Genomic DNA, 72,089 nt, shown 5'->3' with positions numbered 1-72,089 from the left:
AGAGTCTAGTGAATATGTCTGTAGCTCTGTCACCTGACTGAAATCCGGATTTCTTCATCCATAAACGCATATATATTCTGTAATAGTTCAGGCACCAAAGTATCAAAGGTTGTCATAATAATAATAACGATAATAATTACGGTATTTGGTATTTGCTTACTATGTGCCAAGCACTGTTTTAAGCACTATGGTAGATACAAGGCAAGCAGGTTGTCCCATGTGGGGCTCACAGCCTTAATCTCCATTTTACAGATGAGGTAACTGAGGCACGGAGAAGTAAAGTGACTTGCCCAAGGTCACACAGCTCATAAGTGGCGCAGCTGGGATTAGAACCCACGACCTCCAACTCCCAAGCCCGGGCTCTTTCCACTAAGCCACGCTGCTTCTCTATAACAAATCAGATTCAAACATTTGCTTGGGCTTGTAGAGTTAAAAATGAGAGCAAGGTTAATGTAAAATATATAAAAAATTTTAGAAGCAGTGTAGCCTAGCGGATAGAGCATGGGCCTGGGAATCAGAGGGACCTGCGTTCTACTCCCAGCTCTGCCACTTGTCTGCTATGTGATATTGGGCAAGTCACGTCACTTCTCTTTGCCTCCCTTACCTCATCTGTAAAATGGGGATTAAGACTGTGAGTCCCACATGGGTCAGGGACTGTGTCCAACCTGATTACCTTAAATCTAGCCCAGGGCTTAGAGCAGTGCCTGGCACACAGTGAGTGCTTAACAAATATTGATAAATAAATATGTACCTGGAATTATCCAAAACACCTTCCCCAAACTCCACACAGGTAAGTAGTGTTTTATTGCCTTACAATTAGCTAGACTCTCAGATAATTTTGTTTACCACTAATCTTTCTTGGGATAAGGAAAAAGGGGCTGAATAAACATTAATTTGACAGTGTCTGCTTTAATAACTGCTGCTTTGCCTTCAGGGTTAGATTGGAAGCTCCCTGAGAGTAGGGTCTATGTCTACCAATGGTACTCTCCCCAATGCTTAGTACAGTGTTCTGCACAGAGAATGTACTCAAATCCCACTGATTGATTGCCTTGTTTTTGCCATTCTTTATTAGGCAGCAAAAGTATAGCAGTTGATTTGTTATGCAAAGGCTAGGTGAGTCAGTGGCTAATTTTCTTGATGAGGAAGAATAGTTATCTCAGAAATATTTACTCTCTCTTCTCCACAAAAGCCACTGAAGTCTGAAACTGCATTGTGTCTACACCAGTTCTGCTCCAGCAAAATGTGTCATATCTCAAGCTGTAGAGAGGAATGGTGCCAAAAATCAATAGTCGATGTAACACAATTACCACTTAACAAATTGTATCCAAGCTTCTCAGAAAAGAAATAGTGTATCACAGGTCTCATTACATCACAGGCTGCTGTAGCTGGGGGAGAGGTAACAATCTGCTGTGCGGACCTTAATTTTCTTATCCTTCCATGAAGGGAATCAGGCTAGAGGCAAGAGAGCTGGTTGGGTTGCATCTTTTTCTTATTATGCAGCCATGTGTGTTTTGGGGATTTATTTTTCTGTCTCATTTCAAAGACAAGGGGTCCTGTATCTTGTCTTGCCTGGTATCCCCACAGAGTTGATCTGAAGGCAGAGCTTCCTTTGAAGTTAATGGGTGATCTGTGTTCAGATTAGCTCTGCTGGATGCCCGCCCATCAAGTAAGAAATAAGCCCATTACTTAGATTGGTGTTGACGTAATATCAGGAGGAAACAAAGTTACTCAAAATGATGAGCACTATTACAGAAGGTGCCTAGTCAATTTAGCATCAGATTTTAGTGAGGAGATTTTACTTATTTTTACTCTGAATTTTTCTGAATAAGAACAATTCATTCATTCAGTCATATTTTTTGAGCGCTTATTGTGTGCAAAACACCATTACTAAGCGCTTGGGAGAGTACAATGTAACAACAGACACATTTCATAATAATGGTATCTATTAAGCGCTTACTAATTCCCAAGCATTGAGGTAAATGCTGGGGCAGACACGAGGTAATCAGATCAGAAACATTCAATGTCTGAAACTCATAACAACTGTATCATTTGTTGAGTGCTTACTTCATTCATTCAATCGTATTTGAGCACTTACTGTGTGCGGAGCACTGTACTAATAATTAGGGACCATCTCTATATGTTGCCGACTTGTATTTCCCAAGCGCTTAGTACAGTACTCTGCACATAGTAAGTGCTCAATAAATATGATTGAATGAATAATAATAATGATGGCATTTGTTAAGTGCTCACTATGTGTGAAGCACTGTTCTAAGCGCTGGGGGGAATACAAGGTGATCAGGTTGCCCCACGTGGGGCTCACAGTCTTAATCCCCATTTTACAGATGAGGTAACTGAGGCACAGAGAAGTGAAGCGAATTGCCCAAGTCCACACTACTGACAAGTGGCGGAGCCGGGATTCTAACCCATGACCTCTGACTCCCAAGCCCATGCTCTTTCCACCACTTGGGAGAGTACAGTACAACAATAAACAGACACATTCCTTGCCCATAATGAGCTTACAGTCTAGAGGGCAGGAGACAGACATTAATATAAATTACAGATATTTACATAAGTGCTGTGGGGCTGGGAGGAGGGATGAACAAAGGGAGCAAGTCAGGGCAATGCAGAAGGGAGTGGGAGAAGAGAAAAGGGGAATTTAGGGAAGGCCTCTTGGAGGAGATGTACTTTATGCCAGGCACTATATTAAGCTCTGGGGCAGATACAATATTGGACGGATTGGTTACAATCCCTGTCCCACATAGGGCCTACAGTGTAAGTGGGAAGGGAACCAGATATTGAATCCCCATTTTACTGATTAGAAAAGTGAGGCGCAAAAAAGTTAAGTGAATTGCCCAAAGTCACACAGCAGGGAAGTGGCAGAGCCAGGATTAGAACCCAGATAGTCCGACTCAAAGACCGTCCTCTTTCAGATAAGACACAAAGATGATGGAAATCATGTCCTCAGGAACAATGCAATATTTCAATTTCATATCCCTAAAGACATGCCTCAAGGGTCACCTACATTCAGTACAGAAAGACAAAGAGAACCTCAGCTTTGAAATCCAACCTGTGCTCCAAGCTCTAAATTCAAACAAGGCAAATAGGCTCTTGTAAAATAAGAATGTTACATCAGACGTGACTACAGCACACTGTTGACACATCGAGTTGCCGTTATTGGTCAGTGATCTACTTGGAAAGAACGGGTGGCCTTCACTGCCCGCTCTGTCCAGGGTTTCCACAGGGCTCTGCAACTTGCCTTCGGTGGTTCTTCAGTCAGAAGCGTTCACCACTGATATCAGAGCCCCAGCAGAAGCAAGGTAACTGTGCACATCTCGAATCCTTTTTGTCTATGTGTAAATGACCAAGAGTTTTGGGCTATGTAGACTCTAAAGTCCTCGACCACCCTCTTATCTCACCTCACTATTCTCCCACGATAACTCAGCCCACACATCATGCTCCTCTAACGCTAAACTTCTCACTGTACCCTGATCTCGCCACCAACCTCTCGCTCACGTCCTGAATCTGGCCTGGAACACCCTCCCTCCTCATAACCCACAGACAATTACTCTCCCACATTCAAAGACTCGGTGAAGGTACATCTCCTCACAAGGCCTTCCCTGACTAAGCCTTCCTTTCCTCTTTTTTAGACTGTGAGCCCACTGTTGGGTAGGGACTGTCTCTATATGTTGCCAACTTGTACTTCCCAAGCACTTAGTACAGTGCTCTGCACACAGTAAGCGCTCAATAAATACGATTGATTGATTCTCCCACTCCCTTCTGCATCACCCTGACTTGCTCCCTCTATTCCTCCCCCCTCCCAGCCCCACATCAATTATGTACCTATTTGTCATTTAGCCATATTAATACCTCTTTCCTTCTCTAGACTGAAAACTGGTAGTGGGTGGGGATCAAGTCTGTTATATTGTTACACTGTTCTCTTCCAAGTACTTAGTACAGTGCCCTGCACACAGTAAGTGCTCAATAAATACAAATAATGTTGGTATTTGTTAAGCGCTTACTATGCGCCAAGCACTGTTCTAAGCACTGGGGTAGATACAAGGTAATCAGGTTGTCCTACGTGGGGCTCCCAGTCTTCATCCCCGTTTTACAGATGAGGTAACTGAGGCCCAGAGAAGTTAAGTGACTTGCCCAAGGTCACACAGCTGACAAGTGGCAGAGCTGACAAGTGGCAGAGGCAGGATTAGAACCCATGGTCTCTGACTCCCAAGCCTGTGCTCTTTCCTCTAAGCCACGCTGCTTCTCTGATTGATTGACTATGAAAATACTTTCTAATGAAACATCTTGGATCTTATCTGTGGGGAATAATATTCACATTAATCTTAAAGGTCTAAAAATTAGAGAACACCTTGATCTATAGCCTGCATCTATCAAAAGCATCTAAGTTATTCATTTAAGGTTCAATAATTTCATCCTAAAGCAGTGACTTGAAAAGCAGAAGTTTGTGTATATGAAATGTTCACCTTCTAGTGAAGATTTTTTTTTCTCCCATGAATCATGTATCAAGCATATTTTGCAAAAAATATGATTTGCTGTAGCAAAATTACATTTATTGCTTGTCAAGTCTCATTTCTGGAAATAGGTGAATGGAAATCTAATTGGATGGCTGTTGTACTCTTGGACTGTGCTTATCTGCAAGAATGAATAATTAGCTACTTCCATATTTGACTAAGGCAATAAGGTTTTTAATTCTACATAATTATTCCAGCCTTTACCGTTTCTTTTTTATCTCCCTCCACCCGTCTCCCCACCCCTGAAAATAAAAAAAGGTTCCAAATGAAGTGACAGCCACATTGTATAAATGCTATTTTTGCAGAGTTGATGTCAACCTATATTTTCCTTGGGTGATAAATAAGTACGCAGAGAGCTTTTGTGCTTTCAGGAAACATTGCCTTGAGGTCTCGTAAAAAAAAAGTATATCTTTAAATCAAGATGGAACAGTTGGAGAATTCACTGTTTAAACAAATTACTCCAATTTTTGTTAGGGAACACAGATTGTATCACAAACTTGCCTGAAAGTTTAGAAAGCTTCCAGAAACTCTGAACATTTCTGTGGTGGTGAGAGGATTGTGTTTACACACTTGCTTCCAGAAAAAAAAAAGCAGGACAAAAATCTTTCCACTCTTCTGACATTCTTTCACCCTCCTTCTCTGATTGAGATAACACTGCAATTTAGGTTCCCAGTAACCTTTTTGGATTATGCTGTTCAAGGACAGGTTTTAAATGACAATCCATTCTCTTGTTAACTGTTGGATTTTCCATGTCAGTTTGCCAAAGATCTTAGCCTAATTTGAACAGATCATCCGTCGTCCAGAAAGTCACTGATTTGTCAGTGCATACGGATGGAAACAATGTCATGAGAGAAATTGGGAAGAACAGTGCATAGGACAATTGGATCAAAAAAGCACATACAGTTTTCAGGGGCTCTCTGCATTATTTCAGAGATGGGAATTCATAACCTTGCATAATTTGGACTGGCCACAACAAAATCACCTCGTCTATCCCCTAACGTTCCTATCAGCAAATGGGATCCCGCCTTCATGCTCAGTATCTTTGCCAATCCAGGTTCAAGGTCTAATTCCTGTCTTTGAGAAAGAGAACAAACGACCTGCTTTCTTAAGAGAGGAAGCAGAGTGGAGTAATGGACAGAGCCCAGGCTTGGGAGTCAGAAGGTCATGGGTTCTAATCCCAGCTCCACCACTTGTCTGCTCTGTGGACCTTGAGCAAGTCACTTCACTTCTCTTTGCCTCAGTTACCTTACCTGTAAAATGGGGATTGATAATGTGAGTCCCACTCTGGGACAGGGACTGTGCCCAACTTGATTTGTTTGTATGCACCCCAGTGTTTAGTGCAGTGCCTGGCACAGCGTAAGCACTTAACAAATGCCACAATTATTATTATCATTATTATTAATGGTCTTAAGTTAGACTCGACTTAGAAAATTTGTCCAGAGTGAAAGTTGCAAGAACGTTTCCCAGCTCTGATATTAATCAATATCATAATAATGACAATAATAATAATAAGTTAAGTGTTTACTACGTGCCAAGCACTGTACTAAGCACTGGGGTATTACAAGATAATCAAATCAGACATAGTCCCTGTCCTATTAATAATAGTGACATTCAGTACAAACTTTCTATGTACCAAGCACTGTTTTAAGCACTGGGATATTTTTAATGCAATCAGATTAAACACAGTCCGCGTACTACAATGGGATCATGATCTAAGAGAGAGCCAGAATAGCTATTTAATCCGCATATTACATATAGAGAAAACTGAAGCAACAGAGCTGGTTAGTAACTAGTCGAAGGTCACACAGCAGGTAAGTGGCAAAACCAGTGTTAGAACCCAATTCTCATGATTCCCAATCCTGCGCTCTTTCCACTAGGCCATGTTGCTTCCCTACTAGGCTATGTGGAATTTATAATGGCTATTTACAGATTAATAAAGCTTGCTTTGTGGAAAAATAAGATCCATCACCTGCAACAGAGAGTAAAATCTCTCCCAGTAAGACATCTAGACATGTGGGGTGCACAAGGTGATGACTTTGGGGTTAATCAAGTATCAGCTTTCTTTTGGCCTATTCAGCAATGCTTCCACAGATAACTACGTGGACAATTATTATGTAGGACTGGCTTTGACTCAACTCAAGAAAATAAGGCATCAAAATGGCTGATAAGTCTTATAGGACCCCAAATTTCACCATGAACATTTCCGATATAAAAAAATTAGGGTCACCGTTAAGTGTTTAGAAGGTACCAAGCACTGTGCTCAGCACTGGGTAATGCCACTGCCCCACATAGGGCTCATATTCTAAATAGGAGGAATATGCTCCCAATAGTCCTTTGGGATTTACAAGCATCCTTAGAAATAGCAACCAGATTCCCACAAAACCTGAATAAGGTTTTCAATAAAATATCAACAGAGACTTCAGAAGCTAAAATGAACATAATTGATGAACTTTTTTTAAAAAAAAATGCAGTTGTTGCTTGGATGAAATTGGGCTACAGTGCAGAAAGTCATGTTTAAGGGATATCTTTCACTGTTAAATTTCTGAAAAACAATATTCAAGGAAATTAAAAGAACCACCTACTAGTTCAAATATCTCAGCGGCTCAAGAAAATAACATTTAGAAATAGTCTTCTTTCTTACTAACAGGATCACTTTGACCTACTTTTGGCAATAAGCAGTGAGTGTTGTCTACAGAGAAATATGCTTACATAAATAGATAAAAAAAGATTTTTCAGTATGTTACCTTTTGACTTAATAAACCTCTGGCAATGATATTTCTTAAAACCTCTGCAACCTAAGCATTTTGCCACAGGACATTTAGCAAAACAAGACAGAAACTGGCCAGAGTGGATGAAGAGCACTAAGGGTAATTTTCTGTTCTTAATTACCATCTGGAGGGTTTGGGATATTCATGCATCATCTTCTTCAGTCATCTGATTGCCAAAGGTAAAATGAAAACCTTGCAGTTCTACCTATTTCCACTGGCAATGACACAGCATGAACCTGAGAGTCAGAAGACCAGGTTTCTTATAGTGGATCTGTCAACTGCCTGCTCTGTGACCTTGGGCAAGTCACTTATCTTAAAGATAGGATGCTCAGCATTAAGGGTTACATTTATTTTGAAATCAAGCTGCTCCCACATGCATAGACTTTCAGATAGTTTTCAAGTGGCAGAGCCGGGATTAGAACCCAAGTCCTTCTGACTCCGAGGCCTGTGCTCTACGCACCAGGCTATACCGCTTCTACAGACTGGGAATCAGATGACCTCAATTCCTAGTTGGACAACTGCCTGGCTGTGTGACCTTGACCTAGTCATTTGGCCTCTCAGGGGCCTCAGCTCCTTCATCTGTAAAATGAGAACAATAATAACCATCTCTCCCTACCTCACAGAGATGCTGTTAGGACAAAATAATATAAATGTATAATATAAATATAATAAAATGTCAGAATAATGAAAGTGTTCTCCAAATTCAAAATATTACTATTATCATTATTCATTTTTACAAATGGGGCAACAGACATGGAAAAATTAAAATCACTTAAAGTATTTATTGAGTGCCTACTGTTTGCAGAATGCTGCAATACAGGCTTGGGAAAGTAATAATAATAATAATGGTATTTGTTAAGCACTTACTATGTGCCAAGCACTGTTCTAAGCACTGGGGTAGACACAAAGTAATCAGGTTGTCCCATGAGGGGCTCACAGTTTTAATCCCCATTTTACAGATGAGAGAACTAAGGTACAGAGAAGTGAAGTGACCTCCCCAAAGACAAGTGGCGGAGCCAGGATTAGAACCCATGACCTCTGACTCCCATGTCCAGGCTCTTTCCACTAAGCCACGCTGCTTCTCTGAGTACAACAGACATATTCAATCGTAATTATTGAGTGTTTACTATGAGCAGAGCACTGTACTAAGCACTTGGAAGAGGACAATATTACACTAAGCAGACACATTCCCTGCCCACAACAAGCTTACATGGAGCACATGGTCCCTGTCCTCAAATATTTTAAAATTGAAATGACTTGCCCAAGGACACCTAGCAGGACTGTGGCAGAGTTTGGATTATAATTCAGGTCTGACTCCCGACCAGGGCTGATTCCACTAGAACTCCATTGCTTCCATGCAGAAACGTCTTCAGGGTCTCAATTCTTAATTGTCTACTTAATGTAGTTCTCAAAATCCATATTCCTTTTTACATACACACTGGTGATTTTTAGATTCTGAGGGGCAATTTTCCTGAATTAACAACGGCCATATAATTATATTCCCTGACATCTGATTATTCGTCAACCCTGATTTGTATTTCAGCTGAAATGGTGGCTCGCAGAAGCCAGCGGTACAATATTTTCCTTAAGGAAATGAGCCCGCCGGGTGCGTTACCCCCTATTCGGTCTTCGGCCTTACCAATAAAACTTTATTAAAACTTTCGGCAGTCACATGCTGACTAATTCTTTAGTCGCCCGGCGACTTGGTGGCTATCCGGAACAACCGCCGTCGTCACTCTGCACACAGTAAGCGCTCAATAAATACAATTGAATGAATGAATGATGGACTGTGAGCCCATTGCTGGGTAGGGACCGTCCCTATCTGTTGCCGATTTGTACATTCCAAGCACTTAGTACAGTGCTCTGCACATGGTAAGCGCTCAATAAATATGATTGAATGAATGACACCTGTCTACATGTTTTATTGTTTGTCTCCCTCTTCTAGACTGTGAGGCCACTGTTGGGTAGGGACCGTCTCTATATGTTGCACTTGTACTTCCCAAGTGCTTAGTACAGTGCTCTGCACACAGTAAGTGCTCAATAAATACGATTGAATGAATATTTCCTCCTGCTATGTAAGTAGGAATGTGCAGATTCACCTGACTAAATGCATCTCTCCTTTTGATTGGGTTGGAATTATTTGTAACCACTGGCTACTTATTAAGACATGCCCAAATAACAAAATGCTTAGTAATTAATAAATGAACCACTAAAAGCCAATTGTTATATCTCGATAAAAATCACAGAATCATTAAGATGGAGTGCAACCTTTAGAGGCCAAAGAATCCTGATTCTTCCAAACAGAAGCTTGATTAAAAATCTGACCTGAAAGTCCATTAGTTTTCTGAGTATAGTTTAAAAAGCTCATTTGATTTTTGCAGATGAAGGAACGGAGGCACACATAAGTTAAGTGACTTGCCCAAAGTCACAAAGCTGACAAATGGTAGAGCCAGTCTTAGAACCCACAACCTCTGACTCCCAAGCCATTCCCAAGCTTTTTCCACTAAGCCACACTGCTTCTCAAATCAAGGAAGAGTGCCATTCAGAGGGCTCCAGTGACTTCAGGGAAAGAACCATGCAAGACAAGCTGACTCTGCCTGCCTTTACTACTTTCACTACTGGAACATACTAGGTGCTTACTACGGGCCAAGCACTGTTCTAAGCACTGGGGTAGATAAAAGTTGAACAGGCTGGACACCACCCCTGTCCCACATGGGGCTTACACCTTTAATCCCCATTTTATGGATGAGGTAACTGAGGCACAGAGAATTTAGGTGACTTACCCAAGGTTAAACAGTGGACATGTGATGTAGGTGAGATTTGAACACAGATCCTTCTGATGCCCAGGCCTATGCTCTACCCACTATGCCATGTTGCTTCCCATTTACTATTTCTGAATGGCCAATCATTGCCACTTAGGGAAGGGTACAGGTCTTCCTCAATTCATAATACATAGGCATGTACCCATTTAGGGTGAAAAAAGCTGTACTACACAGGAAAGTATTAACGTAAAGCAATATTTCTAAATGAATTGATTGAACATTAAGTTGTCTCTGGAGTTACCATGGAAACATATGATGGGGGAAGAAATCTCAAGGGAGAACACCTAAAAATATAAGCACTGAGTTTTTATTTTTCCTTGTGCTAACCTGCTCACAGGCTCAGTCCTACATTGATGCTCCAAGAGCAAAATCCCCAATGTGCCTTGCAGAATTTATTTTTTGATCAGAGCCCTAACAATATAAAGCCAAGTAAACACTATCAGTCTCCATTGACTTTCACGAGGCTTGATGATTCTAATTGCTGTTCCCAGAGTATTTTATATTGTTTGCACAAAATAGCATTGCTTTGCCTTCAAACAGTCAGTTCACTGACAGCTGTAATGAGTGTATCTCATATTATTTAGTGTCAGGTGCCTTTTCCTAGCTTTCCTGTCTGTGCTTTTGAGAGCTAATTAACTCATTATTCATCAGTGCTTAATATTTACATTTCAATATCTGCATCTCCTTTGGATACAAAGCAAAGACAGCACATGGATTTCCTTCCCTAGAAAAATTCCCAGGCGTCCCAACACATCAGCATCTCTCTGAATTAGATATTTTGGTGCATCAGTAAGGGAATGAATAGGTTCTACAGAAACTGAACTCCCTGCCTCTGGAGGCAGTGTAGACTATTCAATTCAATCAATTCAGTCGTAATTACTGAGTGACTGTGTGCAGAGCACTGTACTAAGTACTTGAGACTAGTAGAAAGAGGATTAGTCCTGGGAGACAGGAGATGTGACTTCTAAAGACAGCTCTGCTACTGGCCTGCAGCGTGACTGTGGGAAAATCACTCTGTGTCTCAGTTTCTTCATCTTTAAACTGGGGATTAGATCCCTGCCTCTCCTAACTCTTTGAGTGTGATCCCATGAGGGACAGGAGCCCTGTTTAATCTGATTACTAAGCATGTACCCTCACAGTTGGATTTAGGATTGTTTAATAAATACCATAACTTGCCAGTTAACTGTATCCAATACTTTGCAGATGACCTCTGAGGCTCTTAGAGCCAGAAACTATGTCTAACTCTTATCAGTGCATTTTTTTCCCAGGCTTATTACAAGGCTCTGTACATAGCAGGCACATAACAAATACTACTACATAATTGTTTCATGTTACATGGACATAAATACCAGATTGGGTCAATCCATCCAGCTCAATATCACCTAATAATGGCACCAGAAGATGGTTGTATCAGTAAGGCTTACCTTTCTTGACCTCCAGCCTCATGATTATGACTTGTAACATCTCTTTCTCTTCTATTAAACCATCTTAGACTTATGAACCTATTGATATGTCCTCCTTCAAGGTGTTCTGTAGAAACAAATTCCCCATGCCTACCACCCGCTGTTTCCTATTCTTTGTTTTGAACCTACCACTTCTGAGATTTAATGAACAACAATTCTATGTTCACCCTATTTGTACCTTTCATGACTGTGTAGACTTCAAAGTGCATTTACTTTTTTGCCTCTGGATTCGCCTTAGAGAAATGATACTTCTGAGCAAAAAAGGCCACTTCAAGAAGCACCCAAAGCATATCTAGGAAATTGCTTATGTAGTGGGAGAATCAAATGCTATAAATGGTAAAACCTGATAAATAATTTTTAAAATGAAGAAAATTGTGAGCGTCTTTGGTGTAAGAGTGGAGAGCTGGGATTGTGGGGAAGAAATATTGCTGGGAAACAAACAGCAAGATGATCTCGGTTTTCCTAACTCGTGGGACAGGGAATATGATGGTGTGGTTGACAGTGAAGGGAGAGTTGGAAAGTTAGAACATGTAGGAGAGAAGATAAGGAGTTCCATTCTAGAAATACAAAATTGAAGTTGTAAGCAGTTCATCCAGGCAATAATATCCTGAAGGCGGGAGGAAACAGGAGAATGTAAAGCAATGGTATTTTTTAAGCACTTACTAAGGGCAGAGCACTATATTAAGCCCTTGGAAGCATGGAATACAATAAACTTAGTTACTTAGTGTGTGCTCAAAGTGGGACAGACTGTGTAGTGTCCAAATATAATTTATCAACCCCGGTTCTCCATACAATTCTTGGCACATAGTAAGCATTCAACGAATACCATAATTATTATTATTACAGACATACCCCTGTCCTCAAGGTCCTTACAACCTACGAGTCTTAAGGGTGGTAAAACTCATTTGAGAGCTAGTAAGCTTCCCCAAAAAGTGAAAGTAAAATAAGAAGAGCACAGAGGTTACAGATGTGAGTTTGAAGATTCATCCAAAGATAGAGGATGAGGACAGGGAATCTAACAAAGGAAATGGAAAAGAACAAGTAGAAGAAGCAGGATGAGAATGCTATCCAAGTATGTAGTAGATAGCTCAGTGTATTTCTGAAAAACACCGTTAGTCTTTGGTGGCAAAATCTCAATCTCTGATTCTCTTTGTTATTTTTTTCCCCAATTACCCTACTAGCTAGATATTGACTTCAGCCATGTCTCTGCTAGAGAGTCTAGTTGAGTCAACCAACCAACCAATCGTTATTTATTGAGAACTTATGGTGTGCAGAGCACTATCCTGAGCATTTGGGAGAGTACAATATAACCTGTGCCATCACTGAGCACTCAGCATCCTGATGAGCTTCTCTCACTCTTCTGGATCGCCCTGAAAATAGGATGGTCTTTAGCACTAATGCTAGTGTAGTCCCTGACAGCTAAGCGACCCTGGTCTCATGAAATCTGTGCTTCCCAAGTGGATAAATGTTTTGAAATACCATATTAGGCCAATGAATGCAGATTGAATGAGAACTCTGAATGGCATCACCCTCTCCCCTACCTGCCAACCAGACAGTGTAATTTGTTCAAACAGCTCAAGGCGCCATGCACGACCAGGTCTGTGATGAGTGCAAAGAGAAGAGAGCAGGATAGACCATCCGTCCTCATATTTTTGCCTGCAGACAGGCACCAGCAGGTGTTTTACTGAAGGAAGGTCACCGAAAGTCAATGCAAAACAGGGCACTTTCCCCAGGAGTGTAAATTAATTTGAAATAACCTTGCAGACGCAGGTTTTGAGGATTGCAACACTGCACGTATTCTTGCCTGGTAGGCTGATGCCTCTGTTCTTCTCCAGATGTTCTGTTCTATCTCTGACAAAATACTGAATTTTTTCTTACATTACTGCACTGAAAGATGATGACTTTATTCATCCTATTGAGAATCGAAAACTGGCTATAGCATGCGCCAGCATTCTCACTAATGTATGTTGTGTGCTTACAATGCATTTAATGCTATACTAGGCACTGGAAACACAAGTGCAAAAATGGAATTAATGACAGGGCCTTTCCACAAGGAGCTCTCAAGGTTGGCAGAAAGTAAGAGGACGGACCCAGAAACAATGAACAGCTTAACACTGGTGAAAGAAAACTCTGTGACCTTGGGCAAGACACAACTTCTTTATCCCTCAGTATCCTCATCTGTAAAATGGGGATTAAAGACCTGTTCTTCCTCCTACTTAGACTTTGAGCCATATGAGGTACAGGGGCTGTGTCTTTACCAGGTAAGCTTGTATCTACCCCATTGCTTAGTACAGTGCTAAGCATATAGTAAGCAGTTATCAAAAACTACCATTAGAACAAAGAAAAAGTGTAATTTTTTCTTTCTGTCTTCCTTCCTCACATCGGCAGCAATGGGATATTTTGACTACCACCATTTCACTTCATTCTTTCAATTATATTTATTGAGCGCTTACTGTGTGCAGAGCACACAGTGCTTGGGAAATACAAGTTGGCAACATATAAAGACAGTCCCTACCCAACAACGGACTCACAGTCTAGAAGGGGGAGACAGACAACAAAACAAAACGTAGACACGTATCAAAGTCGTCAGAACAAATAGAATTAAAGCTATATGCACACTTGACCTCTGGAACTCACCCACTGTGTTTAAGTTTGAGGTGGTGGTTTGTGCAGGGGTGGCATTTCTATTGCAGCAAGCAGAGACTGAATCAGTGTGGAAATTAGAGAAGATGTCATCTGTAATTGGGTTTCATTTGAAAATCTATACCGGCTCTTTGAAGATAAGGAGATGGCACTCTGCTTCCGCTGGTAACTGAGCTGACCCGATGGGTGAGATATGCCTCGGTCACTGAAGGATATCAGTCAGTGCCAGAACCAAGATGAAAACAGACTCGCCATCTCAAATGTACCTGATCACATTTGGCTTGTCACTCTGCCTATTTCAAGTATTCTTTTTCCTCTTCAAAGACAACACTTGGGTAAATTCGATCTCTTATCTCCTCAGTTTTGTAAAAGCCAGTTCTTTTCCCTATAATAGCTTTTCTCAACTGCTTAACCGGACTCTGATATCCCTTTCTCAAGTGTATTACAAAACCTAGGCTCCATAATAATGATGGTATTTGTTAAGCACTTACTATGTGCCAATCGCTGTTCTAACCACTGGGGAGAGATACAAGATTACCAGGTTATCCTAGGTGGGGCTCACAGTCTTAATCCCATTTTACAGCTGAGGTCACTGAGGCACAGAGAACTTAAGTGACTTGCCCAAAGTCACACAGCTAAGTGGCAGAGCTGGGATTAGAACCCACGGCCTCTGACTCCCAGGACCATGCTCTTTCCACTAGTAATAATAATGATAGCATTTCTTAAGCACTTACCATGTGCAAAGCACTGTTCTAAGCGCTGGGGAGGTTACAAGGTGATCAGGTTGTCCCACGGGGGGCTCACAGTCTTTATCCCCATTTTACAGTTGAGGGAACTGAGGCCCAGAGAAGTTAAGTGACTTGCCCAAAGTCACATAGCTGACAAGTGGCGGAGCCGGGATTTGAACCCATGACCTCTGACCGCAAAACCCGTGCTCTTTCCACTGAGCCACGCTGCTTCTCTGCCATGCAGTGTAGCATACTGGGAAGACCACATGCCTGGGAGCCAGAGGAACCGGGTTTTAATTACCGCTCTGCCATGTGTCTGCTCTGTGACCTTGGGCAAGTTGCTTCACTTCTCTGTTCCTCAGTTACCTCATCTGTAAAACGGGGATTAAGACCGTGAGCCCCAGGTAGGATATAAACTATGTCAATCAGATTATCTTGTATCTACTCAAGTGCTTAGTACAGTGCCTGGCACTTAGTAAGCACTTAAAAACTGCCATTAAAAAACGAGACAGGACAGAAATCGCTTGACTTATGATCTATTTTACTCCTGCAATAGATAAGGATTTTCCTGACTATTGTCTGGATTAGAAATTTGGTATTTGTCTATCGTTTTTACCAAAGCCCTAACTGCACTTCTGAGGATTATGACAGCTTGGTATGTCAAGCCCAATTTAAGCAAGAGCTAGCTACGTTGGCAATTATTTTTTGTCTTATTATCAGTTTAAGGAACAGTTAGTGACTTTAAGCCACCAGAATAAGATACTTTAAATACGGGTTTCAGGTTGACTAAGGCTTATCTCACTTCATGGCTGCAAAAAATTCTTATACTTTAAAATGGATATTTCTTAAATTAACTTTAAACATTAAAGTCTAATAAGGCCGGGTCCTCCTTTTCTAAGGGAATTAAGGAACTATTGGATTTTAATGTTCTCTCGGCTTTTCTATCCCCTCCTCATTATTTTTATTCCTCCTCGATAAGCTCGGGGGCAATTAGCAAGTATTAGGACAGTGGAATGTATCTTGGAAAAGGCTATTCAATACTTCAGGCAGGAATTTTCCAGAAACCTTCACCACGAATTACTTAAAAAAGACATCTCCTCAGACAAATCCCTTCTGTGGAAAAGCTAGGGAGTGGAGCCTCTGACAATAGCAACAATAATAATAATAATCCCTCCTAATAGTGGGATTTGGAAGAGCAGCTACTTTGAAGACGGTAGGGGGAGGGGACAAAAAAAGTGGCCTCCCCTTCCTCCTGGCCACCCTGCTATGTGCACCTCCTCTTCTTGAAGAAATTACCAGTTGCTTACCCTGCAGGGGTACAACAGTTCAAAGTTAGTTTTTTATCGTATTTGTTAAACACTTAGTATGTGTCAAACACTATTCTAAGCACTGGGGTAGATGCAAGTTAATTAGCCTGGACAGAGTCCCTCCCTGTTCCACATGGGGACCACAGTCTAAGTAGGAGGGAGAACTGAGGCACAGAGAAGTGAAGGCCCTTGCCCAAGGTCACACAGCAATCATTTAGACTGTGAGCCAATTGTTGGGTAGGGATTGTCTCTGTTACTGAATTGCACTTTCCAAGCACTTAGTAGAGTGCTCTGCACATAGTAAGCACTCAATAAATACGATTGAATGAATTTGTCAGAGTTAGGATTAGAACCCAGGTCCTCTGACTCCAAGGCTTGCACTCTTTCCACTAGGCCATACTGCTTAAAGCACGGGCCTGGGGGTCAGAACATTGTGCGTTTTCATCCCAGCTCCACCACTTGTCTGCTGTGGGCAAGTCCCTTCGCTTCTCTGTGCCTCATGTTCTTCATCTGTAAAATGGGGAGTAAGACTGTGAGCCCCACGTGGGACAAGGACTGTGTCCAACCCAATTTGCTTGTATCCATCCCAGTGCTTAGTACAGTGACTGGCACACAGTAAGCACTTAGATACCAGAATTATTATGTTCAGCTAGCATTGCCCTAGCCAGGGCACGGTTTCTCCCATTGTGTGGGACATGAGATAATTGCTAATCAGTCAATTGTACTTACTGAACACAATGTAACAATAAACAGACACAGTCCCCGCCCATAAGGAGCTTACAGTCTAGAGGGGGAGAATATACACTCCTTGAGGGCAGGAAATATGTTTACTGAATTTACTAGCACAGTAAATTTCAGTAAGTTTCCATTTGCTTAGCACAGTGTCCTACTCAGAGTAAGCATTCAATTAAATACCACTGATTGACAAGGAGGGAGACATCATTTCTGTAGGAATCTTTTATTTTTCTGGAAGAACTATTGGTCTGATCTAGCATGGTGTCAATGCTCTTACTTTCTAAACAGTTTTCTAATTTACTGTCAAAGAGGGAAAAAATATAAATCTCTCTTGGCAAGTACTTGGGATGGCTGTGGAAGAAAGCTTTCTGATTCTGAAAATTTCCTCAGGGAATGACTTTAAACTTTAAGGCTTCTTGGGAGTCTCATCAGGAAGCACTTCTGCTACCTGTGATATAGATTCAGAGAGTGAAATCCTGTCTTAGATCAGCATTCATTCGACTGGAGAAAAATAACAACTTGAAAACAAAAAATCATAGGTTTGTAATTTTCAAATTGCCTAGATTTAGCCAGGCCAACTGACAAGGGTTTTAGTACACTGCATACTGGAAGCATCCAATTTCATTATTCAGAGTGTGAGATGAATGGATTATTTGAAGTACTGGCATTAAAAGGAGAGACTCGAAAAACAGAGGAAATTACATTCATCTTGAAGAACCTGACCCATGAATGCCATTTACAGTTTACAGGGCTTTCAACCCTTTCTTTAATTTTTAGAATGAATTGTAGAAGGAAGCATATCCTTAAGTTCAGCTAGAGAAAAAAGATGGGCCTGGGAGTGAGAGGACCTCAGCTCAAATACCAGTTCTACCACTTGCCTGCTGTGTGCCGGTGGAGAAATCACAACTTCTCTGGGCCTCATTTTCCTCATCTGTAAAGTGGAGCTTTAACACCTCTTCTTACTACTTACACAGTGATCCCCATATAGGAAAGGGACTGTTTCTAAACCTCGTTACCTTATATCTATTTACCCCAGCTCTTGGTTCAATGTCTGGTACATAGTAAGCACTTAATACCACTTTTATTATCTTTTTTTGAATTTCTGCCTATAAGACCATTTGAATTCCCTTCAGAATGCAACCTCCAATTGGGCAGGGAAGTTGTCTACCAAGTCTCTTGCATTGTACTCTCCCAAGTGCTTAATACAGGGTTCTGCATATAGTAAGTGCTCAATAAATACCACTGGTATTGGAGCAACCTCGGAGGCTAATAATAATAACGACAGTGGTGTTTACTAAGCAACAAGCACTGTACTAAGTGCTGGAGTAGATACAAGATAAGTCCCACATGAAGTTCACAATCTAAGTAGGAGAGAGAACAGGTTTTGAATCCCCATTTTGCAGATGAAGGAACCAGGGCACAGAGAAGTTAAGCAGGAATTTGATTAAATGGGAGCATAGTCTTGGCTGAGGAAATGGGAAGAGCAAGATGTCAACAACAGGAGAGATGAAAACAAGGTCCTGATCATATAGATTAATTAGGCAAGAGTGGTGGCACCTTATCCAATTATTTTACCAACATTAAAACGTATCAAAGTTGCATAATAGTTTAATTCAATCAATTTTGTATGTTCATCAGAATGAAAAAAGAAATAAAAAGTCATACTAGGCTGTGTTTCCTCCAGTTTGGTAGTTTGTACCAGTTGTTGAAAGAACTTGAGAAAGTCATTCAGAAATTTCAGGATGTCAGTTTCCAGATTCAGTACTATGCTCCAATGTGGGTGGAGAGGGAGCAATCTGTATTAGGGAAAAACACTTCAATATGCCAAAGCCCTTTACTGGCCACCCAGAGCACAAAGCTGTCACCACATTCTGCTAATGGGGAAGCCATTGTCTAATGATGTCTTCTAGTTAACAAAGGAAAACAAGGCTCAACATTTGCATATGGACTGGTGTCATTCAACATCAAGTCTCAGTCAAGGCTAATTACCATGAGAACACCATGAGCACCAGCCTCTGTGACCTCCATGTCTTAGATAGAGCCTGTGGGGCTTTAACTGGGGACTGGGGTGTCCATTACACAACCTCTTCCAGTTGGGAGAAGGTATCCCCTATTCTTGCTCATTGGAAGGTCCAGAGTTACTAAGTATATGAGGCCTGGCGGCGTCCACATCATCATCATCATCAATCATATTTATTGAGTGCTTACTATGTGCAGAGCACTGTACTAAGCGCTTGGGAAGTACAAATTGGCAACATATAGAGGCAGTCCCTACCCAACAGTGGGCTCACAGTCTAAAAGGGGAAGACAGAGAACAAAACCAAACATACTAATAAAATAAAATAAATAGGATAGATATGTACAAGTAAAATAAATAAATAGAGTAATAAATATGTACAACCATATATACATATATACAGGTGCTGTGGGGAAGGGAAGGAGGTAAGACGGGGGGGATGGAGAGGGGGACGAGGGGGAGAGGAAGGAAGGGGCTCAGTCTGGGAAGGCCTCCTGGAGGAGGTGAGCTCTCAGCAGGGCCTTGAAGGGAGGAAGCTAGCTTGGCAGATGGGCAGAGGGAGGGCATTCCAGGCCTTACTGTAGAAATTGCCTTGGCTGAGGAAGCAGAAACGAAGGAGCTAGAGAATGCCTGTATTCCCCGTTCCCCAAGTCCCAGGCTCAGAAATAGTCAATTTTGTGCACCTTTGGCAATTAATGATATTTATTGAGCATTTATCTGTGTGCAGAGCACTGTCAGCACTTGGGAGAGTACAACACAACCGAGTTGTGAGTCACGTTCCCTGACCACAAGAAGCTTACAGGCTAAAGGGGAAGCAGTGTGGACTGGTGGAAAAAATCATGGTGGACGTTCCCATGCACTATCACTGGACAACTTCATGGGTCACAGATGAAAGGCCAGGATCAGTAGAAGTGACATCTTGAACTGTAGGCAGCCAAGGCTGTGAAGGTCTACAAAAAGGAGCCCCAATACAATCAGCAGAAAGCTTGTGGTCCCTGGTCTCTGCTAAACATATGCCCTAGTCTTTTCTGAATATATGTAGTATTAAAGTGAGAAGCATCAGCCTGGGAGTCAGAGAACCTGGGTTCTAATCCCAGCTTTGCCAATTGCTTGCTGTGTAACCTTGGGCAAGTCACTTAACTTCTCTGTGCCTCAGTTTTCTTGCTCTCCCTCCTAGACTATGAGCCCCTTGTGGGAAAGGGACTGTGTCCAACCTAATTAACTCCATTCATTCAGTCATATCTATTGAGCACTTACTTTGTGTAAAGCACTGTACTAAGTGCTTGGGAGAGTAAAATATAACAACAGACATATTCCCTGCCCACAAGGAGCTTACAGTCTAGAGGAGGAGACACATTAATATAAATAAATTACATTAAATCACAGATACATACATATAAATGCTGTGGGATTGCGGGGGTGGGGCGTGAATAAAAAGAGCAAATCAGGGTGATGCAGAAGGGAATGGGAGAAGAGAAAAGGAGGGCTTAGTCAGGGAAGGCCTCTTGAAGGAGATGTGCCTTCAATAAGGCTTTGAAGGTGGGGAGAGTAATTGTCTGTTGGATATGAGGAGGGAGGGTGTTCCAGCCAGAGGCTTGTCCTGGGTGAGATAACACGTACCCCAATGCTTAGAATCATGTTTGGCACATAGTAAACACTTAGCAAACATTAAAAAAGTGATAGAAAAGGGGAAGAAATCTTTAAAAAGGAGGGATGAGAAGCTACCCCCCCAAATATGCCATTTTAATTTGAAATATAAATTAAAAATACCGGAGAAGACTTACGTGGATTATGTGCATATTAACCCAAAACATCAATAGCTTGCCTAGCCACTTAATACATTTGAGTGAGATTATTAAATTTTAGTGGAGACCACAATAGAGAAAAATAAAAAAATCAGCCCCAGTAGTGATAGAAGAAAAACATTATTCTATGAGGCACCTGTAGCTATGGAGGGAAAAGGAGGGTGGTATTAGACCTCAAATTTTTCAAATTAGTTTTTGCCCAAAATATACATAAATAATAATCAATTTCAGTGCCCACAGTGTTCACTCTGAATAAAATCCTCTGGTTGAATACAAGTTGAGGATGACTGCATTGTGTGCAAGAATTAAAGATCTAAGGAACCAGAGGGTACAATCTGATCATGAAGCCTTATAACATGTTTAGTTTTGTTGTCTGTCTCCCCCTTCTAGACTGTGAGCCCGCTGTTGGGTTGGGACCGTCTCTATATGCTGCCAACTTGTACTTCCCAAGCGCTTAGTACAGTGTTCTGCACACAGTAAGCGCCTAATAAATACGATTGAATGAATTCAAAATCTAAGCATGAAATAGGGAAGCATAAAAAGAATATATCAGGTAGAACCTGAAATACTTCCACTGTGTTCAGCACTCTGTAGGACCTTACTGAAATAATTTGCCCACTCCTCAACTTCAAAGTTTAATTTAAGAGAAATGAAAGCTTGAAACCCAAAGGTGAGCACCAAGAGCATTTATTAAAGGATTAGACACTAAAAAGTTTGAGAATGCCTGGGCTATTTAACCAAGAGAAGGCTGGGGGCAAACTGTATATACTCTACTGTGGTGACCAGCTATTTTCCATTATCAGTTGAGGAAAGAACAAGTGGAAACTGAATTGAGATGGCGTGTAAGGGACTTAGGTTAGAAACCTTTGTAATAAAAACAGCGAGATGCTGGATTGACTAAGGAAGATTCTGAAATCAGAGGATGTTGCTAGGTAGATATGGTCTTTTCATTAGGGTTGGTTTCAATTCAGTTCTGCTTGGAGCCCGGGAAACTTGTCCAATGATTTCTCAGGGTCTCCAACAACTCTATACTTCTACCATCCTCAAGGATCGACCAATCCTTGATTCAGACAAGTGAATTAAAGAAAATGGCACGGTTATTTAATCACAAAATAAATGATATAGTTTGCTCAAGTGTATATTGCATATACGTAACTTGTATATCAATTGGGGTTCAAGGCAATAACCAGTCTACAAGATGTTAACTACTTGTGTGAGGGGGCTAAAAAGCCAGATGTGTAGTTGATAATCTACAGGTTAAGGAGTCTCATTTGCAGTTATTCAAAAGGATAGCTACATTTTCTGTTAAAATTGAATTTAGTAAAAACTGGAATAAAAAGTGTGTCACTGATGGTTTATTCAGCACAATGCATGAGGAAAAATACAAAAACTATGTAGTAAATTTTGTTTAAGAATACACAATGTTCTACAAATAAAGACAGATTTGGGGTCCTTGAAAACCTTGAGGAAATACTCTAAATGCATCCATACTGCCAATATATACACTTTTGCCCAAGTTTCCAAAACAACAGATGAAGTCTCAGCTTCATGGATGTAAAGAGTACTTTAATCATATTTATATATTTATAAAGACAGATGCCTCCCCTGAATAATAGATCAAAGTTTAATAAAAGCTCAAATAGAATTTAAGGAGTGCAAGTAGGATGTACATGCACGTAAATGAAAGAAATCCTAATAAAAAAATTCATTTATATTGTAATTCCTCACATATCAGAATCAATAGTTACTTTGGGTCTTTGTGGGGTTGGTGGGGGGTGGTTGGAAATGTAACGAAAAGCAACCTGCTTAACAATAAAACATGTGACCGGGAGTAAAGGGATAATATTCATGTATCATAATCACCACTATATATTAAAATAAATTACTGGACATTTGGTCAATTTCATCGTTTAGCCACATCCCTGATCCTTGAAGGGAAGCAGTGTGTCCTAGTGGAAAGAGCATGGTCTTGAGGGTCAGGGAACCTGGATTTTAATCCTGGTTCTGTAGCTTGTTTGCCATGTGACCTTGGACCAGTCACTTAACTTCTCTGTGCCTCAATTTCCTCATCTGTAAAAGGGGGATTAAATAATGTTCTCCCTTCTTCTTAGACTCTGGGCCTCATGTGGGACAGTTCTGATAGTACTAAGCACTAAGTACAGGGCTTGTAGGATCATAAGCACTTAAATGCCAACAGTATTATTATTATTTTAATACCATTATTATTACTGCTTGTGGTTGAAAGAAGATACACTAACATGCTTCCAAAGACTAGATGTTCTAAATGTTCTAAGTAATGATGTTCCCTTTAATGTTTGTATTGGGCTCGAACAATCCAAGGAAATTAATTGTGCAAGCTATTTTTTTCTTTTTTGGATGAACTCTCTAAGTACCTGGGACCATTTTTGAAGCATAATGAATTTTAATGTTCATGAAAGATGAGAAATTGAATCCCTTGAACACTTAAGTCTTCATTTATCCACCACCTAGCACATCACACCTAGCTGAATATACACTTCCTTTCACTTCCCTGACAAGATGGCCTAGAAATGTTAAAATGTATGCAATTCATACTAAATTTCCAACTTGAATAATATCATCATTCATCAGATATCTAGTGTGCTTGTTGGATCATATACACGAAGAGCTTAAATACTACTGTAGCTAATACATTTCTTTCAAAATTGTGCCACATTTAAGTCAAGCTGAAGAATGACAGTTTATGCTCTGTACTTCATGGTCCCTGTAATATGGGGAGAAGTAGTCATTGTGAGCCCAAGACAGAATGCCTTTTGCATCTTTCTGGAGAAATCGGAGACAAAGATTGTAAAATCGCTGAGGGCAGGGATTGTATCTAGTCAGTCAGTCAATTGTATTTATGGAGCACTTACTGTGTACAGAGTATTGTACTAAGCACTTGGAAGTACAATATACCAATAAACAGACATTCCCTGCCCAAAACGAGCTTACAGTCTTGAAGGGGAGACAGGCATTAATATAAACACATTACAGATGTGTACAGAAATGCTGTGGGGCAAGGAAGGGGGGTGAATAAAGGGAGCAAGTCAGGGCAGTGCAGAAGGGAGTGGGAGAAGAGGAAAGGAGGGTTTGGTTAGGGAAAGCTTCTGGGAGGAGATGTGACTTCATGGAGGCTTTGAAGCAGGGAAGAGTAATTATTTGTCAGATATTAGGAGGGAGAGAATTCCAGCCAAAGGCAGGAAATGGGCAAGAGGTCGGAGGTGAGATCAGTGAGAGGTTAGCATTAGAGGTATGGGCTGGGTTGTAGTAGAAGAGTCGTGAGGTGAGATAGGAAGGAGCAAGGTGATGAAAGCCAATGATGAGGAGTTTCTGTTTGATTCACAGGTGGATGGGCAACCACTGGAGATTCTTGAGGAGAGGGGAAGCATGGCCTGGATTGTTTTGTAGAAAAATGATCCAGGCAGCAGAGTGAAGCATGGATTGGAGTGGGGAGAGACAGGAGGCAGGGAGGTCACCAAGGAGGCTGCTGCAGAAATCAAGGTGGGATAGGATAAGTGATTGGATTAATGTGATAGCAGTTTGGATGGGGAGGAAAGGGGGATTTTAGCAATGTTGCCCAGCACAGGTGAGGTTTGACTTGTAGCAGATTGCTTTCCACTCGCTAGCCACTGCCCAAGCTAGGAATGGAATGGGTAGACCTCTGCTTGACTCTCCCTCCCAAGAAGAGGTCTACCCATTCCATTCCTAGCTTGGGCAGTGGCTAGTGAGTGGAAGGCAATCTGCTACAAGTCAAAACTCACCTGTGCTGGGCAGCAGCAGCATGGGAGAGAGTCGAGGGTGGAGACTTGAGTTTATTGCGCGGAAGGTGGCAAAAAGTAAACGACTTCTGTATTTTTACCAAGAAAACTATGGGTACACTACCAGAATGATGGCAGAGTGGGGCATTCTGGGAGAGAAGTGTCCTTGGTGTCGCTATGGGTCGGACCCGACTCGACAGCATAAGACTAGGCACTCTCCCAAGTGCTTAGTATAGTGCTCCGCACACAGTAAGTGCTCAATAAATACAACCGACTAACCGTTAGATCTGGGATTAGAGCCCAGGTCCCCTGTCCTTCAGGCCCCTTCTCTTCCCACTAGGCCACACTGCTTCACAGCCTGAACCAGGGAAACATAACACACAACCCGAAATTTACATTGTCAACCTGGAGCTCAAGGCCGTCACATAATTCTGTTACTCAGGTGCGGTGTTTGACTCTAGGCTGGCCTGATCAAAGGCTGCGCCCCACAAAGGTAACTCTTCTGACTCCCTGAACTCTTCTGCCAGCATCACTTATATAAGCTATATGCAGCATCAAACGGCAAGCAATGAAGTTCTGGAACAAAGTCAATCTCCTGGAATTGAAACGCTGCTCATCTCAGAGAGCTATGCCGGGTAGGAAACTGGAGGACAATGAATGACAGCAGACTACCCAAGCAGTGGTTCAATGGCAAGATGGAACTGGGAAACAAAGTAACGAGGACAGGATAAATGATTTACAGAACCAGTAAAACGAAGCGTCAGACAATGCTGCAACTCAGCTGAAATCTGGGAGTCGGTTGCCAAGGAGAGAACAGGTTGGTGTACTGCAGTGGGGAAAGCAGCAGCTCTTTGGGAGCAAAAGCATTGTAAAGATCAGGAGAGAAGGGCAGGAAAAGTCAAATAGCACCTGGTCCTGCAAACCTCAAATGTGATAGCACGGCCCAGGGGAAACACCAGGAGCCTTCAAGCAAGTCCATATTTTCCTACACTGAGCACAACTCTTGGGGAGGAGAGAGCTAGCCGGGGTGGGGGGGTCTGAAGGTCATAGCCCCTCACTGGGACCAATGGTACCCACCCCTATCAGGAGCAGACTTGGGGTATCTGTCTCTGAGAATATGGGCCTATGGTGTCTATCACATTTGCAACTCCTTCAGCATGGAGAAGCAGTGTTGCCTAGTGGATAGAGCACGGGCCTAGGAGTCAGAAGGACCTGGGTTCTAATTCGGCTCCAGCACGTCTTTGCTGAGTGACCTTGACCAAATCATTTAACTTCTCTGGGCCTCATATACTTCATCTTGCAAAATCGGAATTAAGACTGTGAGCCCCATGTGGGATGTAGACTATGTCCAACCTCATTACCTTGTATTTATCCCGGCCCTTACTACAGTGCCTGGCACATAGTAAGTGTATAAATATCATTATAATAAAGTGGCATTTAAGTACTTACTATGTTCCAAACACTATTCTAAGACCTGAGTAATCAGATAAGGTACAATTCCCTGTCCCACAAGGATCTCAGTCTGAGGGGGAGGGAGGACAGGTATTCAATCTCCAGTTTACGGATGAAGAAATAGAAGCACAGAGAAGTTAAGCAACTTGCCCAAGGACACACAGCAGGTAAGTGGAATACTCCCCAGTTTCTTTTGGGGTTAGAGAGAAACAGATCCAAGGAACATAAAGCCTCTGTCACAGCTGTAGGACATCCCCAAGAATGTGGAGAGGGCTATCTTTTCTTTACACTGTGGCCCTTCCCTTTGGGCATCTGAGAGTGAAGTTGCCAAAGATCTAGCAAGTCTTTTCATCTCTGAGATCCTGGGAAGGAACAGGCAGGAGGTCTGGCTCTTTCTGTGGCCCAGGGGGATAAGTTGTTAAGTCTACCTAGCCAGAAAGATCAAATCAAGCTCTGTATGTGCGAATTGGGAGCTGAGGCTGGCCTTTTCACTTGATTAGTAACATAAAATAAGGCATTTCGATACTTTATAGCAGGCCACGGAATTAAAATTCAATTTTAAAAAGGATTAAGCCCGAGACCCATTAACTTCCTGCTCTGTCAGACCAGCTGCTGAAGTAAAAACAATCTATCTACTGACCTTGCACATCCACAGAAAAAGCAATTCATTGTCAAAGCTTCTTAAGGCTGCAAATCTCTTTTCCTGTATCCACAAGTATTAAAAATTGGTAGCTAATACAGTTTTGAGCCTCATTTGGGGCTAGCTTTCTAGCAAATGAGGCACTCCATCCTTTGCAAAGATGACAAAAAATCAAAATATAATCACTAACATCCAGAGGGCACCAGGAAGTTAGCAAAGGGCTGTACTTATTGTCGCCTTGCAGCACCAGGATACGTGAGCATCAATCAATCAACAATCAGTGGTATTTACTGAGCACTTTACTGTGTGCAGAGCACAGTACTAAGTGCTTGGGAGAATACAACATTTCTACATGCTTTACAGACATGTTTTCTGCCCACAAGAAGTTGATAATCTTGAGGGGAGAGAATCCAACTCAACCTCTGCCTCCACCTCTCTTATTCAGCTTTGGAAACCAGGCTTTGAGATAAAGCTTGAGCAGCCAATTATTCCCCAGCTGTTGTGTACAATCAGGGGAGCAACCACAACACAGGTCCCACAAGCCTCACTTGAAAAAATGAGCGCTTTGTAAAGTGCAGTGCACACAGTAAGGACTCAATAAATACGATTGAATGAATGAATGAAAACTACCCAGCAGATCTGGAGGATGGGAGGAGGGATGGAGAGGTAAGAATCACCAGGAATGTGTCAGCTGCTACACTCAGCCCCAAACACACAAATACACACTCACTGGGACAGAGACCACAAATCTTCTGACCCTCTCCAATTTTCCAAAGTAATCACGCCTCTTTTGGTCTCCATACCCAAACTACCTTCTCAGTGGGCAAATCACCACCCTCAATACTGACCTCTCCACTAAACTCAACTCCCTCACTCTCCTCGCACTTTGCAGATCTCGAACCACTAACCCTCAATCCTGGATCACAACCTCCAAGGTTTACTTCCTCCACCCCTGTGCCCAAGATGTGGAGCGCTGCTAGCGGAAATTCGGACACCAGGCTGACCTCAGCCATTCCCGATTCATCTTCACTCACTTTATCCTCTCATCCATCCGGCAGCAATATTTCTTCATCTCTATTGACTCAAATATACGTTGCTCACACCAAATGTTTCAGTCATTTCCCTTCCTCACAGCTCCTGTTGGCTGTACAATCTTATGGCTTTTCCAATGACTTGGCCACATATTTTATGGATGAAATTGAAATGATCAGCCATGATAATTGAATCATATTTAAACACTTACTGTGTGCAAAGCACTGAACTAAGCGCTTGATCTCCCTATAATCTCCCCCTGCTATTCTCCAGTCCCTTCCTCCTCCTGACCCATTTCAAAGAGCTTGTACCCCTTCTCTCAAAATCTATTCCCAATTGCACCTCTGACCCCATCCAATTGCACTTTAATATCTCACTCTTCCCCATCCTCACCTTCATCTTCAACAATTCATTTTCTAATGCCTTCTTCCTTGCTGCTTTCAAACATGCTTATATCTTCCCTATCCTAAAAATCCTAACTTGATTCTATACTTCCCTTCAGTTATTGTCCCATCTTCCCCCAACCATTCCTCACAAAACTTCTAGAATTGTCTATACCCTCTGCCTCCATTTCACATCACACACATGCACACACTAAAGCAAATTTCTTTCCTTATTACAAATAACTGAGAAGGGGACTGTTTAGAGTTTGCAATCACTCCAGTATGTTTTAGTGCTTGATTTACTCAATAAGTAGGCTGTTTCAAAAATGTATTTAAATTTCTTCTCATAACCTAGTAAGATGTGAAGAATCTAGTTAGCTGTTCTCTCCACTTCGTTCTATCCAAGGAATAGCATGTAAATGAGCTGCTTGAAGTAATTGCATTTTCTGTTCTGTTTATGGCATAATAAACATTCCCCAGTGTGAACTGTAAAACAGCAAGGTTTTGGCAGTCCTTTTCTTCACTGTCTAGTGACCAATCCTCGGAGAATTCACAGCATATGAACAACTTGTCACTTTAAAACTGAATATCTATTTTTATTTGATCATAATAGCATGCAGCAGAGGACAAAGTGAGCATCACAGAACTCAAATTGAACTCAACTGACAAATCCTGTACTGACTTCCTAGGTATCTTCCTCCAAAGCTATCCAAGGAATACACCCATCAGTCTTCTAGAAACAATCTCACCATAAAATATTTCAAAATATTTCTTCTGGGGGGGAATGAAAAAAAATCTCTATATCTGAGATGGCAAACTCATTAATCGTGTGCTAAGAAAAAATCAGATTGTCCTTGGATTACTATCTCAACCCTGAAGCCTTGGGTAGAGGACGTTTATTATTTTTCTGCCTCAAATATTCAGGATGCAAGCCACTGGTAAAACTTACAGCTCTCAAACAAAGTCTCTCAGAGTAAAGTCAGCCCAATTCTCTCTGCCGGGTACTGGAAAAGGGGGAAAGATGAAGGCCTTCATTATGCACCTGTCAATCTCTCAGTAGTATTTATTGAGGGTTTACTTTGGACAGACACTGTACTGAGGACTTGGGGAGTATGAGAGAGGGATGACAATAGTTCTCACCCTCAGAGGGATTACAGCCTGTAGAGGTTGGGGGATGGTAGTTCTTCCACCATAAAAAGAAAGTAGAAAAGATTGGAGGCTTACATTCCCATTCCACCTTTGTGGCTAATAAAAGAGATTGTGGCTGGCAGGGATGATCTACTGACTGTGAATCAGGGACAAGTTTCAAGCCCAGTGGCCACTACATGTGTCACATTACACAGAGGAAAAACATTGAAATGGGCGTGTTTTTTGACTTTAGCTTAGCAATGAGGCACCCTGGATGTAAATCATCTCCAAGTCCCAGGCTGTTATCCCTTCTATCCAAGGGAGATCCTGTATTAAACTGCTACCATTTCAATAAAATCACTCATCCTATCCCCCCAGCCTCCTTGCTGACCTCCCAGTCTACTGCCTCTCCCTATTCCAGTCCATACTTCACTCTGACGCCCAGATAGTGTTTCTATAAAAACGTTCAGGACATGCCTCCCCACTCCTCAAAAAAACTCCAGTGGTTGCCCAACCAACTCTGCATCAAACAAAAACTCCTCACCATTGGCTTTAAAGCAGTCCACCACCTTTCCCCTTCCTACCTCACTACTCTCCTACTACAACCCAGCCTGCACAGTGTGTTTCAACTTCACTTATCTCGGCATCGACCCCCAAACCCACATCCTGCCTCTGGTCTGGATCTCCCTCCCTCCCTCAAATCTGACAGGCAGTTTCTTTCCCTCCGCTTCAAAGCTCTATTGAAGGCACATCTCCAAGAGGCCTTCCCAGGCTAAGTGCCCCCTTTCCTCTTCTCCCACTCCCTTCTGCATCACCCTGACTTGCTCCATTTGTTTTTCTTCCCTCCCAGTTCCACAGCACTTATGTACATATATGCAATTTATTTATTATCGATGTATGCCTGCCTCTCCAGCTCTAGAATGTAAGCTTGTTGTGGGCAGGGAGTGTGTCTATTATTGTATTGTATTCTCCCAAGCGCTTAATGCAGTGGTCTGCACAGAGTAAGTGCTCAATAAATATCATTGAGTGAATCAGAGGGTGCAGAGGTGGACTTCAGTCTGTGATCCCAGGGAACTATGTCTCAATCCAGGGATCACTCCTAAAAACACAACCTAAGAAGCAGCAAAGCCTAGTGGTTAGAGTACGGGCCTATGGGTTAGAAGGACCTGGGTTCTAACACTAGTGACCTTGGGCAAGTCATGTCACTTCTCTGTGCCTCCATTACTTCATCAGTAAAATGTGAATTAAGACTACGAGCCCCATGTGGGACATGGACTGTGTACAAACTGGTTAGCTTTTAGCTACCTCAGATCTTAGTACAGTGCTGGCACATAGAAATTGCTTAATACCATAAAAAAGGCAAAGTGCCCAGAACTCCTGTAGAGTATAATATACACTGTTACTTTCCCCTATCAATGGTATTGATTTAGTACTTACTGTGTACTGAGCACTGGATTAATAATAATAATATTTATGAAATGCTTGCTACGTGCCAGACACCGTACTAAGCACTGGGGTGGATACAAGTAAATTGGGTTGGGCACAGTCCCTGCCCCATGTAGGGTTCACAGTCTCAATCGCCATTTTACAGGTGAGGTAATAGGCACAGAGAAGTGAAGCAACTTGCCCTCGGTCACACAGCAGACAAGTGGCAAAACCAAGATTAGAACCCATGACCTTTTGACTCTCCGGCGCATGCTCTATCCATTACACCATCCTTGCTTCTAGTATGATATGGCAAAGTTGACTGACATAAACTCTGCACAGAAGGAGCTTACAGTATAGAGAATCATTTATCAATTATTTACTTTGGCATGAACTTCCCCCTCTAGACTGTAAACTCCTTGAGGTCAAGGGTTATGTTTCTAATTCTAACAAACCCTTCTTAATTCTTCACAAAAGGTGCCCATTTAAAATACTGTAGATTTCTGATTGATCCATCAATGTCCCCATCCTTCTTCCTGGTGCTTAACGTGGGGTTTCGCATATTGTAAGCACAAAATGTCATTTCTCCTCCTCTTCTAATAACACTACTAGTAAATGGCACCCCAATAGCATGATACAGTTAAAGTAACTTCCTGAACATAGTTTATGTGATGGGAGGTTATAGCTCCATAACCCCACAGTCCTTATATGACGATTATTATCAATTACCTCCAAGCGTTTCATAGACGATCTGCCAAAAGTGTCCTCTCTACTTGTGGGAGGTGGGCACTGTCATGTCCATTTTACAGGTGAGAAGATGGTCTCGGTCTGCCAAACACAAAGCAAAGTGGGGAGCTGGAATTGAAGAAAGGAATCTAGGTCAATCCACATTATTCAGAAATGAAAGTGCCATTTAAAAAAACAAAATGCATCCTTTCCCCCTGACATTTAGTCAGTTTAGCGCTCTATATTGCCTGAATTCTGAACAGGACCCAAGAAAGATGGTGGGATTGGTCCAGTAGCATTTGATCGGACAAAGTTCATCCAGACTCAGCAGCAGGGTTCTGGGTACCCAGGTGAAGTTTAAGCCACAGAGGTGGGTTGCCTTGTATTTCAGGAGTGAAGCTCACTGTGGTCATATGAATGAACAACAAAGGCTATCTGGGCGCTTAAGCACTAGACAAAATGAGTAGGTTATCACTATTTTTTGGATATAAACCTAAGGATAATTCAAGGTGACTCAGAAGTCTCGGAGAAGCAGTGTGGCATAGTGATTGGCACTGTTTGTTGCACTGTTCTTTCCCAAGTGCTTAGTACAGTGCTCTGCACACAATAAGCACTTAATAAATACGATGGAATGAGTAATGGACAGAGCACGGTCCTGCGTCTCAGGAGGTCATGGGTTCTAATCCCAGCGCCACCACTTGTCTGCTAGGTGACCTTGGACAAGTCACTTCACTTCTCTGTGCTTGTTACCTCATCTGTAATACAGGACCCTAGACTGAGTCCCATGATGGGACAGGGACTGGGTCTATCCTGATTTGCTTGTATCCCCAACCCCTGCGCTTAGTACAGTGAGTGCATATAGTAAGCACTTAAATACCATAATAATGTTAAGAAGGGGCTGTGACAACATGCCTCTCTCCCTTAGACTGGTGCTTATAGATAAATGCAATGAGTCTTCCTGGAGTAGGAAGGACATTTATATTTGGGGCACTAGAAAACCTTGCTAGATTTCACACACACCCACACCACCCCCCACAACACATACCCTCTTTCCTGTGATCCACGAACACAGAAACTAGGACTTGGTAGTAAAATATGTGCTTGAATTGAGTTTAGCACATGTATCATTCATATTTAATGGCACATGAGGGTTTTTTCCCAAATAGTTCAAACACACCATAATCCCCTATAGCTATAAAGGAGATGAAAGGAGAGATTTATCCTTCTGTTGAAAAATGATCTATGGTCATTTCAATACAATTGTTACAGAAATTTTTCTACTGAGCCAATGGAAAGTGGGTGATAGCTGCAGTTAATCTCTAGAATTTCAAAAAGGAGTCAGTTTAAAAGTAGAGTTAGAACTTTGCTGAAAAATACTAATTGAATAAAGGACCCCAGCATTCATTCATTCAATCATATTTATTGATCACTTACTGTGTGAAGAGCACTGTACTAAACACTTGGGAATTGGGATCATTCTCTTTGACTTGGGTCAGAGGATAGACACATTACTTCTGCTTATCTTTACCTGGATCTCACCTGTCTCAGCATAGCTCCCTAATGTCTGCCTTCCCCCTCTAGAGAGTAAGGTCACTGTGGGCAGGGAATATGTCTGTTTATTGTTATGTTGTACTCTCCCAAGTGCTTATCACAGTACTTTGCACACTCTAAGTGCTCAATCAATGATTGAATCAATGAACTCTCTGGCTTGGAACTCTCTCCCACTTCATATCCAGACCACCATTCTCCCCATCTAAGCCCTACTAAAATCTTATCTTCTCCAAAACACCTTCCCTGAGTAACCCCTCATTTCCCTGACATTCGCCATGACCATGACATTCGCCATTCGACATTCGCTACATGACCTGAGCACTTGGTGTGTACCCTTCAAAACTTGGATATGCATCCCACAACATTTATGCACATACCCGTATACTCTACCATTTCACCTAATTTCAATGTCTGTCTCCCCACTAGACTGTAAACTCCTCGTGTGCAGAGATCATGTTTACTAGCTATATTATAGCCCGTTGTTGGGTACGGACCATCTCTATATGTTGCCAATTTGTACTTTTCAAGCGCTTAGTACAGTGCTCTGCACCCAGTAAGCACTCAATACGTTTGAATGAACGAATTAATGAATCTCCCAGCCCTTAGTACTGTGATCTGCATGAAGTGCTTGAAAAATTCCACTGATTCACAATCCCAAGATACTAATTGTCACACTGAGTCAAATCACCATGCTATGGTACCTCCCAATGTACTAATAATAATATTTGTTTAGTGCTTCTAAGCACTGGGGTAGATACAAGGTAATCAGGTTGGACACAATCCCTGTCCCACATAGGATTCACAGTCTTAATCCCCATTTTACAGATGAGGTAACAGGCATAGTGAAGTGAAGTGACTGGCCCACAGTCAAACAGCAGACAAGTGGTGGAGCCGGGATTAGAACCCAGGTCCCTCCAACTCCCAGGCCAGTGCTCTAGCCACTGAACCAAGCAGCTTCTCAAGGGTGTCACCCCACCTTTTTACCACCACCCAACAGCCCTGAAGTTAAACTAGAGGTCAATATAATAATAATGATAATAATGATGGCATTTATTAAGCGCTTACTATGTGTAAAGCACTGTTCTCAGCGCTGGGGAGGTTACAAGGTGATCAGGTTGCCCCACGGGGGCTCACAGTCTTAATCCCCATTTTACAGTTGAGGGAACTGAGGAACAGAGAAGTTAAGTGACTTGGCCAAAGTCACACAGCTGGCAACTGGCAGAGGTGGGATTCTAACCCATGACCCCTGACTCCAAAGCCTGTGCTCTTTCTGCTGAGCCACGCTGCGATGGGGCCCGGAGCCAGGGAAAGTCAGATTAAGACTCATGAAACTCATGGAACTCTTCTCCACTTGTTATGCATCTTGTTGTGAAGAGCTAGGTAATATATGATGTTTGTCAATCAATCATATTTATTGAGCACTTACTATGTGCAGAACACTGTACTAAGTGCCTGGGAGAGTACAATATAAAATTGTTACTTTGCCCCAATTGTGGGCAGCAGCGTGCCACTGTCTCAGCCCTTTCATTTGCATCTCCCATACCCTTACTCACCCCTGGACCAGGCCAGATACATCCAACATCCCCCGTCCCCTCCCAGGAGACCCTCATTTTCCACCAATCGCCAAGCGTCCGCTTGCTATTACTGTCAAAAGAGTTTTTCTTGATCTGCAGCTTTTTAATTTATGTATATATCTGTAAGTTATATATTACACTTATATTACACTTGAGAACCAGCATGGCTCAGCAGAAAGAGTCCGGGCTTGGGAGTCAGAGGTCATGGGTTCAAATCCTGGCTCCGCCACTTGTCAGCTGTGCGACTTTGGGCAAGTCACTTAGCTTCTCTGCGCCTCAGTTACCTCATCTGGAAAATGGCAATTAAGACTGAGCCCCACGTGGGACAACCTGATCACCTTGTATCCTCCCCAGCGCTTAGAACAGTGCTTTGCACATAGCGCTTAACAAATGCAATTATTATTATTATATTATAAATATCTTATATTAATGCCTGTCTCCCCCTCTAGACTTTAAGCTCATTATGGGCAGGGAACATGTCTAATTCTGTTGTATTATACTCTCCCAAGTGCCTAGTACAGTGCTTGCACATAGGTGCTCAATAAATACCACTGATTGATCGATCGAAGCTCTCAGCCTGATTGTGTTTTTGGTTTGCGGCTCTTCAGTTCATGAGACTTAGCCACACCTGCCCTACACTATATCTAAACACAAACAGTGCCAAAACCACATCCTTCTAGGCCAGTATTTGACAGTGTCAACGGGATACTTGGAAGACCCATGTAATAGATGTCACCCCTCCTTGACATCCATTTTAATATTTAGTGACGTATCATCTAAAAGCCTTCAATTTTCCCTCTAATTTCTGTTTTTAATCAAGCTCTAGCAAGATTGCAAGAGGAAATTTGGAAGCAACAATTAATAATGAGCCAGGTGAATACTTGCCATTTTTTAAATTCATTCATTCAATCGTATTTATTGAACGCTAACTGTGTGCAGAGCACTGTACTAAGTGCTTGGAAAGTACAATTCAGCAATAAAGACAACTCCAGCCCACACAGGGCTTACAGAAACCCTTATCATAGTTGATAGCCTATTACAAAGCTATACACACAATCTACTCTAAACACCAACCTTCTCTCTGTATCTTGATCTCATCTACCTTGCCACAAACCCTTGCCCACATCCTCCCCAGAACCCGAGACTCCTTTCACCTTCATGTCTGATGATCCACCACTCTCACCACCTTCAAAACCCTCCTAAAAATCACATCTCCTTCAAGACTTAATCCCTCATTTTCCCTATGTGTTCTCCCCTTGGCATCGCCTATGAACTTGGCTGTGATCCCCTTAAGCACTTAGATACTCACCCCAGCCCCACAGTACTTATACACCCATCCTTATAATCGATGATTTCTCCTATCTGTAGCTTACTTTAATACCCATCTCCCCCTGTAGAATGTAAGCTACTTGAGGGTAGGGAACATGTTTACCAAGTCCGCTATATTTTACTCTCCCAAGTGCTTAGTACAGTCCTCTGTCACAGTAAGCACTCTAAAAAAACCATTTTCATCATTTTTTGCTTAGAAGCATCTCTTCACACTGTTTTTCATCTAATCTTGAGTGAATCCTAATGTTTCTTCATAAGTTTGGGCTCAAACTATGTCATTTTGGCTTGTTAGCTGTACAGATGCTAAGGAACAATCATGTCAGGCCTTACTAATGGAACAAGTACTCCATATCTCAATTATCTCCTTAGAGCAGTGGGGACTGGCCTTCAGTAGCTCCTACTTATCCAGTGAGAATTATTTTCTCAAATATGAAGTGGGGCAGCAACCAGTTTAGGGAGTAGCATTAGGAACCATGAGCCACTGCTTCAGACCGGTTCCTACAGAAGATCTTTTGAGACACTCTCGAACAAAGTCCATAGATGGTGCAGAAAAGAGAGGGAGCCGGAGAAAAGATGGTTTAATTGGGGAAGGCCTCTAGGTGATGTGACCTTAAAGTCAACTGATCTCTTCTATTCTCATTCCCAAATCTTGTTTCTAAAATGCCAGAATTCCCATCTTCGGCTCATACAAAATTCTGGCTCATGTGTTTGGCAGAGACCTGCAGTCTTTCAGGCAATGAACTGCTCAGGGAATTTGTAAAATTCAACCCTCATCAAAAGCTAGGATAGGCAGACATTTCCCTTCTGGGGAGAAAAAAAATGAAAGGGGAACATTCCTCAGAAGTAAGAAAAACAACAAAAGAATCCTCCTTGTAAAATGTCAGGATAAGCCAGTTATATTGTTATACTCAGTGCCAAATCAAATGTTCCTTTTTTCTTTTTTAACTCTTTATAGCTTTAATTCACATTAAAGTTTGGTCTACTTTCATCTTCCGGATGAACCAGCTATTAGGTTCCCTGTCTCAGATAAAACATTTTGCAACACAACCTTATTCTGCAAAAACAGTAATATACACTTTTCTCATATTAGTATTTCAAGCTGAACACAATCCAGATATAATGAGGCATATACTGGAAGGGTGAAGAGCCAGATTTTTTTTCAGGAGCCCTATGCTCTAATAATTGCATTAAAGGGGAATATATTAGGGTCTATTTGCATCAGCACTTAGAACAGTGTTTGGCATATAGTAAGTGCTAAACAAATACTATATTATATAGTGAAGGTTGACTTGCTGATGGGATCAGTTGCTAAGGAAACAGCCATTTTATTTATAATTTTCTAAAAGTTCTTGGCATCATTGCTAAAAAAAAGCCAATCCTTGGCTTTTTTTCCTTTTAAATAATTGTCTAGGCCTTGCTTTCCAGGCTTCTCAAATTGCTAAGTCACCCTCATCCTCCACACAAGTGTGGCTACATTTTCTAGGCAAATAGATCCATCAGCAAATTCCTTACTCCACCGGCTAGCTTATGAATCGACTCAATTTGTGAGCATCTTATTGATATTAAATCAGCTTCCCAGCTGCCTAAAAATTATGAGACATTTGGTAGGCCCTTGCTATATGCTAAACACTGGGGTAGATAAACTACCATCAGATCAGAAGCAGTTCTTGTCCCACATAAGGGTTGCAGTCTATGGGAAAGGAAAAGAAAAATCAGGCATTTAATCCTCACTGTACAGAGGCACAGAGAAGTTAAGTGATATGCCCAAGGTCACACAGCAAGTGGCAAGATGCAGAGTCAGCAATCCTGGGTTCTAATTCCCAGTTGCTCTGATGGTCTTTCCCCTAGGCCATGTTGCTTCTGCTAAGGATCCATAAAACTGGATTTCCAGGTGGTGAAATTTCAAAGGAGTGAAATCTTTCACCATTTTAGAATCATTGGATTTAACGGAGGGAAAAGTATTCCTAAAATGGGGCCTTAGTCAGTGAGGAGACAGATACATATTTTCAAAACAAATTCCTTCCTCAAGAGTTGTTTTTCTCCTCCCTCGCTTGGATGCATGACTTGGCTAGGGGAGCTTAAGTGAGCCCACTGTTGGGTAGGGACTGTCTCTATATGTTGCCAATTTGTACTTCCCAAGCGCTTAGTACAGTGCTCTGCACATAGTAAGCGCTCAATAAATACGATTGATGATGATGAAGTAAAGCAGACCCACCCTGAGATCTGAACGAGATTTGGGGGACACAAGTGAATTTGATCAAATTAAGGGCAATGACTGAAGTACATATCTTGGGCCTTGGTGTTTATTGGTCAAGGAGTACGTGGTCTGGGGTTGCCAGTGGTTTATATTTAAGACAAGAAGTTTGAAGCTTTTATCATTTAAAAGGTTGGTTGTTAAGTTACATTAGGGGTGAGATCCAGTTTGGGAATTGGTTTGTTAGTTGGAAATATATGGAGCAGAATAATTTGAAGTGAAATCCAAGCAATTGGTGGTCCCATGTGTTCCTACAGGTTTCTTGTGAAAACTTGTGTACCAGAATCTACTACTGAGAAGCAGGATGACCTGCTCATTGAAAGAGCCCGGGCCTTGGAGTCGGAGGACCTGGGTTCTAGTGTCAGCTCTGCCACTTGTCCACTGTGTGACCTTGGAGAAGTCACTTAACTTTAGTGCCTCAATTTCCTCAATTGTAAAATGGGGATTAAATTCATGTTGTCTCTCCCTCAGACTATGATCCCTCTTGTGGATCAGGGACTATGTTCATCCTAATTGACTTCTATCTACCCTAGTGCTTAGAAGAATGCTTAACGCAGTAAATGGTAAACAAATACAATATTAATACTAATGATAATACTAAATACTCTAGTGGAGCATAGAACCTCATAGTATAGTACTCTGGGGGGAGACAGAAGGTTTTGAACTCTTCAATTTCCTAGCAGCCACTTCCCCTCAAAGATTTGAAGAACTTGGGAAAACGGAACTATAAAAACAGGGTGAAATTTGATAGGGATACATGCAACCAAGTCCACTTGGGCTCATTTATCATAGAGCAAGGTCTGGACTTCATAAAACAGAATGTGTCAGCAGTGCAGTGCTATTCAAAAAAAGCCAAGAGAATGGTTTTTAAATGGGAATATGACATGCCCTCATTGGGAAGTAATACTTCCATCCAGGCTCCACTTTAACGAGACTCTTATTAGTGGGTTGGGACCAATTTTGCTCTCTGCTTTTTAAAATGGATGCGGAGAACTTGGAGCAAAGCACCCAAATGGATGAGGGAAGGTTAAAGGAATTTAGACTGCAGGAGACATTTTGTTTATTCATAGAATAAATCTTTCACAAAACAGTTCAAACAAAGCTTCAAATACATTACGTATCTTTAGTAGAAGAGCCTAAAGAGATATTTATCTTCAGATACGTAGAGTTTTTATGGGGGGGGGGGGCGCATTGGACATTGGACTCATTTCTATGCCTACTGATGACTAAACAGGAAAGATGAAAGGATGTATCACAGAGATGTAAAGAAAAATATCAATACAAGAGGGAAAGAATATTGTGACAGACTTCTGAGATGGTTTCCTGGATGACTTAGTTATCCCCTTGCCTAAAGGCAGAGGACTGGATCAGATGGAATCATTGAGTTCCTTCCAGCTCTAAGATCCAAGATGCTATCAGAGAAAGTAGCCACCCCAGTGTTTAGTACAGTGCCTGGAACACAGTAAGCACTTAAATACCACAATTGTTATTAGGAAGTGATTTTATTATTAATAATAATAATGGTAACTATGAAGCATTTGTTCAGCTCTTACTATGTGTCAAGAACTTGAGTAAATACAAGTTAATCAAATCCTACATAAACCTCTGTCCCATATGGGGTTCACTTCCAAGTAGAGAAGCAGCGTGGCTCAGTGGAAAGGGCACAGGCTTTGGAGTCAGAGGTCATGGGTTCAAATCCCAGCTCCACCACTTGTCAGCTGTGTGACTTTGGGCAAGTCACTTCATTTCTCTGGGCCTCATCTGTAAAATGGGGATGAAGACTGTGAGCCCCCTGTGGGACAACCTGATCATCTTGTAACCTCCCCAGTGCTTAGAACAGTGCTTTGCACATAGTAAGCGCTTAATAAATGCCATCATTATTATAAGTAGGAAGGGGATCGGATATTTAATCCCCATTTTACAGATGAGGAAACTGAGGCCCAGGGAAGTTAAGGGATTTACCCAAGGTCATGCAGAAGGTAAGTGGCAGATTACTGTAATCTCTTATTTCCATTTGCTTCTCACACATCATAAAGATAAAGAGTTCCTGATCTCTAGTCATCATAGCAAATTTATTCACGGTATAGATGTAGGTACAGACTGGAAAGGTCATCAGTGAGTGTTTTAACACATCTCCCTTCCATTAGGTAGAAGCACACTGAAATTATTCTAGGCAAATCAGTATTTATCTTACAGAACTCCAAGGAAGTAGGAAATTTAGCCTCTTTCAGCAACAAGATCTGGCAGAACATTCTCACTTCCAATTTTGGGGGAGCTCTCAGGGTTTGGAGGTCCCCTAATCAGAATCATCTGTTCATTAAGCTTCTGCAAACGTGAAGATGGCTAATAGCATTCTCTGGGCCAAAGCATTCCAATTATTTTAACCTCCCTTCCTGGATTCTATCTCCTCATCCTTTAATCATTTACTATTGCTTGCACATACTCTCACAGGTTGTTCTTAAATTTTTAATGATCTAGTTTCTCCATGAACTGTTTAGCATAATAAAGCCCAAAACTACTACACACCACTGCTGCAACCTGAAAGAATTAATGCTGCTGCCAAAAGTGCCTGGTTTCCTCCCTGGGGAGTCATGGCTACCTTGTACTTTCTAGATGTGAGCCGAGCTCTCAGCTGCCCATTGCCTTGATGAGGAATTCTCCTCCCACTGCCGTGGGCTCATATTTCATTCATTAGGTGACTTTAGTCCGACCTTGTTTGTCCGGGCCAGGGTCCCAAAAGAAGCCCCAATGGACTAATTACCTCATTGAAAGGTGGAGCTATCAATCAACTAATTGTATTTATTGAGAAAATTTGCCTCCCAAGTCTTCACTTTGCTTCTCTGTACCTCAGTCACCTCATTTGGAAAATGGAGATTGAGACTGCAAGTCCCATGTGGGACAGGGATTGTGTCCACCCCAGTGCTTAGTACAGTGCCTGGAACATAATAAGCGCTTAACCAATACCATTATTATTATTGAGCACTTGTGTAAAGAGCACTGTATTAAGCTCTTGGGAGAGTACCATGTAACAGTTGGTAGACATGTTCCTTGCCCATAACGAGCTTACAGTCTAGAAGGGGCGAATCAATGGAATGTATATAAAGTGCTAATTGGGTGCGGAGCACTGTACTAAGCGCTTGGGAGAGTACAATACAATGGAGTGGGTAGACATATTCCCTTCCCACAAGGAGCTTACAGCTAGAGGGGGAGAACTGAATAAAGTGCATTCAGTCAGTGGTATTTATTGAGTGCTTACTGGATACAGAACACTGTACTAAGCACCTAGGAAAGTACTGTACAATAAAGTTGGTAGATGCATTTCCTTCCTTCAAGGAGTTTACAGACTCAAGATAGCCAGCTAAATGCTTGCCTAATATTTCCACACTAATCAATTAATCAGTTATTTTTTGAGCACCTACTAATTAAAGCTATCTATTAAGTACTAGGCACAGAAATATAGGGAGAGTGCAAAAGTAACGAGACTGTTACTCACCCCCCCCGCCCCAAGTCTTAGTATAGTGCTCTGCAAATAGTAAGTGTTCATTACCACTGACTGGTAGCCAGCCCTGGAGAGCTAGAACAGTGTTTTGCACATAGTAAGTGCTTAAATGCCATTATTATTATTATTATTAAAGAAACACACACAATAACTGCATAACAAAAAAGCTGGAGGAAGACCAAGAATAAAGCAGGAAGAAATTCAAGCATAACAAGGTGAAACAACTGAATAAATAATTGAATGTACAGACATTTTTCAATATAAACTTGGAGATGTACACAACATCTGAGGATAGGAATAGAGGGGAGGTATTGGGCTGATACAACTGGAGTGTTGCGAATTAATCAGGGAAGGTATTCTGGAGGAGGTTGGGTTTTAGTTGGCCTTTGAAGCCTGAAAGAGTTGTGGCCAGATGGACTAAAAAAATAAAAATAAAAAAGGGAGAGAGGAGAAATTTCCAGGCTGGGGGATTGGCACGAAAAAGGAGCAGAGGCAGGAGAGTCAAATGTTTGAGGCACAGTAAGAAGACTGCTATTTTAGGAAGTGAAAGGAGGTAAGGGGAAGCCTGAAGCGCTTAAAAAAAAAAATTAAAGATCAAGTGAAGCACAGTCTCAAATAATGCAGTCTAGCAGTGAGCTAATGGGAAATTACTTTACTTAGCAAATTTGGTTGACCTGAGAAATTCACCAAGAAATTCACTATGGCTACTTCATGGTGGAATAGCTAGTTAAATCCGAGTTGAGAGAGTCCTTCCTTAACCTTTCCCCATCATAGTTGGAGTAACATAATTGTAGGATTTAAGGGTGAAGCACTGAGGCAGATACAAAAAACTTAGGGTGGACACAGTCCTTAATCTGCATGCGGTTCCCAGTCTAAATGGGAGTAGGAAAAGGTAGCTTAATCCCCATTATAGAAAAGCAATTGTGGCCTAATATGACAAGCATGGGCCTGAGTCAGAAGACTTGGGTTCTAATCCCAGCTCTGCCACTTGTCTGTTGTGTGACCATAGGCAATTCACTTAACTTCTCTGTGCTTCAGTTCCCACATCTGCAAAATGGGGATTCGATACCTGTTTTCCCTCCTACTTAGACTGTTTGCTTGGCACATAACTAAGATCTTAAATACCACAATTAAGATGAGTAAACTGAGGCCCAGAGAAGTTGATTCGCTTGCCAAAGGACACACAGTAGGCAAGTGGCAGTGCTGAGATCAGAACCCAGGTCATTGTTATTATGGTACTTGTTAAACAGGAAGCACTGTTTCATCTTGTATCTACCTTAGTGCTTATAAAAGTGCTTGGCACATAGTTAGCACTTAAGAAATACCATCATCATCAAGTACTGGTTAGATGCTAGGTAATCAGGTTTGACATAGTCCTCATGGGGCTCACAGTCTAAATTAGGAAGGAGTAGGATTTAATTCCCATTTTACAGATGAAGGATGAGGTACAATACCTCAATACCTGCGTGGCTCAGTGTAAAGAGCATGGGCTTCAGAGTCAGATGTCATGGGTTCAAATCCCATCTCCACCCACTGTCAGCTGTGTGACTGTGGGTGGACAAGTCACTTCACTTCTCTGTGCCTCAGTTACCTCATCTGTAAAATGGGGATTAAAACTGTGAGCCCCCCGTGGGACAACCTGATCACCTTGTAACCTCCCCAGCACTTAGAACGGTGCTTTGCACAAAGTAAGCTCTTAACAAATACCATTATTATTATTGTTATTATTACATGGAAGTTAAGTGACTTGCCCAAGGTCACGAAGCAGACACACAGCAGAGCCGGCATTAAAACTCAAGTCCTCTGACTCAGAGGCTCAGGTTCTTTGCACTAGGTCACTCTGAAATGAAGTGGTGTGCTAGATCTGGTCCTATTCCACATATTGTATAACTTCCATGTGTGCCCTATACACTCTTCTAGGTAATTGGGAATATAATAACATTAATAATAATTATGGTATTTGTTAAGCGCTTATTATGTGTCAGGCACTGTACTAAGCACTGGGGTGGATTTGAGCAAATTGGTTGAACAGTCCCTGTCCCAAATCGGGGTCACAGTCTCAATCCCCATTTTGCAAATGAGCTGACCGAGGCACAAAGACACTGAGTGACTTGCCCAAGGTCACACAGCAGACAAGTGCAGAGCTGGGATTAGAACACACAGAAGCAACATGGCTTAGTGGAAAAAGCCTGGGCTTGGGAGTCAGAAGTCATGGGTTCTAATCCTGACTCCACCACTTGTCTGACGCATGACCTTGGGCAAGTCACTTAACTTCTCTGTGCCTTAGTTCCTTCATCTGTAAAATGGGGATTAAGATGGTAAACCCCATGTGGGACAACCTGATTACCTTGTATCTACCCCAGCGCTTAGAACAGTGCTTGGCACATAGTAAGCACTTAACAAATACCCTCTATTGTTATCACATGACCTTCTGACTCCATGAAGCCATACTGCTTCTCATAGAATACAGAATATTGAGTAAAATACATTCCCTGCCTACAAGGAGCCCACAGTCTAGGAGAAAGAGAGCAATACAAACAATTTTATATTTAACATAAAAAGATTCAGCTTGTTGGGAATGCTGCTCAGAGCAGGATGTCTCTCTTTCTCTCTCCTCCCTCTAGTAAATTAAAACACCACCAGTATTTTAAATGTTAGGAAAGCTGCCTCTGTCTTCCTCCCCACAACTCCACTTCCATGCTTCCCTGCATTAGGAGTTGGTCCAGCTCAGAGCAGACCCAAACGTTTGTTGCTGGTCACAGCGTTGGCTCCTGGTATTCATTCAGTCCTATTTACTAAGCGCTTATTGCGTGAAGAGCACTGTACTAAGTGATTACAGTACAAAAATCACTGTAGATTTCAGTGGTCCTCTCAAACTAGACTGTCAGTTCCTTTATCATACAGAGGGTGTTGAGAAGGAATATGACCTAGGGGAAAGAGTACAGGCCTAGGAATCAGGGAACTGAGTTCTAATCTTACCATTGCCACTTGCCTGCTTTGTGAATTTAGGCAAGTCGCTTTAACTGTGCTTCATTCATTCAATCGTATGTATTGAATGCTTACTGTGTGTGGAGCACTGTCGTAAGCATTTGGAGAAGTACAACAATAAACAGTAATATTCCCTGCGCAATTTCATCTGTAAAATGGGGTTTAAATTTTGATTCTCCCTCTCAGATTGGGAGCCGGATGTGGGACAGGGATTGTGTCCAATCTGATTGTTTTGTATCTACCCCAATGCTTGGCATATAGTAAGCACTTAACATAATTATCATTGTTATTAGTGGTCCTCTTCTAGACACCCCATCACATATTTTTGACAGCCCAATTCATTCGTTCATTCAATCATATTTATTGAGCGCTTACTGTGTGCACAGCACTGTACTAAGCACTTGGGAAGTACAAGTCGGCAAAATATAGAGACAGTCCCTACCCAATAACGGGCTCACAGTCTAGAAGGGGGAGACAGACAACAAAACATGTGGACAGGTGTCAAGTGGTCAGAATAAATAGAATTAAAGCTAAATGCACATCATTAACAAAATAAATAGAATAGTAAATATGTACAAGTAAAATAGAGTAATAGAGTTTAGGACATTGAGGATTTTCTGAGGTGAGCAGAAACATAGGCCAGTGATCTTAAGTAACCTACAGAAAGCAATGTGGGGAATAGAAATTTGATCTGTGGAGAAATTGGTCAGCGGATTCACCTGAAAACTATTTCAGTGCTATCCTCTAAAGTGTCTGTCACTGTGTTCTGTGTATCCTGATGCTCCAGGCAATTTTCCTAAGGCTAATTCATGCCCTCAAAGGAGCAGTAGGTGATTTTCTCATCATTCACCTGTCAGGTCTCAGATTATTCAAGTCGTGAAGTGCTGAAAAGATCGTTTAAGAACAGCATTCTAGATCTCTTGTGTCTGGTGCCAAGACAGAGCTTGTGCAAAGAAAAGTTTGAGAAATTCCTAAAAAGAGTGGCCCTCAGAGTGAAGGGCTTTGTTCAACTGAGTCTGTTTGGGTAATTTGTTTACGCACAAATAAAAGGCTTGGTGCTTTCCATTCCAAGAAATCATTATGGCAGCTCAACACCTAGCCTTTCTACAATTGAGGTTTTGTGGAGAAACTCTCTATGCATAGAGGACCCTGAAATCTGGAGTTCTTTCCTTTTCTAAATATTAAAATTATTGTAATAGAATTTGTTAAAGTATTTACTGAGTGTTTACTGTGTAATGAGTACCATGCTAAGCATCTGAGACAATACAAAAGTTGGTAGATATGATCTGTGCCTTTAAGCCACTTGCAATAATAATAATAATAATAATAATAATGATGGCATTTGTTAAGCGCTTACTACGTGCAAAGCACTGTTCTAAGCACTGGGGAGGACACAAGGTGATCATGTTGTCCCACGTGGGGCTCACAGGCTTAATCTCCATTTTCCAGATGAGGTAGCTGAGGCACAGAGAAGTTAAGTGACTTGCCCAAAGTCACACAGCTGACAAGCGGCAGAGCAGGGATCTAGTTTGGAACTTACAGGTGCTTCAACAATAACAATTATAATGGTATTTGTTAAATACCAAGCACTATACAACATCTTGAGGTAGATTCAGGGTCATCAGGTCCCACACAGGGCTCACAGTCTAAGTAGGAGAGAGAACAGGTATTGAATCCCATTTTGCAGATGAGGGAAGTGAGGCACAGAAAAGTTCAGTGACTTGTCCAAGGTCACTCAGAAGATAAGTGGCAGAGCTGGATTAGAATCCAGGTCCTCTGACTCCCAGGATCGTGCTCTTTCCAAGTAGGCCATGCTGCTCTCCTATGTACCATACACTTCACTATGCTCTGGGCTAGATTCAAGATAATCTGGTGAGACACAATCCTAAATCACTAACTGTATGTCTCTTTCCTGGAGATAAGAACATTTCTCGTCACCTTCTTCCAAAAGCAACCAATTTGGATTTCCTGGATTTTCATTATTCTGCAATAACTCCATCGTTGTTTCCCACCCTTACCACACAGTTACCTTCATCCGTGATCTGTTGAAGCCTGCCCATATTGCAACACTAAACACAAACGAACCTTGGCAAAGTCAGAATCCACTGTCCTATCTCCCAAACTGAGCAAGAGCAGATGCAGCCAAACCCAAAAGAATGATAGCTCATTAATTGCTCATCTAGCCAAAATCAAATCTGAGAATGGTTCAGCTAGGCTGATTTGTATCTTTCCCTGTTTAAAAATTATGGGGAAAACTGTGACAATCCAACTAAGGGTTTTGGGAGAAATTCAGTGGCTGGAAGAACAGAACTGGATGATGACAGTATTTGTCAAACACTTACTAACTGGACTGCGATCTGTCAACTGTAAGAGGCAACAATATACTTCTGCCCAAATGAAAAAGATCTACTCAATCTAAATCCTGTATAACCTCGATATTTTTTAAAATTTGCTCATTTAAATATGGGGATGCTTAAGTTTGATTAGATTGTGCAACAGCAGTGCTAATTGTTCTTGATGATAGACTACTTCCTGGATTTATTGTGATTCATGGAGCAGACAAGAAACTGCTGATGAAAATTTAGCCCCGTACCAGTTGCACATTAGACATTTTGACTTAAATAACCTGCTCCGGTGCCAAAAAGATCTCATAAATGCCACTATAGTAAAACCATTCATTTCATGCATCTGAGTCATATTTTCCATGGTGATCCATTACCCTGTTTTAAAGGTTTAGCCTCTTGTAGAACCTAAGAAAAATGTTTTGCTTTCAGAATGAGGAACATTTTTTTTTCCCCTACATGCTCCTGGAGCAGTACAGATTTGGGGATTAATTATTTACAAGTCATTTATGAGTTGGGATTTGCAAGTCTCAAAACAAAGGGTTAGGAAATATCATGGTACAATGTATTTTATGCTCTCTGTGTTTCCACAAGAGGGATATTATCACTCTAACTGGGCAGACTGCTTTACTGTTTATAATGCCCTTCAATTGTGTTGAATGAGACATAAACTAACTGGAGAGAAATCATTTCAAGTTTATTTTCTCTGAAAGGGAACTGATTGCTTTTCTTTTGAGTCTTCATACAAGGTCAAGGAACAATAGCTTCAGCTGGTAAAAAAAGCCTTTTGATAAAAGGGATACTGATTCTTAATACAATTGCTAACTATATTTTCTCTTTTATTGGAGAAGGTCCAGAGCTATGCACTTCTGATGGTTTGCTGTAACAGGCGTTCCACTCCCTTTTTGTAAATGTTTATACCATGGTGATTTAGCCTAATGCATTAAGATGTGAGTCTTTAGGTTTTTCTTTGATTAAGCAAATGTTTAGAAACATCATTTATAAATTGGTGGGGCTGTAAATAAAAAAATCATTTTAAAAAATGATTAAAATTGTTTTTTTCAGGGATCTGACATCTTTCTATAAATGGACCGATGGGCACGCTAAAAACATGATTGCCTATGTGTACTGTGGTTGTCCATCAATCAGAAGATTTTGGCCCCAGCCTTCCTTTCAATTAGAAAAAAGACCTGACACTGCATCCTTCTACCCAGAGAGGGAAGTTGAGCCAAAACATCATCTCCTTCCCCAGGACTCTCCCCTTCATTCAAGACAACATCTGATTTGGAGGAAGAATAACAGGGAGTGAATGACATTTTTCTCCTTTCATCCAGGGTTGCGAGAAGAGGGTCTGTACAAGTCACTTAGCTTCTCGGGGCCTCAGTTACCTCATTTCTAAAATACGGATTAAGACTGTGAGCCCCATGTGGGACAGGGGACTGTGTCCAACCCAATTTGCTTGTATTCACCCCAGTGCTTAGTACAGTGCCTGTAACATGGTAAGTGCTTAAATATCACAATTATACTACATATAAATATATATATATATATATATATATATATATTCCAATATCAAAGTGTATCATTCCTCCATTTAGTAATATGTTATTGATGGCTCTGCCTTATCTCCAAATAGACTCCTTAGGCTAGAAGCTCCTTGCAAGCAGGGCATGTTGTACTGTACTCTTCCAAGCACTTAGTGCGATGCTCTGCACACAGTAGGTGCTCAATAAATATAATTGACTGACAGTTAGCAATTATACCCTTCATATTATGGGGAGGGAAATCTCTCCCTTTCCTTCCTTAAGGCAGTTCCTCCCTCACCCCTATTAGGGGGAGCATAGAATTTGGTTTAGCATTGTTATTAGTTGTATCAAAAAAATCTCTGAACCAGTAGGATGAGTAGCCTTAGTCCTTAAAAGAGCCTTTGAACCTCTCATTCACTGGCAATTACTTTCATCCTTCTGTAATAGTCTGAAATTCCTCCAGTCATTTATAAATTGCTTCAGTGTGTTCACAGAACCATACGTCTTTACCATCTTCTTGCTTTATACAAGTCAGATTTAATTTTTAGACATAGTCCATTTCAGTTTTAAATGTCTCCAGTGATGAGAGTTTTATTGTCTTGGAGGAAAATTATTCCCAGATTAATTTTCCGCCCCTCACTCTCTCAGGTTGTAACTTTTGACCTTTCATTATTTCTAGAATTCTTTGGACTTTTCCAGTTCGTTTGCCTTTTACTGCCCAACATCATCATCTTCTTAGAAGATGCCCACATGAGGAGGGAGAGCTGGAGTGTGCACTGACATTTGGAATGCTTGGAAGATTTTTTTTTGAAGCAACTCGGGCCGCACTGAGCCAGGAAGAGCTGTTGAGGGGTACTATGGTTGGAACCCTCATCCATCTTGCCGTCCCAAACACAGTGATCTCAGAATGCAAAAGCTCAAGACAACTGGTCTCCCTCACATCAGAGATCTCAGGTCAGTGAGGTCTCATGACCTATATCCAATCAATAATATTTTTTTTAAAGTTTTCAGTAGTATTTATTAAGTGCTTACTACATGCTGGGCACTGTACTAAGTTCTGAGGTAGATAGCATTTGTTAAGCACTAACTACGAGCCAGGCACTGTACTAAGCTGTGGGGTGGATTCAAGCAAATCGAGTTGGACACAGTCCCTGTCCCATGTAGGGTTCCCAATCTGCATCCCCATTTTACAGATGAGGTAACTGAGGCACAGAGAAGTGAAGTGACTTGCTCAAGGTGACACAGCAGACAGGTGGCAGAGCAGGGATTAGAACCCATGACCTTTACAGTTCATGTCCCACTTGGGGCTTGCAGTCTTAATCCCCATCTTACATAAGTGGTAACTGAGGCACAGAGAAGTTAATAATAATAATAATAATGGTGGCATTTGTTAAGCATTTACTATGTGTGAAGCACTGTTCTAAGTGCTGGGGGCCGATACAAGGTGATCAGGTTGTCCCACGTGGGACTCAGTCTTCATCCCCATTTTACAGATGAGGTAACAGGCACAGAGACGTTAAGTGGCTTGCCCAAGGTCACACAGCTGACAAGTGGCAGAGCCGGGGATTCGAACCCATGATCTGACTCACACAGTAGACAAGTGGTGTTAGAAACCAGGTCCTTCTGACCCCCAGAACCACGCTGCTTCTATTGAGGGTTTATGCTGCGCAAACTCTGAACTAAGCACTTGGAAGTGTTGAATACTGTAGGTAGAAACAACCCCCAGTGCTTAATACAGTGCCTGGGCACATAGAAAGCACTTAATAATATAATTTTAATTATTATTCCAGGGGTTTATGGTCTAGGAGACAAACACTAAAATAAATTACAGTTAGAAGCAAGCAGAGGGTACAGAGTTCCTGGGTAGCATTAGATGTGTCATACTCAATTGCTTAGATGAAGAAATGTTGAAGCTACAAGAGGGAGGAGGAATATGACAGGGAGAGGATTGATTAATCAGGGAAGGCTCCCTGGTGGAGATGTGATTTTTAGGAAGGCTTTGAAGATGAGGAGAGTGCTGGTCTGCTGGATGTGAAAGGGAAGAGAGTTCCAGGTAGGAGGGAGGACATGAGCATGATGGTAAGAGATGAGCATGAGGTACACTAAACAGGTTTGACAAGAATGGTCTAATGGATAAAGCACATAACTGGGAATTAGATGACCTGGGTTCTAATCCTGGCTCCACCACTTGCCCACTGTGTCACCTTGGGCAAGTCATTTAACTTCCCTGTGCCTCAGTTCCCTCATCTGGAGAAGCAGCATGGCTCAACGGAAAGAGCCCGGGTTTGGGAGTCAGAGGTCATGGGTTCTAATCCTGGCTCCACCACGTGTCAGCTGTGTGACTTTGGGCAAGTCACTTCATTTCTCTGTGCCTCAGTTCCCTCATCTGTAAAATGGGGATTAAGACTGTGAACCCCACGTGGGGCAACCTGATCACCTTGTATCCTCCCCAGTGCTTAGAACAGCGCTTTGCACATAGTAAGCACTTAAATGCCATTATTATTATCTGTAAAAATGGGGATTAAGACTGTGAACCCCAAATGGTACAGGGACTGTACCATTCTGATTAGCATATATCTACCCCCCCGTGCCTAGCTCACAGTAAGTACTTAATACCAAAAAACAAACAAAAAAAAGAACAAAAAAAGTGAAGTTAGAAAGCTGGAGTTTAGTTGTAGAGGATAAGAGGAGGGAGGGAGAGCTAGCAGATCATAGGGACTTAACTGTTCTCAACCTTCCCTCCTCACTGTCTTCTCACCAGGTGAGCTAAGATTCCAATCCACAGCTGAAGCCCTACTCCAACTTTTTGGAGACCTCTAAACAATCCAGACTTGCGGGATAGTGTAGATTTTTCAGGCCCTCAACCCCAAAAGATAAGGCCTTTCCTAATTGCTCTTGGTTTAAATCCAGCGTGCAAAGCAGAATTCACAGTCCAAGCTGCTCAGTGGTCAGTGAGGGCACCATTTTTCAAAGCCAGAACAAGGCCGTGGCTGCTTTCCCCATAACTCCTGCATCCGCAAGGATGGCTACAGCCAGCCTAGTCTGAAAGGAGCCATGAGAGTGATTGAATATATTCAGTCAGTCACTTGGCTCTCTTAACTGTTACCTCTGGGCTCCAGGTAAGGAATCACTCAGTGTCAGGTAGGGCCAACAAGCAGTTAGAGAGGCCCCTGTTGACCCCAGCCCAAATCAACTGGTTCACTTCCATTTTTAGCCCTAGCCCTGCAGATCCAAGTCTTCTGGGATTTGTGGGTTAAATCCAGCCTCTGCAGAGGTCTGGAGATCTGCTTGGTTTGTACTTGGCAGTTATCTGTTGAAGTTCTCAGACTGTATGTCCTAGTGAATTGGATTTCTTCTCCCCGGATATGATCTGTACTCTGTAAGCTCACTGTGTTAGGGAATGTGTCTGTCTATTCACTGTTGTACCGTTCTCTCCCAAACATTTTGCACACAGTAAGCACTCAATACAGTTGAATGAATGATTTTTCTCTTGTCCCTTACATCATAAGTTCCTTGTGGCTAGGACTGTGTTTTCTATACCTTCCACATTTCTCAGAACAATTAATGCAGATACATACATTTTGTGGGGTCAATATCAAGTGCTTAGAGGGCACACATTCAAGTGCATAAGCAACACATAAGGGAGAGGGTTAGAGAAAATGAGGCCTTGGTGGAGACCCTTGGAGAGGTGATTTTAATAATTGGACAGAGCGGTGGTCTGTTGTGTATCAATCATATTTATTGAGTCCTTACTGTGTGCAGAGCACTGTATTAAGTGCTTGGGAGAGTACAACAGATTTGGTTGATGAGTTCTGTGACCACGATGAGCTTATGATGGGGAGAGAGTTCCAGACCAGAGGGAAAAATACAGGTCCGGGAGTCAGAGGATCTGGGTTCTAGTTCTGGCTCCCCAACTTGTCTACTGTGTGAACTTGGGCAAGTCACTTCATTTCTCTGTGCCTCGGTTCCCTCATATGTAAAATGGGGATTGAGACTGTGAGCGCCACGTGGGACAGGGACTTTGTCCCACCCAATTTGCTTATATCTACCCCAGTGCTTAGTACAGTGCCTGGCACATAGTAAGCACTTAAATGCCATTATTATTATTATTATTATTATTATGAGTACTGATGTCCATGCTTGCTGCTGTTCCCTGTCTTCCTTATGGGGAAGCAGGGTGGCCTACTGGAATGAGTATGGGCCTGGGAGTGAGAAGGATCTGAGTTCTAGTCCCGGCTCTGCCACTTGTCTGCTGTGTGACTTTGGGCAACTCACTTCACTGGGCCTCAATTCTGTAATCTGTAAAATGGGGATGAAGATTATGATCCCCATGTGACACAGGGACTGTGTTCAACTTGATTACCTTATATCTACCCCAGCATTTGGAACAGTACTTGGCACATAATAAGCCTTTAATAAATACAGCTTTTATTATCTGGGAACAGTGAACAACTCAGCCACTGTTAGAACCACCCACTCTGCCTAGATTGGTCCATTGTGCTAAAACATACTAACTTTCCCAAAATAAGTCCCATCCCTGAATCTTGCTGCTATCTTCTGTTGCTCTGCACCAGTGAGCTGGAGGAAATAAGTTAGGCTGGACATTTTTGGCATTTGTTAAGGACTTACCATATCCTTAATGGGGACCCTAAGAGGCACTGGGGTAAATAGAAGCTAATCAGTTTGGACAGAGTCCCTGTTCCTCATGGGGTTCACGGTCTTAGTCCACCTTTTACAGATGAGGTAACAGATACAGAGAAGTTCAGTGACTTGCTCAAGGCCACACAGCAGACCTGTGGCACAGGCAGGATTAGAACTCAGGTCCTTCTGACTCCCAAGCCTGTACTCTATCCACTAGGCCTTGCTTCCATTCCATCAGGTCCTTGGAAGTTGGCCGCATGTTTTGTTTTGTTGTCTGTCTCCCCCTTCTAGACTGTAAGCCCGTTGTTGGGTAGGGATCGTCTCTATATGTTGCCAACTTGTAATTCCCAAGCGCTTAGTATAGTGCTCTGCACACAGTAAGAGCTCAATAAATACGAATGAATGAATGAATGAATGAATGAATGAATGAATATAGGTTAGCCAGGTCACTACCTGTGAACTCATTGAGGGGAGAGAAATCCCAGCAATATTATGTCCTTTTGTTTTTCTTATCAGGCCATTAGGTAGTTTAAGAGGTGATAATGAGTTTACCACAAGTCAGTTAAGCATTTAAAACAACATGTGATACTAAAACAAAAACTAGAGTCTTTGTAGCTTTAGGCACCAAATATGAAATGGTGGAGAGTTTGATATTAATCAATACCAGGTACTGATACACATTTACTAGTACAGACAATATCAAGCTCACAGTCTGTCAAATCAACAGAGAAAGTTTATATGTTTGGAGATTTACTGTGTTTTATTTATTGCAAAATCATTAAGGAATAAGTGTACCACAGCATATTTCCTCAACTATTTCTCATTATTTCACTGATACACATTCAAGTTAAATGTTGCAATCACTGATAGCTAGGGGCAAGCAATATTGAAACTACAAGTTCTGCAGATTGGTGAGGTAGACTGCAAAGGTACTTAATTTTTTCCTGCAGGAGGATTGCAGAAGCAAGATACTGGAGAAGTGCATTATTGGTGTTCTGAGATTGAGAACCATGTTATATTAAATGGAAGGTTAGTGTAGGTGACATCTTTTAAATGGGGAAGCAGCATGGCCCAGTTTAAGAGCACAGGCTGAGAGTCAGAAGATTTGGTTAATAACTCTGCCTCTACCACTTACTTTCCTTGTCATCATAGGCAAGTTACTTAACGTCTCAGCCTTAATTGCCTCATCTATAAACTTGGGATAAAATATATCAGCTCTTCCTCCTTAGACTGAGTTTCACAAGGGGCAAGGACTGCATCTCATCTGATTACCTTGCATCTACAGCAGTGCTTAACAACTACCATATCATCACACAGAGAATGACCGAAGACACTGAAAAATATTTTTCTTAAAAATTTAAATTAGAAAGGTACACTTTTAATGTAATAAAACCCAAGATTCATAAACAACTTTGTCTTGGGGTTGCTCTTGTTTTTAAATGGAAGAAAATTCAGAAGGATTATCTTAAGGAATACACTGGCAACTGATTATGAGAACATAAGTGCACATTAAACCAGATTATCCTAGTTCCTAAATGACTTCCAAGCAGAACCTTAGGGAATTGAGGGAGGTGTGTTCACTTTGTGTGCTCTACACACAGTAAACACTAGAAGAGTGTCATTGATTCTGGACACTAAGGGATTGTTTAACTGCTTATACAAGCAGTGACATCAAGGTGATGATGATGGTAGTTGTTAAGTGCTTACTATGTGCCAAGCACTGCTCTAAGCACTGGCATAGATATAAGGTAATCAGGTTATCCCACGTGGGGCTCTGTCAATCCCCATTTTACAGATGAGGTAGCTGAGGTACAGAGAAGTTAACTGACTTGCCCAAAGTCATACAGCTGATAAGTGGCATAGCCAGGATTAGAACCCACAACCTCTGACTCCCAAAGCCACGCTCTTTCCACTAAGACATGCTGCTAATTAAAAGGTATTTAGGTAATTATTCTGCTAAGCACTTGGAAGAATACAACAAAGTAAGCACCGTCCTTGTCCTCAAAGAGCTTGGACTTTAGTACAGACCTTGCTTATATTACATCTAACCTTCACATTTCCACAGCTCTCTTTCCATGTGGAGCCAGGCAGAGCTGAAGGACTCCCGAGAGCCATAACAATAATAATAATAATAATAATATTTATTAAGCACTTAATATGTGCCAAGCAATGTTCTAAGCACTGGAATGGATACAAGCAAATCAAGTTGGACCCCATCCCTGTCCTATGTAGGGCTCACATTATACAGATGAGGTAAGTGAGGACCAGAGGATTAAGTGACTTGCCCAAGGTCCACAGAAGACAAGAGGTGGAGTCAGCATTATTCATTCAATCATATTTATTGATCACTTACTGTGTGCAGAGCACTGTACTGAGAGCTTGGGAAGTACAAATCGGCAACATATAGAGATGGGTCCTACCCAATAACAGGCTCATAGTTTAGAAGGGGGAGACAAACAACAAAACAGGATTAGAACCTGACTTTCTGATTAGAACGAGGGCCTACTGTCTCCAGGCCAGGACTCTATCCACTAGCCCACACTGCCACTGCTTGAGTTTACCTATCACTATGGGTTGAAGGGGCTTGAGGTTTTCTTTTTTTTTTTTAAGGTATTTACTAAGCACTTACCATGTGTGTTAAACACTGGGGTAGATACAAGATACCAGGTTGGATACAGTCCCTGTGCTACATAGGGTTCACAGTCTAAACCTGAAGGAAGAAAATTCAATCTCCATTTTACAGATTAGGTAGCTGAGACTTATTTCCAGCAAGAGTCTGGCCAGTTGCCCTGAACTGATGGGGGAAAATTAGTCATCTACAAGAGAAGTAGGAAGGCAAGGCCTTGTGCGATCTTTTCTTCTTTAGAGAGATTGATTACAGACTCCTGCTGATCTTCAGGGGATACAACGTATTGACTACTTACTTGGTGCTAAGCACTCTACTAAGCATTGGGGTAGATTCAAGAAAGTCTAAGTGTTGGAGAGGAGAGATATTCAATCTCCTTTTACAGATGAGGAAACGGAGGCAGAGGAATTGTGACCTATCCAAGGTCAGCTGCCAGCAGACAAGTGGCAGAGGCAGGTGTCTTAAATGCCATAAGATAAATCTCCTTTGAGCTTATCACCACTATTACTTGCCATGTTTTAAGGATTAGGTTGGATACTTCATGCTGGACACTTCACCTGGGTTCTGGGGAGAATTTGGGGACAAAAACAGGGCTCCCAGAAGGGCTAGAGTAGGGAAGAATGAGTCACCCAGGGCAGAAAGGCACACAGACTCACTCACAGGGCTGAGGAAGTGGTCAGCCAGGCAGAAACATGCATAGACCGGTGGGAGAGGGAGGTCATCTGGCTATGGAGAACACAGGGAGAAAGGCATCCAGGGAACTTTTTCCACCACTTGAGCTCAGAGTCCCTTCCCACTTATATATTTTCTCCCAGCACTTAATACAATGCTCTACAACCAGTGAGCACTCAATAAATACTATTACTACTTAAGTGGGTCACAGATCATAATTCCAAGCCCCAGAACCTCAGTTATTCTCCATTTTACATTTACCCCAAGATGGACTATCAGGATTATTGGGGGAGGAACCTGAGAAATACCTATGGCACCTCTAAACATTTCTAAGACTCAGAACTTAAAAGTAGAGAAGAATAGTTAATGGGCAAAGAAGAGCTGAACCAGATATTTACAGACACTCAGGAATAAAGGCTATATTCAATATACCCACAAGTTATAAATAGGAAAGCAAACTTCACTAGATTCCCAAAGTTGTGAATGTGGATAGTCACAAACATTTGGGAAGTAGGGAAGCAGATAATTAGAATCCAAAACAGCTGTGTTGCTGTATAATCAGAGATCAGGCTCAATTCAAGACACCTGTGTTCAGGAGGCTCAAAAGCAGGTGGTGTGGACATAGAAATTCCACCCAAGATTGCACTAAGAAAACTGTGTAAGTCCCACTGTCCACAACTTCACCCCCAAACCAGCAAGATAAATGGACAGTTTAAGACATTGAAAGAAACAATCACAGAATACCGGAAAGAGAAACTTGCAAGGAAACAATCCACAACCCAAGATGGACTATTAGGATTATTGGGGGAGGAATCTGAGAAATACCTATGGCACCTCTAAACATTTCTAAGACTCAGAACTTAAAAGTAGAGAAGAATGGTTAATGGACAAAGAAGAGCTGAACCAGATATTTACAGACACTAAGGAATAAAGGCTATATTCAAATACCATAAAAAAGCCTAGTCATACATATTCAGGTCTATGCTGTTTGAGAGAACTCCCAAAAGCTTGGGCCTAGACTGAAATTACCCCCCCCGCCCCAGCCGCACTTACAACCAATTTGGCCCATCCTAACCTTCCTTTTTATCCCTAATATTGTTAATTAGAGAAATAACTTACCTCAAGCTTCTTCCCAGCTACCACGGTTAAAGACTTATTCCTCTTCTGCCCTCAACAGGGCTAAGCCCCGCCCCCCCACTCCTGCCAATTATATTGGCCTAAAAGCCACACCCTGCCCAGCTGATTCCAAATTTCCTGAACGAGTAGGTGGAGAGGGAGAGATGAGTGGGGGAAGAAGAGTAATGGGAGTAAGAAGAGAGAGTGTGGAAGGTGGGAGAGGAAAGGGGGGGGAAGAAAGAGAGAGATAGAAAACTAGCACACCAGTGTTACCTTTCCTGAATTTAAAAGATTCCACCCAGGTTACTGAATGATTCTCACTCCGAGATCATTCTAGGCAATGTAAATGGGGTTAGCTGTTATTAAGATTAAGATGGTGTCAACTCCCCAATTCTACAGGTGCAGTGGTTTTCATTCCCACCCTACCACCAGCCCCCTGAGTTGGGGATTCTGGGCCTTTCAGTTGCCTAGCAATATGGCTTAGCGGAAAAAGCACACATCGGAGAGTCAGCCTGTGTTTTTTTTTTTTATCCCAGCTCAGCTAAGTTGCCCACTGGGTAACCTTGGGCAAGTGAGTTAACTGCTCTGTTACTAAGTTTCCTCCTCTGTAAAATGGGGATTCAATGCCTGTTCTCTCTCCTAATTAAACTGGGAGCCCTTAGTGGGAGAGGCACTGTGTCTCACCTGATTTTCTTGGATCTATCTCTGTGCTGGGCACACATAAGTGCTTAACCAATATCCCAATTATTATTATTAAGGGAACATGTCTGCTAATTCTGTTGTACTTCCCCCAGCGTTTAGCACAGTGCTTTCCATATAGAACTCAATATGTATCATCGATTGTTTGATAGGTGCCCACAGAGACCTCTGCAAAACTGGGAAATTTGGCAGGCACTTTCTGCATTCCTGGTTTTACTGAACCTCTCCAGGAAAACTAAAGCCATTGCTGTCAAGGCCCTGCTTCCCCAATTCCTGGTTCTGTGGGGATCATTTCCTCTATATGTAATTTATTTGAACGCCTGTGTCTCCCTCTAGAATCTAAGCTCTCTGTAGAGAGGAATCATGTCTACCAACTCTATGACACTGTACAAAGTCCTGAATGCAGTAATTGCCCAGTAAGTGCCACCAATTGACCAAAACTGGGCTGGTTTCCTTCATAGCATAGAGGAGAGAGAGAGAGAGAAAGCCAGTCTCACAACTTTGCCACCTTTCAGGTGTCAGTCAACTGAAGAATCCAAGGTATCAATCTACCCCTGCCATGCTTCTTGAGTCAAGGCATTGTTGCCTCAGGGTCCAGTAAGCACTAGGGGCCCAAAAAAGTAGCCTGCTGTTGTTGCATGACATAGAAAAAGGAACTCCTTTCCATCGTTTTTTAAGCACTCAATCAGCTTCGTTTGCCCCATCCTACCTCACCTCACTGATCTACTATAGCCCAGCCTGCACATTCCACTCCTCTGGTTCCAGCTTACTCACTGTGTCATGATCTATCTCACTGCCGACCCCTTTCCCACATCCTCCCCCTAGCCTGGAACTTCCTCCCCCTCCATAAATGCCAGATCACCACTCTCTCAGCCTTCAAAGCACTATTAAGGTCACATCTCCTCTGAGAGGTCTTCCCCAATTAAGCCCTCTTTTCCTTGATTTGCTCTCCCTTCTGTATTACCTCTGCACTTGGGCCTATGACCTTTGGACATTTGATATTCACCCCAACCCCACGGCATTATGAACATATCTTTAACATACATTTAAATCACTTATTTATGCATATCAATATCTGTCTCCCCGGTAGATTGTAAACTCATTATGGGCAGGGAATGTGTCTGCTAATTCTGTTCTGCTCTAAGTACAGTGGGCTGCACATAGTAAGCACTCAATAAATACGACTGATCGACTCTTTCCATTTTCATTTCAATTCGAACTTGCCTGCATCCCGATTTCTTTTTAGCCCTGGCCCAGTTTCAATCAAGTCCTGGGCCTGGGGTCCTGACTTACTAAGGACTGATCTAACCTCTTTCCACTTGAACTCTTCACTTTCAGGGGTTGTCTTTCCCTGGCTGTGTAGACACCAAAGAGTCAGCAATGTGGAAACAGAAGGGTGGGTGTGGGGCGGGGGGGGGGGTGTTTTCCCAAAGCAGGAAGATGTGAAATCCCCTTCTGTTTGATTCTACTGAGAGTCAGCGGAGCACATTCCAGTCTTCCTTTTGTGTCAACACTAAGGAAGATGCAGAAGTCAATGTGGGTGTAAAGGTCATAGGAACAAATAAACGTATAAAGGAATGGAAAGATTGGCCAGAACTTTAAACCAAATAGGACTGGATAATGAGCAGCTCAGAAAGGAATGGAATATAGTGGTAAGTTAAATCAGGGGAGTTACATAATAAATGATCCTGTAACCTTTCAAATGCTGCTGCTGCTTCTGCTGAACCACAAGGGTGGGACAATCTGGTCTTACCAATAGTCTTAGAATCGCTTTGAACCCCTCCAAAAAATAGTGAAGCATAAACATAAATTGTTTTGACAGCAGAAAAGCTTCTAAAAGATATAAACATCAATGATGGAAAGCAATCATTTTACCATAAACATTATGGAAATGTTATGGGGATATTTTAGATAAATTTAGAAAAAAGTCTTTCTAAAGATGAGATGGTTTCAGTCTCATAAATATCATGTGGGGTAAAAGGAATAGGTGGAATTTTAAAAACATGACTGCATAAAATGCCACAAAATATATTCTATTAATCTGTTTTCCAATGAAAATTCCTTGTATTACTTTTGATGTTGCTGAAATCAACAGCTAATGCAGGATCTTCAAACTCAATGAAGATAATTGAATCCTATTTGCCTGCAATCCAAAGCAAGTCCCTTTGACTTTTGACAAGCTGTAGACACTGATTGACAGGAAGATGGGAATAATTGACATGGTAAAAAAAATGGAAATTTTGCTAAAGAAAACTACTTGTGAGGGTTATGTGTAAAAGAGTAGTGTGAGTCTATGAAGGGACCTTATGGTCTGTGATCCACTTAAGTAGTAATAGTATTTACTGAGTGCTCACTGGTTGCAGAGCATTGTATTAAGTATTTTCTATCATTTTTTTCTGTAACTTTTTCCCTACTTTAATATATTGTACTCTGCCAAGTGCCTAGAATAGTGTTCTGCATACAGTAAGTACTCAATAAATGATTGATTGGTTTTACTTACAGAAGTTATCTTCTATGCTTCAGTTGTAAGTCACAACTTCCACTCTGTTAAATGATTTTTAAATATTTGAAGAGCCTAAAATGTGGATTTTAAAGAATCTTGCATATGCACACTGCCAGAAATCATGAAAAGTAGAAGACTGCGTTTCTAAATGAAATAGCAATGTTTCCAATGTTGGAGGAAGAATTTATTGAAATTTCTTCTGCATTTATTCATTTAGCCTTTTTCTGTGATATTACTGGCTCCCTTTGTCTCCCTTTTTTCCTTTCTTCCTTCCTATTTGAACTTGCAACTACTGACCCTGAACTGTTGCTTCAAAAATGCAGACAAGTCAAAAAAGGCCACTTCCAAACAATAGTTAAGCCATTTCACAATATGTCCGTACAGAGTCCTTTGCTGTATTGATGTATTTTTTTATTTGCTGTGTATGGTGGTGTTTCATATCTGCACAGGTTTAATACCAAAAGCATCTTTAAACCACTCATTACTCATCTATAGCTGTCCTTCAGGCTTGGAGATGATTTATTCATTCATTCTTTTCATTCGATTGAATTTATTGAGGGCTTACTGTGTGCAAAACACTACTAAGCCCTTAGGAGAATCCAATGTGACAATAAACAGACACATTTCCTGGTCACCTAGTGATCTTTCACCAGTAAGTGAGGGTGTAGTTGATAAAACCAGAGAGAGACTGTTGGCCCCTTCCACACCACATATACACAGGATTCAGCGTGGCCTAATGTGTAGAGCAGGGCCTGGGTTCTAATCCCAGCTCTGCCACTTGTCTGCTGTGTGACCTCGGGCAAGTCACTTGAACTCTCTGTGCCTCAGTTACCTCATCTGTAATAGAAGGGTTATATCTTCCTCCCTCCTATTTAAACTGCGGGGACTAGGTTTATCCCTTTTTGATGGTATTTGGTAAGAATTGACTATGTTCAGGCACTGCAGTGAGCACTGGGGTAGATACAAGCTAATGAGGTTGGACACAATCCATGTCTCAAATGGGACTCACAGTCTTAATCTCCATTTTTACAGATGAGATAACTGAGGCACAGAGAAGTAGAGTGACTAGCCCAAGGTCTCACAGCAGACAAGTGATGGAGCCAGGATTAGAACCCAGGTGCTTCCAACTCCCAGGCCTGGGCTCTATCCATGAAGCCACACTGCTTCCTTCATTCCCACAAAGAGACATAGACAAAAACCTGAAGGGTAAGTGCATTCTTCATGTCAGCCGTCTCCTGGTTGCTTCCAGGCTTTTATAAACTCTAGGAAGGGAGAAATTTTCATGTTTGTCTGCACTGTCAATATGTCACTCCCAATCATTCAGTGGCTCTACAGGAGCAGAGATCTTGTAGACAGTTTGGATATAATGAGATCCCTAATGTAAACCAGCTTAAAGGTTTTCTTTAAATGACATCTATGCCTGAGGCACCAAAGTGACATACATTCCTTTTAAGACTTTGGCATCTTCACATTCCGTCCCTTTCTCCTGCCAAAGTGAAATGATCTTAACATTTCAGAGGAATAAATAGAGTTGATTTTATTTGGGGAATACTCTGATTGACTGATGTTAACACCCAGTTTCCAATACAGGTTGCACCTCTTCCCATCAGGAGAAGCAACATGGCCTAGTGGATAGAGCATGGGCCAGGCAGTAAGAGGACCTGGGTTCTAATCCTGGCTCTACCACTTGTTGGCCGTGTGACCTCGGGTAAGTCGCTTAACTTCTCTGTGCCTCAGTTACCTCTTCTCTAAAATGGAGATTATTATTATTAACAATAATAATAATAGTATTTGTTAAGCACTTACTATGTGCCAGACACTGTACTAAGTGCTGAGGTGAATACAAGCAAATCGGGTTAGACACAGTTCCTGTTCCATGTGGGGCTCACAGTCTCGGTCCCCATTTTATAGATGAGGTAGCTGAGGCCCAGAGAAATAAATATAACAGAATTGCTAGACAAGTTCCCTGACGTCAACGACCGAATCAGACTGATTCTGAAAGTTTGGCTGCCACTTTCCCTTCTCTAGGATCATTATCTCTTTCTCCCTTTACTGTACTCCCCTCCATGTGACTTCATTGGTCTGAGCTGAGATGACACTTTAAAATGTGTTGTCTTTGGTAAAGACTCAGATCTGTGTTTACGTCTGTAAAGTATCAGGTTCATGAGAAGCACAGCTGAGCTCTACTCTGTGGGATATTTGCATTTTCTACTAAACATTTCTATAATATTCTCTTTGGGTAAGTGGAACAAACATTCCCTCACAAGGGGAAATGCTGAAATTTTAACAACCTCCCTAGGGTTTTGCCTTTTTTTGAGCAATTTGCAAAACAAAGAGACAGTCCAGAAGAAGTGTTAGCACTTTTCCCTCATTTTTTTTGTTTGTTTTTTTATTAAAACTAATAGGAATCCACCCCCTTCCCAGCTCCTGGAGGGCAGGGATAGAGTCTATCTTGCCTTTTTTTAGGCTCTATTATATTGTATTATACAAGAGGGTCTGTTGTATTATACTCTCCAGAGCACTGAGTTCAGTGCTGCACATACAGTAAGCCTCAATGTTTGATTAATTAATGATCTGAATCATACTCTATCCACAGCTCTAGCTGGCTACCAGGCAAGGTTCCCCATTTGCTCTAGAGGTCTCCGATCCTGAAAAGACCTAACAATAATAATACTAATAATGATGATGGTATTTGTTAAGCACTTACTATGTGCCAAGCACCATTCTAAACACTGGGGTAGATACAAGGTAATCAGGTTGTCCCACACGGGGGTCACAGGCTTAATTCCCATTTTACAGATGAGGTAGCTGAGGCACAGAGAAGTTACGTGATTTGCCCAAAGTCACACAGTTGATAAGTGGCAAAGCCAGGATTAGAACCCATGATCTTTGACTCCCAAGCCTGCTAAGTCACTCTGATAACAATACTGGCATTTATTAAGCACGTACTATGTGTCAAGCACTGGGGTAGATACAAGTTAATCAGGTTGGACACAGTCCCTGTCCCACGCAGAGCTTATAGTCTAAGCAGGAGAGAGAACAGGAATTTAAATCCCTTTTAACAAATGAGGTAGGTAATCAATCAATCAGATTTATTAAGCGCTTACTTTGTGCAGGGCACTGCAGAGAAACAGCATAGCCTAGTGGATAGAGCACGGGCTTGGGAGTCAGAAGAACCTAGGTTTTCATCCCAGCTTTGCCACTTGTCTGTTGTATGTATGACCTTGAGCAAGTCATTCAACTTCTCTGGGCCTCAGTTACCTCATCTGTAAAGTGGGGATTAAGACTATAAGCACCAAGTGGGACAGGAACTGTGTCCAACCTGATTAACCTTTATCTACTCCAGTGCTTAGAACAGTGGCTGAAACTCAAACTGTACTAAGTGCTTGAGAGAGTACAACACATCAATATAACAGATACATTCCCGGCCCACAATGAACTTAGAGTCTAGAGGAACTGAGACACAGATAAATTAAGTGACTTGCCCAAGCAATTGGCAGTGGCAGGATTAGAACCCAGGTTCTCTGACTCCCAGCCCTGTGCTCTTTCCACTAGGCAGTGCTGTTTCTCTTGAGGATCTCTTCCTTTAAGGCTCATAAAAAATAATCCAGACCAGTATGGTGTTCAGTGTCAAGAAAGGCTACTTTGAAAAGAGCCAGACTAGATCTTCCACACTTGAGGAAATAGCCCATGCACTAAAAATGGTCAGCTGGGAGCAAAGTGGAAAAAAAATGGGCATCTGGGTAATTTCCTTGGGTCGAAGATGGATGCTACATTTTCTATAAACTCATCCCAAGGGTGATCGCTCCCCAAGGACAGAACTGCATTTAGAAAGTCATCTGCTTTAGATTTTGAAAAAGTCATCAGCACATTCAGAATCAGAAAGCGAGGGTCTTCATCGAAGCCTAAAGGGAGAGAATGAATTTAGGTGTGTTCCATTTATGTTTGTTTTAATGAAGGAAGAAGACTAATGACCTCTCTATTTGAAGGAAGATGGATGAGTTTGGGTATGTATGGACATTTCCTTTACTTTGGGAAAATTGCAATAACAAACTGTCAGGTTCTCCAATCTGGCTTCTGTCTGCACAGGTTTTATCAATGGTCCTGTCGCCACACTGGAAAGAGAACCCCCGCTCCAGTGCTTCATAAATCCACATATCACTGATCCTTGCAGCCTCAGCAAAGGAGTTTCCATAAAGTAGGGGGAAAATAATTTTTCTTGTTTAATTTTTGTTTGTACCAATGCAATTGCCATGTCTTCACCAAGTGCCAGTGACTCATTACTCATTCGACCCAGACTTTGAAAACCGGAAATGGAAGTTTTTTGGTTTTTTTCTTAACTCCTGTCATCAACAAGTTAAACCACTTGAAAAAAGAACAGAGCTTTAGTTCTGGGATGAGGCTTTGGGTCTAAATGGAGGCAGAGTTATCTGTACCAGCCTTTCTTTATTATCACATGTCTCCTGTGATTTCCTTTTTCTTGAACCTCAATAAGTCACGTTAACGCAAGTTTCCAAAGAACATTTATAATTCTGGAGTGAATGGATTTAAAGGGGGGCTTAGATCAACAATCACAGGCTCACCAACGTAATTCTATTTTGTGAACCAAATAAGTGAAGCATCAGAGTGCCAAAAGTACACACTACCATGTGGGATCATGTTTTGTTATTCATTCATTCAATCGTATTTATTGAGCTTTTACCTTGTGCAGAGCTCTACACTAAGAGCTTGGGAGGGTACAATATAACAATAAAAAGACCCATTCCCCACCCACAATGAGCTTGCAGTCTAGAAGGGGAGACAGACCTTAATATAGAGAATAAATAACAGATATACATACATAAGTATGTATTTCGAATCCCGGCTCCGCCACTTGTCAGCTGTGTGATTTTGGGCAAGTCACTTAACTTCTCTGGGCCTCAGTTCCCTCAACTGTAAAATGGGGATAAAGACTGTGAGCCCCCCGTGGGACAGCCTGATCACCTTGTAACCTCCCCAGCGCTTAGAACAGTGCTTTGCACATAGTAAGCGCTTAATAAATGCTATTATTATTATTATTATTATTATCATTATTATTATTATAAGTGCTGTGGGTTGGGAGCAAGTCAGAGTGATGCAAAAGGGAGTGGGAGAAGAGGAAAGGAGGGTTTAATCAGGGAAAGCCTCTTGGAGGAGATGTGCCTCCAATAAGGCTTTGAACAGGGGGGAGAGAGTAATTGTCTGTCAGATTTGAGTAGGGAGGGTGTTCAAGGCCAGAGGTAGGATGTGGATGAGGGGTTGGTGGTGAGATAGATGAGACCGAGGTACAGTGAGAAGGTTAGCATTAGAGGAGCAAAGTATGCAGGCTGGGTTTTATTAGGAAAGTAGGGAGGTGAGGTTATTAAACATGGGTTCTTTCTACCTCTGTTGCTACTGAACGTTAAATAGTCTGTGTGTATGTGTGCATGTATAAGAAAGAGGAGAGATTTCTAAATTGGGAACATACTTTCTACTCAGCTCCTCTCCCTTTTGGAAAGCACTTTTGAAAAGGATGTCACCTGGTGGTGCCACTGGAGAACACCCTGGTTAGTGGATAGAGCCTGGGAATCAGAAGGACTTGTGTTCTAATCCTGGCTCCTCCACCTGTCTGCTGTGTGACCTTGGGCAAGTCACCTAATTTCTCTGTGTCTTCTTTGCACTTGGATTTTTACCCCTTATTCACCCCTCCCACCATAACACAGCAGTTATGTCCATATCCATAATTTATTCATTTATATTGATGTCTGCCATCCCATCTAGACTGTAAGCTCACTGTGGGCAGGGAATGTGACTGTTATAATTTTGTATTGTACTCTTCCAAGGGATCAGTACAGTGCCCTGCACATATTAAAAGCTCAGTAAATACAACTGATTGATCTAATTATTTCCTTGTATAATAAACCAAGTTGAGGAAACCATTCTCTGGGGACTAGCTGCCATCTAATAAATGAACTTCAGCACTGCTTCCTGGAAAGGTCAATTCAACTCCAATAGGTGAATAATTTCCACCAAACTGTTTGCTCACCTTGAGTCTCCAAAGAAACAGACCAAGAATTAACGGGCTCCTTCTCCCTTCTTTTCTATTACCTATGTTTCTTAGATCTCACATCAAAGTTTCCCTGACAAATGCTTTTATTCTCTTTTTCTTTCAATCCTGGTAGCCAGTAGCAGATTTCTATCACAATTTCTGTTTCTGTTTTATGATTCTGTTTCCCACTTTCACAGCATTCACTTCCACATTTTTCACTGTCCAATTTTCTCTCTCAGGTAATTGTAAATACAGGCGTCTCCTTGGTTCCAAATGACCACAAGATGTAAGATCTGGAAAAACGTCAAGCTCTAATTGCTGATGCAGCCCGGGATCCTAACTGATGTTGTATCCAATGACTGCAGGGAAGTCAATTCCCTCCCCACTCCCTCCTCCCCCACCTCTGCCTCATTGCTTTCCGTTCATTCATTCATTCATTCATATTTATTGAGCGCTAACTGTACGCAAACTGCTGTACTAAGCGTTTGGGAGAGTACAATATAATAATGAATGAATATATTCCCTGCCTACAATGAGATTACAGCCTAGAGGGGGAGACAGACATTAATATAAATAAATAAATTACAGATATGCACATAAATGCTGTGGGGCTGGGACGGGGGATGAATAAAGGGAGCAAATCAGGGTGATACAGAAGAGAGTGGGAGAAGAGGAAATGGGGGCTTAGTCAGGGAAGGCCTCTTGCCTGCCCTTGCCTGGGTAGGTCTGGGTAGAGACACTGAGAGAGGCTGGGCTCTGTCCAAAGCTGCCCATGAGTGCTGTCATTTTGAAGATATTTTCCTTCATCCCCGTGCATCTCACAATAACTGTGCCCCATGAAGCACTGCTACCCATGTCCCATTTGAAGGCCCACCACGTTTCATGGCCATTAAGATAGGAACAGCCTCAGGACATGATGGGAAAAGTGGTGGATGCTGTCGAGGCATATAGATTCCTTATTCTCTGCACTTTCACCAACCTCAGCGCACAAAGAAAAGCTACCTCGATGGGAGATCTTGAACTGAATTTACTCCCTGTGAAACTCTCCACTAACATTATAATAATAATAATAATAATAATAATAATAATGGCATTTATTAAGCACTTACTATGTGCAAAGCACTGTTCTAAGAGCTGGGAAAGTTACAAGGTGATCAGGTTGTCCCATGGGGGGCTCACAGTGTTAATCCCCATTTTACAGATGAGCTAACTGAGGCAGAGAAAAGTTAAGTGACTTGCCCAAAGTCACACAGCTAATTGGAGGAGCCGGAATTTGAACTCATGACCTCTGACTCCAAAGCCCGTGCTCTTTCCATTGAGCCATGCTGCTTCTCTACTTCTCTATTATAGCTCTGAGAACTAAATCATCACACTGCTTTTTAAAGGTAAATGAAGTTAAATACACAGGTGATAAAAGCAGTGCTTGTGTTGCAAGAAGAATAGAGGGCTAGGAATCCCCCTCTATCTTCATTCAAACTGATAAATTGCCTTTCCATTTAGATTGTGGGACTCTAAAATGGTTAATCTTTTGTTGTTAGGGAGAACACAGAGAGAGACAGTAATGGGGTAAGTAAGGCATGCAGTTTAGTGCCCGAGGACTTGAGCTGTTTCAGAACTCTTTCATATTGTTAGTTCGCCCTTGAATAAATGAGACAGCTGCCCTGCAGGTAACTAGACATGCAAGAGGAACTTTCAGAGATCAAGGCCAGAAAAAGAGGGTGGAAATGGGGAGAGGAAAGGAGGGCAGAAAAGGATGGGAACGAGGAGAAAAAAGACGATCAGTAATATTTACTCTGGGCTTACTGTGGGCTGAGCCTGCTGCTAAGAGCTTGGGAAAGTACAATATAATTGAGTTAGTACCAGAGAGGCCAAGAGGAGAAGAAAAGATGGGGAAACAGGAAAGGGATAAGGGAAAAAAGGATGAAGAAGAACAGATGGTGCTCCTACTCACAGTACCCGGGTAGAGGACATAGTGCTTAGTACAGTACTCTGCACGCTATAAGTGCTCAACAAATACCACAGATTGACTGATCAGGTGTGGTGTGATCTGGTTACCAATGGTCTTGAAAGAGATTTTCTTCTTCTTCTCCCCACTCAGTTCACTAATTGACCTCAATAGAGAGATGGGCAGGTCTACCTTCTGCCACTGGAGAAAAACTGCAATGGCTGTCTGAGCAGAAAGGGTTACTAGAGAGAGATGAGCAGGAGAAATGTAAGTCCACTTTGGGGTCAGGCTGACCCATAACCTTAGCTGAACTATCAACCAATCTCATGGTATAGGGTTAGGGGAGTCAGAAGGTCATGGGTTCTAATATCTGTTCTGCCACCTGTCTGCTGTGTGACCAGGGGCAAGTCACTTTACTTCTTCATGCCTCAGTTACCTCATCTATAAAATGGGGATGGAAACTGTGAGCCCCAAGTGGGACAGGTACTGTGTCCAACCTCATTTGTCTGGATCCACCGCAGTGCATAATACAGTGCCTGGCACATAGTAAGTGTTTAACAGATACCGTAAGAAAAAATAGTGAATTCACTACCAAATTATTCCAAAGTGTGTTTCATTTTCATCTTGAACATCTGATCCACTTTCCTCGATCAATTTTACATGACCCACCCAGGAATGCGATCTTGTTGGGTGGCTAACCTCAAAAGAAAGAGAAGCAGCAAGGCTCAGTGGAAAGAGCATGGGTTTGGGAGTCAGAGGTCATGAGTTCGAATTCTGACTCCACTGCTTGTCAACTGTGTGACCCTGGGCAAGTCACTTAAATTCTCTGAGCCTCAGTTACCTCATCTGTAAATGGGGATTAAGACTGTGAGCCCCACGTGGGACAACATGATCACCCTGTATCCTCCCCAGAGCTTAGAACAGTGCTTTGCACATAGTAAGCACTTAAAAAATGCCATTATTATTATTACTATTAAAAATTGTCTCAAGGGATGACTAATATCTCCAAGCCCTTGAGGCAAAGACCATGAGCCCCTCAAGGGTTAAGGTCCTTGTGTAATTCCCTCTTGAGTGCTCTAAGTGCTCAGTATAATGTTCAGAACCATAGGAAGCACTTAATAAAGGCTATTACTACTATTATAAAGGGAGGTGTGGTGTTAAAAAATTTCCCACAGAAGCATTGAAATAGGGCCCTGAGAGATATTTAGTGTGGGGGTATGCATTTCCCTATAACTAGCAGCACAACACACATGGGAAATAAAATCACAAAAAAATGTAATGGTATGAAACAGTCTAAAGAAGAACAGTGTTATCTAGGGGAAAGAGCATAGGCCTGTGAGTCAGAGGACTTGGTTTCTAATCCTAGCTCCACCACCTCTCTGTTGTGTGTCCTTGGGCAAGTCACTTCACTTGCCTAAAATCTCTAAAATGGGGATTAAGATTGTAAGCCCCATATGGGAGATGGACTGTGTCTAACCTGATTACCTTGTGTCTACCTCAGTACTTAGTACAGTGCCTGACTCAAAGTAAGTGCTTCACAAATGCCGTTAGAAAAAAAAATCTAAAAAACTCAAACCCTGACCTCCTTAAAAACAAATTTCTCTGGAACATCGAGCAAGAAGTTTTCCACTTAAAGTTCCAAAATTGGTATACTAACAGCATGATCTAGATATAGCCTCACCTCTTGACAAATTAAAGGTTTACACCTCAGGGCTCTTAGGCAGCCAGACCTTTGCATTCTGGGAGATGTTATTCCCAAGAAAAAGTTTCCAACTTCCCTTTCCCACTTTCTTTCAGTCCCTTAGTTTGCTTCCATAATAAGCTGAGTGAATTTTTTTAAACAACAACCCAACCCTGCCAACCCCTAAGATTGTTTATCTCACAAAGACATTGTCACCTCATGCTCTTTTTCTAAACATTTGAAGAAAAGCTTACTGGGGATTCAACAAAAAGTTTGTAATAGCTGAACAAGTGAAAAGCTGTGAATTTGAATGCTGCCTGTCAGACTGATGGTTGTGGATACTCCAATTTTAGCAAAGTCAACTCACATAATTACCTCTCCATCTGGTCCTCATTTAATGAGTGAAAAATCAAAGTTCTTTTGAGCAAGATAAGAGTCGGAGATGAGGATGACCGGGAGCTGATCCAGAAAATAGAAATGGAAGTGCTTTGTCCCTTCCAGAATTGACTTAGTCCAGTTTCCTTTTTGTAGAACTCAAAGGAGGTGGTTGAATCGATTTGCTTAATGAACTTAGAACCTATAAAATGAGTTGTTGTGTAATATTTAAGAAGGTGGGAGGAATGGGAAAGAGTTGAAAGAAAATGTGCCAAGCACTGTGATAGATACCAGATAATCAGGTCAAGCACAATCCTTGTCCCACAAGGGGTTCACAGTCCTAAGGTTGAGGGAGAAGGGGTATTGAATCCCCATTTTACAGATGAGGAAATGGAGGCACAGAGAAGTTAAGTGACTTGCCCAACATCATAAAGCACGCAAGTCTTCAAAGCCCTACTGAGCTCATCTCCTCCAGGAGGCCTTCCCAGACTGAGCCCCCTCCTTCCTCTCCCCCTCCCCATCCCCCCCACCCTACCTCCTTCCCCTCCCCACAGCACCTGTATATATGCTTGTACAGATTTATTACTGTATTTATTTTCCTTGTACATATTTACTATTCTATTTATTTTATTTTCCTAATGATGTGCATCTGGCTTTACTTCTATTTATTCTGATGACTTGACACCTGTTCACATGTTTTGTTTTGTTGCCTGTCTCCCCCTTCTAGACTGTGAGCCCGTTGTTGGGTAGGGACCATCTCTATATGTTGTCAACTTGTACTTCCCAAGCACTTAGTACAGTGCTCTGCACACAGTAAGTGCTCAATAAATATGATTGAATGAATGAATGAAAGTGGCAGAGCTGGGATTAGAACCCAGGCTCCCTGACTTCTGGGCCCATGTTCTTTTCCCTAGTCTACACTGTTTCAATGATTTTTCTGCTTTCCAAAATCTGTTAGAGCCCTTGCTTCACCTTCTGTGGCCACTGCAGATACTGGCTACATGAGAAGCAGCATGACTTAGTGGCTAGAGCACGGGCCTGGGAGCCAAGAGGACATGAGTTCTAATCCTGGCTCCACCACTTGTCTGCTGTGTGAACATGGGCTCACTCAGGCTCCATCCGGGGAGCAGGTTTCTTCACTAGGATGAGTCAGTTTTCAGTGGGAAGGGGTGAGAGTGGGGGGTTAATTTGCTGAATTTCTGTTCTACGCTGCTCTTGGGAGGAAGCACTAGAAGTGAAAGACAGTCCTCCTAGTGCCGGATTACTTTTCCTTCTCCCCTTCTTTCTTCCTCAATTTTGACTTCTATCTTTATCTCCTGCAACCTCTCATTGCTAGATTTAAT

The sequence above is a fragment of the Tachyglossus aculeatus genome, chromosome 20 (assembly GCF_015852505.1).
Source record: "Tachyglossus aculeatus isolate mTacAcu1 chromosome 20, mTacAcu1.pri, whole genome shotgun sequence".
Lineage (NCBI taxonomy): Eukaryota > Metazoa > Chordata > Mammalia > Monotremata > Tachyglossidae > Tachyglossus > Tachyglossus aculeatus.
Note: the sequence above shows the minus strand (reverse complement) of the source record.